The 68548-nt window shown below is 39.5% G+C and overlaps 1 long non-coding RNA gene and 3 pseudogenes across 1 annotated transcript in view; 3 read left to right on the top strand and 1 right to left on the bottom strand.

Annotated features, from left to right (window-relative positions):
* LOC131838112 (uncharacterized) overlaps positions 1-6165 on the top strand; it is a 7161-nt gene extending 996 nt beyond the window's left edge. Inside the window, exons 2-3 of the long non-coding RNA XR_009356481.1 lie at positions 5326-5478; positions 6034-6165. This is a non-coding gene — a long non-coding RNA (uncharacterized LOC131838112). The remainder of the gene's footprint in view (positions 1-5325; positions 5479-6033) is intronic.
* On the bottom strand, positions 1948-4724 carry LOC131838111 (C2 domain-containing protein 2-like; annotated as a pseudogene).
* Positions 6166-12038: 5873 nt separating the features above from the next.
* Positions 12039-17295, top strand: LOC131838331 (ATP-dependent zinc metalloprotease YME1L1-like; annotated as a pseudogene).
* A 9603-nt stretch (positions 17296-26898) lies between these two features.
* On the top strand, positions 26899-54841 carry LOC131838330 (RAD51-associated protein 1-like; annotated as a pseudogene).
* The last annotated feature ends 13707 nt before the right edge of the window (positions 54842-68548 follow it).

Raw genomic sequence — 68548 nt, 5'->3', positions numbered from 1 at the left:
CTGAAGTCTCATGTTTAACTGATTCAGCCACCCAGGCTTCCCTCCTCACTCCATTATTATGGGAGTGGGTGTGGATCTTTCATGACCTTAAAACATACTAATTTGTGAAATAGTCTCATTTGTCTTTGATGTTTTCTCTTTTAATGACTGTTGTGATTTATAATTAGAAATATATATTTAGGGGTTGCTGGGTGGCTCAGTGGGTTAAAGCCTCTGCCTTCAGCTCAGGTCATGATCCCAGGGTCCTGGGATTGAGCCTGGCATGGGGTTTTCTGCTCAGCAGGGAGCCTGCTTCCTCCTCTCTCTCTGCCTGCCTCTCTGCCTACTTGTGATTTCCGTCAAATAAATTTTTAAAAAACTTTAATAAAAAGAAATATATATGTCTTAGTCCCATTTCTTGTAGTTTTACAGTGATGACAGGAATAGATTTGTCTTTTGTTAATGAGTCAACTTTTAGGACACACCTAAGGTTAGCAGCTGGTTGCCGAGAGAATCAACCATGTGATAAGAGGGCCAGAACTTTCCACAAGTTAGTATATATTCTGCTGTCTTTTGGGATGAAGTCCTTAACTTACAGTGTTTGATGCTATCTCCAGGTGGGTAGCATCCGAATTGACTGGAATGTTAGGGTGCCCGACTGGTGTTGGAGAATTGTTTCTTTGTGTGACGGAATACCATATGCTAGAATTGGGTCCAAGATTGTAATAACTTTGTGGTGTCCCTGGACCAAATGATCATGCTATGCTGTAATCACTTACATTAAGCTTTTATGGTTTCCAGTGTTTTGTGATTAAAATTAGCAGTGTGAGGGCTGGGCAAAAGGTATGAAGAGGAAAGAGAGAAACATGCTTTCAGTTGTCAAATGAGTGAGTCAGAGGAGTAAAAGGCATAGGAAATACAGTCAGTGATACTGTGATAGTGTTGTATGGTGACAGAGGGTAGCTACACTTGTGAGCAGCATAATGTTTAAACTTGTTAAATCACTATGGTGTACACCTGAAACTAATGTAACTGTGTGTCAACTATACTCAGACATTTTTAACTAAAATAGTAAAATCAGCACTTGTGAAGGTCATCTTATTATCTCAAGGCTTTGCCTACAGCCTTATTTATCTCTTTAGAATAAATTATAGATTTACTCATTTATTGATTGATTATTCTGGATTCTAATTCTAGAAACAGAATTGGTAAGTTAAATGGGGCACTCATATTTAAGGTTTGTTTCTATACTGCCCACTATCTCTACTGACAGTGTTCAGCAGTGTATAAAAGTGTTGGTATGAATCTCTGCAAATTTGGGATTCATTTATTAGAATCAGTACTATAACATCAGAAAGTTTAAAGTTTAAAGTCATAGAATAGTTAAACACTTTTCTTTCTAATCACAAGAGATCTTTTACAAAATTATGGGAAAATTCTCAGTTACAAAAATACATTCTACCATTTAAACCAGTTAAGAATGACAATAACATGGCAATACAAGGGGTAGTCTTAGGGGTATTTTTCAACAACTTTCCTTTAAAGATAGTTTTTTATGTAAAATATAGCATTAATTAATAAAGGGTTTTTTACCTTTTTAAATGAAAAATGAAAAGTTGTGGAAACCAGAGAAATCTGTTATTCCAACTTATGAAAAAGTACTGCTGTTATGAAAATTTTCGAACATAGGAAAAGTTACAAAGCTGCAGAAGTGAACTTCTTTACCTCTCCATACTTTGTTATGTGTCACCGAAGACTAAAGACATTATCCTGAAGAGAATAATTTATCCTACCAAATAAAATTGAATACTATTTCCTTAATATCTTGTACTCCGGAATTCTTTCAAAATTTCCTCAGATATCCACATCAAATTTTCATCAGAGATTCTGAAATATGTGGGGTTTTTTGTTTGTTTGGTTTTTTGTTTTTTTTTTTTTTGTTTTGTTTTTTTGTTTTTTTTTTAAGGTGTGCAGAATTTAGTGTTTGCATATGGTTTCAGGCTCTATGGCTAATCCCAAAGGCAACTGTCCTCTTCCTTTGTCACAGTGTCCTCATCACCACCGTAATTTCCCTGCGGACCCCAAATGCTGCCTCGGTCCCACCTCTCCATACTCAGGGCCGGCCGCACCGTGATGCCGAGCCACCCTCGAGGACAGGTGACTCATCCATTCTATTCCCAGTGACAGCACAGGGGGACACCTCCTCTTTGGGATGTGGCCCAGGTGCGGACCCAAGGTGTCCGAGCGCAGCAGCGGGGGTAAGACCGAGTCCCCCGCAGCTGCCCCATCTCCGTCCTTCACAGGACGTTCTTTAGTTCCTAACGTAAATCTTCTCGCGTTTAACTTCCGCTCTTGGGTGGGAGCAGAGCTTTGGGTCTCCCTGGGCATCTGGGGGCAAATCGGACTTTGTCAGGTGTCTCTGGGGGAAGCCTCCTGGCTGGGAACTCGGGTTCCGTTCCCCTTTACCCCAGCCAGACCAGGCGGCCATCTGACAGTGTGCAGATGTCCTGGCGGGTGGTTAGGGGGGCCCGCATCTCCCCGCGTCCTGGTGAGACAGGGGGCCGGCCGCGGGGTCCGCCGGAGGCCCGTTCATGGCACTCTTGCTTCTGTGTCTGGAGAGCAGCTTCTTGTTCAGGATCCTGGAGAGTGTCACCCCCTTCCTCCGGGGCCCCCTCTGGCTGCTGCAGGAACACGAGGTCATTGTGCGACTGGCTCATGCCGGGGTCTTTCTGTTGCTGTCGCTGGCAGAAGAACAGCTTTGCGCCTTTTCTTAAAATCCCTCCTTTATGCTTCTTGGCAGTGCCCGGCTCTGAGACACTCAGGGAGCTTTCCGACAGCTCGTCCCCGTCGGGGTCCAGCGGGGCCTGGCTGCCCCACGCCGAGGTCTGGGACTCCTTGTCCAAGTCCCGGGAGTCTAGCTCGCCCTCCTGGGGCTCCGGGGCCGGCGGGGCTGGGGCGGAGGCCTCTTCCTGCAGTGGGGCGGAGGCAGCGGCTGCCCCCACGAGGGTCGGGGTGTCCTCCTGGTGGGCACTGTCCATGGAGGCCGAGTAGTCCAGCATTAGGGCGGCGGCATTGTCCTGAGAGAGTGAGGTCTTGGAGATCCCTGATATGATGATGGTGCTCTTCTTCCGCGGGGACTTGACCTTCATCTTCGAGGACTCGCTGAGCTGGCGGATGGCCACTTCAGCCATGGGGTCCGAGCCGTTCAGCACCAGCAGCTCTGTGTCCGAAGAAGAGAAGGTCTTACTGACGGGAGCCCCGTGGCAGGAGATGGCTTGAACAGAGATGTCCTTCTCAATGACCTTCACCTGGACAGGCGTCTTCAGGGGAGACTCGCAGCTCAGCGGGGACGCTCGCCCCGTGTCAAAGCGAGGCTTGGTCTTCACGGCGGTGACGGTGGTGACTACGGTCCCACAGGGCATCACCATGCGGTCTTTTTCGACCTTTGTGGCAGGAGTAGGTGGCGGGGTCTTGGGTTTCACTTCACCGGGTTCTAGGTAAGAAAACTCCGCGGTGACCGAACCCAGCACCGAGCCGCCGCAGGAGCCGCCGGTCAGCGTGAAGCTCTGGGGCCCCGATGGCTGCTTCTTGAATAAATCCAAAGGAATGGTCGTCATCGCCAATATGGCTTCTGAGGCTCGCTCAGCCGCCGACACCTGCAGGTGCAACTCCTTCGACTTGGCGTTCAGCTCAAAGATGAATTCTTCTTCCCAGGTGAGGTCGGCGGGGTTTGTCGCGAGGGCGCTGAACTTCTGAATGGGCTCATTCAGCCCAACTACACACTGTGGGTTCATGTTGCCTGAAGCCCCAGGAGCACTTAGCAGCGAAGCCCGGATGTTCTTCACCAGTAATCTGAGCTCATGAGCCCTTGGAGGCTTGGGCGGACAGGACTCCTGAGGGGAGGATGAAATGCGCTGTAGATTCTGAACGTCCCTCGTGTCCACGGGCTTCGTGCTCAGAAGCACCGACGGAGACGCAGCCCCAACCAGGTGCTTCAAGATGTCCTTGAGAGCTTCACACACGGCCTTGGTCTCTGTCTCCCGGTCCTCCGCCACTGCCCTGGGCTGCACCGTAACGGCCGCGTCCGGAGTGCTGACGTAGGACCACCGGATCGGGATGTCCTCCGTCTTCTCTCTCATGTGGAGCTCCCGCTGCACATGAAACGGAGAGAGCCGTGCACAGTACAGCGGGGGCCCTGTGTCTTCGGGGGACGGGGACCCCGCGCGGACCAGGAACTGAATGGCCTCGCCCACCACGTGACAAGACACGACCTTCTCCTGGGCGGACCTGGCCAGGCTGGAGACGCCCTGCACTGCGAGCTCCAGGGGCTGCTGGAGCGGGTCCTCCTCGAAGGACAGGAGCAGCGGGCCCCCTTTCCGTTTGGCCTCATCATTCAGGGCGGTCACCCAGGCGGCCTGCCACTGGCTCCTCCAGCTGTTCAGCGTCAGGATCCAGGCGAGCAGCGCGTCGGACTCCGGGCGCGGGCCCTCTCCAGGCTCGGCAGCCCGCCGCGGGGGCCGGGGTCGCGCCCTGGCCAGCGCCCACTGTGCCAGGTACAGGCCCACCGTGCCCAGGGCCACGACGAAGAGCGACACCAAGACCAGCCACTGGACCTCCCCGAGCCACGAGCTCAGGCGGGACATGGTGATGGCGCATACCCGGCGCGCCTCGCCCCAACTTGCCAGGGCACCCCCCGGCCGGGGGCGCAGAGCCCGCGGGCGGCGAGCTCAGGACCTGAGCGCGCGGCCGGCCGGGCTCGCGGGGGGCGTGGAGGAGGGCGCGGCGGAGCTGGGTGGGCGGCTGGCGGCGCGGGCCCGGAGGCCGGGCGGCCGCGCGGGGCGAGCTGGAGGGGAAATGCCGGCCGGCGCACGACGGCCGCGGCCCGGGACTGCGCCCCGGCCCCGCACGCCTGGAAAATGGGGACGCTGCTCTCGGCGATCCCGACTAGCGCGTCTGGGCAGGTCCCGGGCCCCGGCCGGCGCGCTTCCTCCTCCGCGCCTGAAATATGTGTTTTATGGAAGAACATTAAGTCAAGGGTTCATGTGTCACATTTGGTTGCTTAATCTTTTAATCTGTGTTTATGTGAATTTTATCTTACTTGTTTAATGGCAGATAAGTTTATTATGTTCCATTCTCTCAAGACTTAAATGGTAGAGGGAAATTAGTTTTAAAGAAGTTCCTGAAGAGAATCATTACTAGAGACATACTTTGCTTCAAAATAATAGTCATGTGCTTTCAACCTCAAAACTATGTATGCATTAATTAATAACTATTTGTTTCATAGGTTGACATCAAGTTTTATTTTTATTTTTTAAGTTGAATTAGTGTATTTGTTTTCTCTTTTAGGAATACTTTTAGTTGGACCACCAGGGACAGGAAAGATGCTTCTTGCTCGAGCTGTGGCTGGAGAAGCTGATGGTCCTTTTTATTATTCTTCTGGATCAGAATTTGATGAAATGTTTGTGAGTGTGGGAGCCAGCCGTATCAGAAATTTATTTAGTACGTTTTAATGTACCTTTCATGCAATACGTAATTTTGTTAATTTTAGGGGAAGAGGGATTCTTACCTATTTGTTATTCGATTATGATTGATAGCTGAACTCGCCATTGTGGGGTTTTGGTTTTAGGTAATTTACTGTGTGACCTAAAACAGAACTCTACTTTCCCAAATAGAGAGCTAGAAGTGTTAGGTGAGCTTGGGGCCTGTTGAAAAGCTGGATTTTCTGTTGTTGTCCTTTTTATCTTATTCATTAATTCAGTAGTATGTAATTAAGGAATAGTTAGCCTCAGATCTGACTGTGGCTTGTATAGTCAGAAGAATGAATACTTGGTTGTTTTTATTATATATCATTTTGTATGATACAGTTTTTTTCATGAGGCTATCGTTCTTAAATTAGTTTTAAAGAAAAGAAAGAGAACTCATTTTTATGGACTTTCTCCTTAATGAATATCTTTTGTTGCCTTTGACAGTTTTACAGGTTTTTAATACTTACATGATTTTGTTCAAAAAACGTTGATTTCATTAAGCTTATTTGTATATTTTCTCTTTTCCTAGGGGAAGCAAAAGCAAATGCTCCCTGTGTTATATTTATTGATGAATTAGATTCTGTCGGTGGGAAGCGAATTGAGTCTCCAATGCATCCATATTCAAGGCAGACTATAAATCAGCTTCTTGCTGAAATGAATGGGTAATTGAATCTTCATCTCTCTTTGGGATATGGTAATATATTTGGGAATATTAGAGAAATCGTGGGGCATCTTGCTAAGTCAGTGGAGCATGCAGCTCTTCCTCTCGGAGTTGTACATTTGAGCCCCATGTGGGGTATAGAGATTACTTTAAAATGAAATCTTAAAAAAATAGGAAGAAAGGGGAAAAAATGTAGGCAACAGAGTAGTCTCTGTGTATGAAGTCAAGACAAGCTGCATTCTCTGTATTGTGTTCTTTCCATTACTAGTGGGGTGACTGAGGTATCAACCTTTCTTAATTGGTGACTCTATACCTTTTTTCATTGATTGTATCATGTCAGGAAAGTGATGATTCCCATTGAGAATACTAGTCTGTTTGGAGACATAAAGAGTGTTTGCTGGTTCCTACAAAATTCGTGACTCGCTTTTAGTGTGGTAGATTAAAAGTTTGCATCAGTTTTTATAATATAAAGAGCAAGAAGTGGGGTTGCTTTGGAAGAAGGAAAGACTTCTTTTTTTTTAAGATTTTATTTATTTATTTGACAGAGAGAGATCATTAGTAGAGAGGCAGGCGGGGTTGGGGGGGAGCAGGCTCCCTGCTGAGCAGAGAGAACCTGATGCGGGGCTTGATCCCAGGACCCTGAGACCATGACCTGAGCTGAAAGCAGAGGCTTTAACCCACTGAGCCACCCGGGCATCCTAGAAGGAAAGACTTCTTAAAACCACGTATGACCTTTTGGAAACAAACAGGAAGTCTAGGAGCAAATAATTTGAATTGGTAAGCTTGAGGATAATTTTTCACAAATTAGGTTCCCTAGCCTTTTCTGTCAGGTCATGTCTTCCTAAGTAGAACAAATATTGTGAAGGCATGTAATCATAGATGACTTTATGATTTATTGTTAGCAGTTTTATTGAGTACTGGCCTAGTAATATTTGTTCTTTTAAAAAATAATAGGGATGTCTTATCACTTTGGGTATAAAAAGGATCAGTCCCTTTTATTTACTGTTACTCAATTTAATGATAGTTTCGTGTAGAGCATTTCTATATGTGTATTGTTCTAATTTTCAGTGAAATGTTACTTTCCTTCTTTGGAAGAAGGAAAGTACAAACCCAGTGAAGGAGTTATAATAGGAGTTATAATAGGAGCCACAAGCTTCCCAGAAGCATTTGATAAGTATGTATTAAAAGACCGTTTTTTACAAGTACTGATACATACTGAAACGTGGATGAAGTTTAAAAGAGAAGGAAGCCCATCACCAAACATCACATATGATCTGTTTATGTGAAATGTACAGAATCAGCAAATCGGGGGCAACAGAGAGTAGATAAGTGGCTGCCAGGAGGAGGAAAGAATGAAGAGTGACTGTTGGTGGCTATGGGATTTCTTTTGGAGTGGGGGAATAAAAATATTCTTAAGTTAGATTGTTGGTAATTGCACAAATCTGACTATATTAAAAACCACTGGATTATCTACTTTGAATTCTGTGATGTGTGAATTAAATTTCAGTAAAGTTGTTAAAAGAATCTTCTGACAACTTTATATCACAAAAGTCTGGGGGTGGTGGAGAGCATTTTTAAAATAAAATTTGTAGCAGTTTTAAATTTTTAAATTTTATCAGTGAAGTTATTCATATTTTAATTTGATCTAATAGTTTTTTGTAATCTTTGCCTAAGTCTGTGGTTTAACATTCTATACTTAAAGCAGTTGTGATAGGAAGCTATCACAGTGTAGCTTTCATAATAGACTGCTGTAGAATTATTGTTCCTAGAGCGACTAGCTTGCATGTTTTTGTTTATGTGGATTGCCTGCTATCTATCTCTATCAACCTTTGTTCTGCCTTCTGGTTATTGAACCTGATACTTGAGCCATGTTTTACAAGGAGTTCTCTGAATGCCAGTCTAGGCTGGAATAGGTGATGGGGATTAAGGAGCACACTTGTGATGAGCAGTGGGTGACGTGTGGAATTGTCGAATCACTGTACTGTACACCTGAAACTAACATAGCACTGTATGTTGGCTGTCCTGGAATTGAAAGAAGAAAAAAAACTCCATCCATGATAATAATCCTCAAATATTTAATGTTAATGGATATGAGAGGCATTAACTTGCAACATTTAATCATATTTACTCTTCCAAACATGAAAATATCTATCAAATGATACTAGAACTTTTATTATTTATTTGCTTTTTTTTTAAATTACTTTTCAGTGTACTAGAGTTAATTGTTTAGGCACCACACAGTGCTCTATGCAATACATGCCCTACATGATACCCACCACCAGGCTGGCCCAACTTCCCACCCACCACCCCTTCAAAACCGTCAGATGGTTTTTCAGAGTCCATAGTCTCTCATGGTTCATCTCCCCCTCCAATTTCCCTCAACTCCCTTCTCCTCTCCATCTTCCATGTCCCCTGTGTTATTTTTTATGCTCCACAAATAAGTGAAACCATATGATAATCGACTCTCTCTACTTGACTTATTTCACTCAGCATAATCTCTTCCAGTCACATCCATGTTGATACAAAAGTTGGGTATTCATCCTTTCTGATGGAGGCATAATACTCCATAGTGTATATGGACCACATCTTTATCCATTCGTCCATTGAAGGGTATCTTGCTTCTTTCCACAGTTTGGCAACTGTGGCCATTGCTGCTATGAGCATTGGGGTACAGATGGCCTTTCTTTTCACTACATCTGTATGTTTGTGGTAAATACCCAGTCATGCAATTGCAGGGTCATAGGGAAGCTCTATTTTTAATTTCTTAAGGAATCTCCACACTGTTCTCCAATGTGGCTGCACCAACTTGCATTCCCGCCAACAGTGTAAGAGGGTTCCCCTTTCTCCACATCCTCCCAACACATGTTGTTTCCTGTCTTGTTAATTTTGGCCCTTCTAACTGGTGTAAGGTGGTATCTCAATGTGTTTTTAATTTGAATCTCCCTGATGGCTAGTGATGATGAACATTTTTTCATGTGTCTTAAAGCAAAAGTATTTTTGTTCTAACAAACACATTTTTAAGCATTAGGCACTTACAATTTCATAGTGTCAGTAGATAAAATAATACTAATTTAAAAACCATGAGAGAATCTTAACTATAGGAAACAAACCTAGGGTTTCTGGAAGGGAGGTGGTTGGGGGATGGGGATTAAGGCGGACACTTGATGTAATGAGCACTGGGTGTTATACACAGCTGATGAATGATTGAACTCTACATCTGAAGCTAATGATATATTGGTATGTTGGCTAATTGAATTTAAATTAAAAAACAAATTTAAGTAGAAGTATTAAATATATGTAGAAGTATTAAATATATGTATATATAGTGAACTAAAGGAAGATCTATAGTCTTAGTAAAAATTTAAAAGCAAAGTTCAAATTAATGGATATAGTATGATCCAATTCTTACAAAATATCATAATCTATCTATCTATCTATCTATCATCTATATATCTATATATCATCTATATATATTACATATCCTACATTATGTATTATCTACAGCTCTGTAAAGCTATAGATGATATATGTACATATAGAAATCAAAGCCATGGCTATCCAAGTGTTTGTTCAGAATCTTAAGTTTTTTTATATGTCCCCCTATGGTTATATATATATCACAAAGATATTACATGTTTTCAGTGACAAGTATAACCATATACTTGTCACTGAAAACATGTAATATCTTTGTGATTTAAAAAGTAATAAAGAAAATATAAACAATTATAAAACAGAAAACAAGTGGAAAAAAAAACTCCATCCAGCTTCTGATTGTCCTTATCTTTTCATCTTATCTTCAGAGTGTCAGATATGGACCCACAACTCCATGGTCGATAATCTTCAACAAAGCAGGAAAAAATGTTTAGTGGAAAAAAAGACAGTCTCTTCAATAAATCGTGCTGGGAAAACTGGACATCTATGTACAGAAGAATGAAACTTGATGACTCTCTTATGCCATACACAAATATAAACTCAAACTGAATGAAAGGTCTTAGCATGAGGAAGGACTCTATCAATATCCTAAATCAGAACATGTTAAAGTAATTCCTTCAACATCGGCCACAGCAACTTCTTTCAGATATGTCTCCAAAGGGAAAGGAAACAAAAGCAAAAAAGAATTTTGAGGACTTAATCAAAATCAAAAGCTTTGTCACAGCAAAGGAAACAGTCAACAAAAGTAGGAGGCAACCCATGGAACAGGATAATATATTCAAAAACAACAGTACAGACTAAGGGCTGATATCCAAGATCTATAAACTCAAACTCAAACTCAATACACACAAAACAGACAATCAGGTCAAAAAAAGGCAGAAGACATGAACAGACACTTCTCCAAAGAAGACATACAAATGGCTAACAGACACATGAGAAAATGTTCATCATCACTAGCCATCACAGAAATTCTAATCAAAACCACATTGAGATACACCTTACACCAGTTAGAATGGCCAAAATTAACAAGACAGTAAACAACTTGTGTTGGAGGAGATGTGGAGAAAGGAGAAACCTCTTACACTATTGGTGGGAATGCAAGTTGGTGCAGCCACTTTGGAGAACAGTATGGAGATTCCTTAAGAAATTAAAAATAGAGCTTCCCGATGACTATGTAATTGTACTACTGGGTATTTACCCCAAAGATACAGATGTAGTGAAAAGAAGGGCCATCTGTACCGCAATGTTCATAGCAGCAATGGCCACAGTCACCAAACTGTGGAAAGATCCAAGATGCCCTTCAATGGACAAATGGATAAAGAAGATGTGATCCATATACACTATGGAGTATTATGCCTCCATCAGAAAGGATGAATACCCAACTTTTGTATCAACATGGATGGGACTGGTAGAGATGATGCTAAGTGAAATAAGTCAAACAGAGAGAGTCAACTATCATAAGATTTTGCTTATTTGTGGAGCATAAGGAGTAACACGGAGGACATGGGGAGATGGAGGGAAGGGAGTTGGGGGAAACTGGAGGGGGAGACGAACCATGAGAGCCTGTGGACTCTGAGAAACAAACTGAAGATTTTGGAGGGGAGGAAGTGGGAGGTTGGGTGAGCGCTGATTATGGAGGGCATGTATAGCATGGAGCATGGGGTGTGGTGCATAAACAATGAATCTTGAAACATTGAAAAGAAATTTTAAAAATAAATTAGAAAAAGAGTTTAACAGATTAAATAAATAATAAATAAAAATAAATATAAGTAAATTATTATAACTATAAATGAATTAAATGATTAAATATAAAATAAACAATTAAAAATAAAAAAATTAAGTTTAGTAATTTTAGTTAAAAAATCTATAATTTACTTATTTATTTATTTTTAAATTTTTAAATAAACATATAATGTATTTTTATCCCCAGGGGTACAGGTATGTGAATCGTCAGGTTTACACATTCCACAGCACTCACCATAGCACGTACCCTCCCTAATGTCCATAACCCCCTCACCCTCTCCCGACCCCCCACCCACAGCAATGCTCAGCCTATTTTGTGAGATTGAGTCTTTTATGGTTTGTCTCCCTCCTGATCTCATCTTGTTTCATTTATTCTGTTCCTATCCCCCAAATCCCCCACATTGTATCTTCACTTCCTCATATCAGGGAGATCTATGATAGTTGTCCTTCTCGCATTGACTTATTTCGCCAAGCATAATACCCTCTAGTTCCATCCACGTCATCACAAATGGCAAGATTTCATTTCTTTTGTTGGATGCATAATATATATATATATATATATATATATATATATATATATATGCCACATCTTCTTTATCCATTCATCTGTTGATGGACATCTAGGTTCTTTCCATAGTTTGGCTATTGTGGACATTGCTGCTATAAACATTCGGGTGCACGTGTCCCTTTGGAGCACCATGTTTATAACTTTAGGGTATATACCCAGTGGTGCCATCACTGGGTCATACGGTAGCTCTATTTTCTGCTTTTTAAGGAACCTCCATGCTGTTTTTCAGAGTGATTGCACCAGCTTGCATTCCCACCAACAGTGTAGGAGGGTTCCTTTCTCCACATCCTCACCAGCATCTGTCATTTCCTGACTTGCTAATTTTAGCCATTCTGACTGGTGTGAGGTGGTATCTCATTGTGGTTTTGATTTGTATTTCCCTGATGCCAAGTGATGTGGAGCATTTTTTCATGTGTTTGTTGGCCATCTGGATGTCTCTTTGCAGAAATGTCTGTTCATGTCCTCTGCCCATTTCTTGATTGGATTATTTGTCCTTTGGGTGTTGAGTTTGCTGAGCCCTTTGTAAATTTTGGATACTAGCCCTTTGTCTGATATGTTGTTTGCGAATATTTTCTCCCATTCTGCCAGTTGTCTTTTTGGTTTTGTTGATTGTTTCACTTTCTGTGCAAAAGCTTTTGATCTTGATGATATCCCAATAGTTCATTTTTGCCCTTGCTTCCCTTGCCTTTTGCGTTGTTCCTAGGAAGATGTTGCTGCGGCTGAGGTCAAAGAGGTTGCTGCCTGTGTTCTCCTCAAGGATTTGGTGGATTCTTTTCTCACATTGAAGTCCTTCATCCATTTTGAGTCTATTTTCATATGTGGTGTAAGGAAATAGTCCAATTTCATTTTTCTGCATGTGACTGTCCAAAATCCGAACACCGTTTGTCGAAGAGGCTGTCTTTTTTCCAGTGGACATTCTTTCCTGCTTTGTTGAAGATTAGTTGATGATAGAGTTGAGGGTCTATTTCTGGGCTCTCTATTCTGTTCCATTGATCTATGTGTCTGTTTTTGTATCAGTACCATACTGTCTTGATGATGACAGCTTTGTAAGAGAGCTTGAAGTCTGGAATCGTGATGCCACCAACTTTGGCTTTCTTTTTCAATATTCCTTTGGCTATTCGAGGTCTTTTCTGATTCCATATAAATTTTAGGATTATTTGTTCTATTTCTTAGAAAAAATGGATAGGATTTTGATAGGGATTGCATTAAATGTGTAGATTGCTTGAGGTAGCATAGACATTTTCACAATATTTGTTCTTCCAATCCATGAGCATAGAATATTTTTCCATTTCTTTGGTTTTCCTCAATTTCTTTCATGAGTACTTATTGTTTTCTGAATACAGATTCTTTGCCTCTTTGGTTGGTTTATTTATAGGTATCTTATGGGTTTGGGTGCAATTGTAAATGGGATTGACAAAATTTAGCAATTTTCAAAAAATTTCTTTTTTAAAAAAGGAATGTTTTCTTGAGAATATTTCGATAATTGTGGAAGATAAATATAAGTGGTTTTAGATGAATGTAAAATATTAAATAATAGAAAAAGCACATAAAATGTCATCACTTTGGACTGAAAAGAAGCAAACTGTAAAACAAAACATAGGAAAATATTATGGGCCCACTTGAGTAATAAATGCAGCTATTAAATTAAGCTCTAGTATTTTCAAGGACAGATGAATCAATTTATAAAACCTGATATGTTGGGGCACCTGGGTGGCTCTGTAGGTTAAGTGACTGCCTTCAGCTCAGGTCAAGATCCTGGCGTCCCAGGATTGAGTCCCACATCGGGCTCCTATCTCCATGAGGGAGCTTCTCCCTCTGACATTCTCCCCTCTCATGCTCTCTCTCTCTCAAATAAAAGTAAATAAAATCTTTTTTAAAAAGCCTGGTATGTTTCCTTTAATAGGGGTAGCTTTTATTTATTTTTTATTTATATATTTTTTTTATATAGGGGTAGCTTTTATAAAGGTACATATAATACTAAATACTTAAGCATAAAGTATTTCAAGATGAAATTCAGAAAACAAAATGTTTTCTGAATGATTTCAGTTATGCTTAGGCTAGTAACAGTTTAGGTCATAATTTAGAGATTTATAAATCATGTCTGGCAACTCTGCATTTCTTTATTTTTCACAAAGTTATCTAAATTTAAGAACTTTTGTGATGTGTCCCAATGGGATTTTAATGATCTATTTAATGGCAATTTTGGTTTTCCTTTAGAAAAAGTAAGTTTATTTTGTAGTTACAGTGATATAAATATTTTAAGTTCTAGTTCAGGATAGTTATTTTCTTTTTTCTTTTGGAATACGAGTCATTTGTGAAGAGTAGTTTTGGAATTTTAATATTGTGTTTATCTACGTAGCTGTGGATCTAGAAATTGTAGCTCGAGGTACTGTTGGCTTTTCTGGGCAGAGTTGGAGAATCTTGTGAACCAGTCTGCATTAAAGGCAGCTCTTGATGGAAAAGAAATGGTTATCATGAAGGAACTAGAGTTTTCCAAAGATAAAATTCCAATGGGTAGGTTTTTTTTTCTCTTTTTCATCTTCCCTGTCCTACACTGTTCATTATGTTAGAGAATAAATTCTTTTTGAGAAAAATGTTATAAGAAAGAAAGTTATAGGAGCATGAAAATATTTACTCTGAAGTAGCCACACAACTGGGCCTCTTACAGAACAAATACAGTTTATATGATTATACAGTTTGGGGGAAGGGGATGCCCATGTGTTTACTCTTGTCTGGTATAGCTGATAAAAGAATAATTGTACTGATAAAAGAAATTTTTTTTCTAATTTTAAGTATTTGATTTTAAATCTTGAATGAACTTCAGAACAATTTCGTTGTGACATTTCCTGTTTAAATTTATTTTCTGGAAATAGGATTAAACTTCCCTGGTTGATAGTAAGGAGTAAGAGGACAGCTCTTACAAATTTGATTGTCAGTTGGCAACTTATTTTGGTTTAAAATAATTTATTAATGATATTAAGTCATGTCACTCTAAGAATTACTTAAAGGCAAGTGGGTTTCATTCATCTAAATATACCTTCCTAATGGAATAATTTCATTCAATTAAATTTTTATCCTTAGGGCATGAACGTAGAAGCATGGAGATTGACAATAAAAACAAAACCATCACAGCATATCATGAATCCGGTCATGCTATTATTGCATATTACACTAAGGACGCAATGCCTATCAACAAAGCTACAATCATGCCAAGAGGGCCAACACCTGGACATGTATCATTTTTTCTCTTTTTTCCTTAAAATAACACTCTCTAAAAGCTGTAGGAAACTGTTGAGGAAAATAATTTAAAAGAAAATTCAACTAAGTTCTAAGTTTGCTGATAACTTTCTTCTGTAACCTTCTGAACCATTGTGAGATCAGAGATACTCATGAAACTTATCTGCTAATAAAGAATACTAATAATTCAAATATTATATATCTACATCATGAAATTTAAGTCTGGAATGACAACAAAGTATCATTCTTAAATATGTCACTGCTTTTTTCCCTCCGCAAAGAAACTAGGTTAGTGGTTCCATAGTCTTTCTAGGATTTTTCTCACTGAGTACAAGTTTGATTTTCTTATCTTTCTAACGATAGACATTTTAAGCCTTTTTCGGCACCTGGGTACAAGTCCATCCTATTGCAGCATTATCCTGTTGCAGGGTTATAGAGTTATGACATGTAAAATAAACTTTTGCTATATAAGGAATTTTTCTTCCTTTGTATAATGCCAGTTTTGTCGTTAGTCTCCTGAGACCAACTCTACTAAATGTCTTTGAACTGTCAGCATCATGACATTAAGTGCTATAGCAAGAGCCAGATGATAATTCTAATCATTAATGTAAATATTTCCAACTGTGTCTGAAGTTTTTCTTTGTTTCCAATTGTCCAGGTGTCCCTCTTGCCTGAGAATGACAGACAGAATGAAACTAGAGCTCAGCTGCTTGTGCAGATGGATGTTAGTATGGGAAGAAGGGGGGCTGAGGAGCTTATATTTGGAACTGACTATCACAACAGGTTGGCTGTAAAGAATGGCTTTAGTTCAGATTGTGCTTGCTGATATAAAAATATTTGAAAATATTGAGTCTATGTATATTTTTAAATTTTAGGTGCTTCCAGTGATTTTGATAATGCAGCCAAAATTGCAAAGCGGATGGTTACCAAAATTTGGAATGAGCAAAAAGGGAATAGCTAATTCTACCCCACCCTCATGTATCAAATGATTTGCCATGTGTCTCCTTATGAGACAGGGTTCTTTTTTTATTCTTGAGACTTTATTTATTTATTTTTTTTTATTGGAGAGAGCGAGCATGAGAGGGGGTATGGTCAGAGGGAGAAGCAGACTCCCAGCTGAGCAGGGAGCCCAGTGCAGGACTTGATCCTAGGACTCTGGCACCATGACTGGAGCTGAAGTGAGTCTCTTAACCCACTGAGCTACCCCAGGCACCTTAGGAGAGAGGGGTCTTGTTATAAACTGGTAACATTTACTTTCCCCCTCTCATTCCGAGTAGACTTGTCACAGCTCATTCTAAACTAAACTTTTTTTTTTTTTTTTGAGTGCTAAAGTATAGTATTCACTTTCCATTCTGGCTGCTTGGACAATAGTAGTATGTCATGAGTTAAGCAAATGATAAGATATCCTGTTTCTGTTCATATGACCTAAAACTTCTGTTTGCTGAGCTTGCTTACTTTGCCCTTCCCACGTATTTCACTCTCCTACGTTATCACTGTGGCTTCACACAGCACTTCTAGCAACTACATTGTGGATTTCTGGATTTAGAATAGTGGCAAAGGTTTTCTAAGAAGGTACTCAGAACCATACTTGGGATTTTAAAGTTTCTCTCTTGTTCATACTTTTTAGTCTTACGCTTTCAGAAGAATGATGAAATTTCTATACTGAATTTCTTCCTTGCCCTTGATGAGGTTTCCTTAAGTATAGGATAGTACTTCCTCTGTTTACATGTATTAGTGGTTTCGGGTGTTTCTGTTCAATTTCATTCTTTTCATTTGTTTTAGCTTGGAGTTATGACCTACAGTGATACTGGGAAACTGAGTCCAGAAACTCAATCTGCTATTGAACAAGAAATTAGAATCCTTCTAAGGGTAATAATTCCTTTTTTCTGTGCTTATTCATCTGTCTAGTCATTAATGTACCTAAATAGTTAGGTGCTACCAGAAGATAATGGTTATCCCCTGTGTAGAGCTGTCACTATATATAATCAAGAGAATGAGTGCACCATTGAAGCCATGATTTCTGTATGTAGTTGGGAGCCTCTGGTCATAGACTGAATCTTTATTTTCTTCTGGCCATAGGCTAGCAACTGTCAATATCAGTAATTTTAAATATTCTACTTCATCTGTAAAACCATAGTGTTGTTAGAATAGGGAGGATATTTGATTATTTGAATCTTTATTAGTTTTTCACTCTGACATATATTTTATTCCACAAATATTAGTTGCTTTGTGCCTTACTGTGTACATACACTGAGAATGAAGCATAAAGGTCTTTGAAAACAAAAGCCTTTTTCATTGCAGGGTCCAGTACAGAGTACATGAGCGTCGATTCAGGGAGATGAGTGAGTAGGTTCTGTGGAATCTCCTTAAGGCAGAGCATATGCTTGGATTAGGGCAGTGAGAGGGGAAATTGAGAAAAATGAAAGCATTCAAGAGATGCTGATCTAGTGGAATCGAATGCCTTTCTGATATTTAGCTGCCTAAATTAAGTAACAAAGCTGTGTTCTCGATTTCTGCCTGGTGCAGCCATCTAGTTGTGTGCCGTTGACTGAGAAACCACTGATGATGACCTAAGGTGGGGAAGTGTGTAGATTATAAACTGAGTTTTATACATATTGAATTTGAAGTGTTTACTTTTTTTAAGGTTTTACTTGTTTATTTGAGAGAGAGCGAGAGAGCGTGAGCATAAAGTGGGGTGGGTGAGGGGCAGAGGGAGAAGCAGATATCCCTGTTGAGCAGGGAGCCTGATGTGGGGCACGATCTCTGGACTCTGGGATCATGACCTGAGCTGAAGGCAGACACTTAACCAGCTCAGCTCCTGAATTTGAGGTGTCTTAGTGAAGATTTCACGTGGGGAGGGATACGTGGGTCTGGTGCTTAGTGCAGAGGTTGGATATGTGCATTCCATTTGGATGTACATGAAGGCAGGTCTTGGAATGGAAAAGACTGAGCTAAATGGCAGAAAGTCTAGTGAACGAGAACTGGAATTAGGGTTGTAGATGGCCAAATGAAGGATGTTGAAGTCAGATGGTGAAAACTTCAAAGGAATCATGCTTTATAGAAGAGGATGGTAAAGTAATCGTCTGTCAGTGGTGAGGGGAGCAATGGTCTCATCTCTTTACTCTGAAAGATCTGGGATAGGAGGGAATCAGTAGCTGTCAGTCAAGGGATTCAGAGTGTCCCCAGGAGGGTCAGGTTTTGATTAACTCAAGGAGGTAAAAGTTTTAAAGTCTTTAAGTTTATGAAAAGTTTATATGTTGGAAAGGTTTAGAAGGTGTTTCAGAAGAGGAATTCTCTCTCCCTTGCCTGAATCTTCATTCCTTTTTTTACTGTTTATGTTATCTTGAGTAAATTATCTCTTCTAGTATTAGAGCATTGGAAATACTCTTTCTTTGCTCTTAATCCTTTTCTGAAATGTTAAGCTTGCGAGGGCGGTAGGTACTCTTTCCACTAGATGGCACACTTACATTGTTATTAAGGAAAATGATGCTTAGCTAGTATACGTTTTAGGTTCAAATGTATATGAAACTTAAAGATATAAAAACCTTAGCATAGTCTTACATGGTACAGGCGATGTTCCTAGGAAGATGTTGCTGCGGCTGAGGTCGAAGAGGTTGCTGCCTGTGTTCTCCACAAGGATTTTGATGGATTCCTTTCGCACATTGAGGTCCTTCATCCATTTTGAGTCTATTTTCGTGTGTGGTGTAAGGAAATGATCCAATTCATTTTTCTGCATGTGGCTGTCCAATTTTCCCAGCACCATTTATTGAAGAGGCTGTCTTTTTTCCATTGGACATTCTTTCCTGCTTTGTCAAAGATGAGTTGACGATAGAGTTGAGGGTCTATTTCTGGGCTCTCTATTCTGTTCCATTGATCTATGTGTCTATTTTTGTGCCAGTACCATGCTGTCTTGATGATGACAGCTTTGTAATAGAGCTTGAAGTCCGGAATCGTGATGCCACCAACCTTGGCTTTCTTTTTCAATATCCCTTTGGCTATTCGAGATCTTTTCTGGTTCCATATAAATTTTAGAATTATTTGTTCCATTTCTTTGAAAAAGATGGATGGTACTTTGATAGGAATTGCATTAAATGTGTAGATTGCTTTAGGTAGCATAGACATTTTCACAATATTTATTCTTCCAATCCAGGAGCATGGAACATTTTTCCATTTCTTTGTCTCCCTCAATTTCTTTCATGAGTACTTTATAGTTTTCTGAGTATAGATTCTGTGTCTCTTTGTATAGGTTTATTCCTAGGTATCTTATGGTTTTGGGTGCAATTGTAAATGGGATTGACTCCTTAATTTCTCTTTCTTCTGTCTTGTTGTTTCTGTAGAGAAATGCAACTGATTTCTGTGCATTGATTTTATATCCTGACACTTTACTGAATTCCTGTATAAGTTCTAGCAGTTTTGGAGTGGAGTCTTTTGGGTTTTCCACATATAGTATCATATCATCTGCAAAGAGTGATAATTTGACTTCTTCTTTGCCCATTTGGATGCCTTTAATTTCCTTTTGTTATATGATTGCTGAGGCTAGGACCTCTAGTACTATGTTGAATAGCAGTGGTGATAATGGACATCCCTGCTGTTTTCCTGACCTTAGCGGAAAAGCTTTCAGTTTTTCTCCATTGAGAATGATATTTGTGGTGGGTTTTTCATAGATGGCTTTGATGATATTGAGGTATGTGCCCTCTATCCCTACACTTTGAAGAGTTTTGATCAGGAAGGGATGCTGTACTTTGTCAAATGCTTTTTCAGCATCTATTGAGAGTATCATATGGTTCTTGTTTCTTTTATTGATGTGTTGTATCACATTGACTGATTTGCGGATTTTGAACCAACCTTGCAGCCCTGGAATAAATCCCACTTGGTCGTGGTGAATAATCCTTTTAATGTACTGTTGAATCCTATTGGCTAGTATTTTGGTGAGAATTTTTGCATCTGTGTTCATCAAGGATATTGGTCTATAGCTCTCTTTTTTGATGGAATCCTTGTCTGGTTTTGGGATCAAGGTGATGCTGCCCTCATAAAATGAGTTTGGAAGTTTTCCTTCCATTTCTATTTTTTGGAACAGTTTCAGGAGAATAGGAATTAGTTCTTCTTTAAATGTTTGGTAGAATTCCCCCGGTTAGCCGTCTGGCCCTGGGCTTTTGTTTGTTTGGAGATTTTTAATGACTGTTTCAATCTCCTTACTGGTTATGGGTCTGTTCAGGCTTTCTATTTCTTCTTGGTTCAGTTGTGGTAGTTTATATGTTTCTAGGAATGCATCCATTTCTTCCAGATTGTCAAATTTGTTGGCGTAGAGTTGTTCATAGTATGTTCTTATAATAGTTTGTATTTCTTTGGTGTTAGTTGTGATCTCTCCTCTTTCATTCATGATTTTACTTATTTGGGTCCTTTCTCTTTTCTTTTTGATAAGTCGGGCCAGGGGTTTATCAATTTTATTAATTCTTTCAAAGAACCAGCTCCTAGTTTCGTTGATTTGTTCTATTGTTTTGTTGTTGTTGTTGTTGTTGTTGTTGTGGTTGTTGTTTGTTTGTTTTTTGGTTTCTATTTCATTGATTTCTGCTCTGAGCTTTATGATTTCTCTTCTCCTGCTGGGCTTAGGGTTTCTTTCTTGTTCTTTCTCCAGCTCCTTTAGGTGTAGGGTTAGGTTGTGTACCTGAGACCTTTCTTGTTTCTTGAGAAAGGCTTGTACCGCTATATATTTTCCTCTCAGGACTGCCTTTGTTGTGTCCCCAGATTTTGAACCATTGTATTTTCATTATCATTTGTTTGCATGATTTTTTTCAATTCTTCCTTAATTTCCTGGTTGACCCATTAATTCTTTAGAAGGATGCTGTTTAGTCTCCATGTATTTGGGTTATTTCCAAACGTCCTCTTGTGGTTGAGTCCTAGCTTTAGAGCATTGTGGTCTGAAAATATGCAGGGAATGATCCCAATCTTTTGATACCGGTTGAGTCCTGATTTAGGACCGAGGATGTGATCTATTCTGGAGAATGTTCCATGTGCACTAGAGAAGAATGTGTATTCTGTTGCTTTGGGATGAAATGTTCTGAATCTATCTGTGATGTCCATCTGGTCCAGTGTGTCGTTTAAGGCCTTTATTTCCTTTCTGATCTTTTGCTTGCATGATCTGTCCATTTGAGTGAGGGGAGTGTTAAATCCCCTACTATTATTGTATTATTGTTGATGTGTTTCTTTGATTTTGTTATTAATTGGTTTATATAGTTGGATGCTCCCACGTTGGGGGCATAGATATTTAAAATTGTTAGATCTTCTTGTTGGACAGACCCTTTGAGTATGATATAGTGTCCTTCCTCATCTCTTATTATAGTCTTTGGCTTAAAATCTAATTGATCTGATATAAGGATTGCCACTCCTGCTTTCTTCTGATGTCCATTAGCATGGTAAATTCTTTTCCACCCCCTCACTTTAAATCCGGAGGTGTCTTCAGGCTTAAAATGAGTTTCTTGGAGGCAACATATAGATCGGTTTTGTTTTTTTATCCATTCTGATATCCTGTGTCTTTTAATTGGTGCATTTAGCCCATTAACATTCAGGGTAACTATTGAGAGATATGAATTTAGTGCCATTGTATTGCCTATAAGGTGACTGTTACTGTATATGGTCTCTTTTCCTTTCTGATCTACCACTTGTAGGCTCTCTCTTTGCTTAGAGGACCCCTTTCAAGATTTCCTGTAGAGCTGGTTTGGTGTTTGCAAATTCTTTCCGTTTTTGTTTGTCCTGGAAGCTTTTAATCTCTCCTTCTATTTTCAATGATAGCCTAGCTCGATATAGTATTCTTGGCTGCATGTTTTTCTCGTTTAGTACTCTGAAAATATCATGCCAGCTCTTTCTGGCCTGTCAGGTCTCTGTGGATAAGTCAGCTGCCAATCTAATATTTTTACCATTGTATGTTACAGACTTCTTTTCCCGGGCTGCTTTCAGGATTTTCTCTTTGTCACTGAGACTTGTAAATTTTACTATTAGGTGACGGGGTGTGGGCCTATTCTTATTGATTTTGAATGGCATTCTCTGAACCTCCTGAATTTTGATGCTCGTTCCCTTTGCCATATTGGGGAAATTCTCCCCAATAATTCTCTCCAGTATACCTTCTGCTCCCCTCTCTCTTTCTTCTTCTTCTGGAATCCCAATTATTCTAATGTTGTTTCATCTTATGGTGTCACTTATCTCTCGAATTCTCCCCTCGTGGTCCAGTACCTGTTTGTCCCTCTTTTGCTCAGCTTCTTTATTCTCTGTCATTTGGTCTTCTAGATCACTAATTCTTTCTTCTGCCTCATTTATCCTAGCAGTGAGAGCCTCCATTTTTGATTGCACCTCATTAATAGCTTTTTTGATTTCAACTTGGTTAGATTTTAGTTCTTTTATTTCTCCAGAAAGGGCTTTTATATCTCTTGATAAGGTTTCTCTAATATCTTCCATGCCTTTTTTGAGCCCGGCTAGAACCTTGAGAATTGTCATTCTGAACTCTAGATCTGACATATTACCAATGTCTGTATTGATTAGGTCCTTAGCCTTCAGTACTGCCTCTTGTTCTTTTTTTGTGTGGTCAATTTTTCCGTTTTGTCATTTTTCCAGATAAGAGTATATGAAGGAGCAAGTAAAATACTAAAAGGGTGGCAACTACCCCAGGAAAATATGCTTTAACCAAATCAGAAGAAATCCCAAATTGTGAGTGGGGAGAAAGGGGATAAAAAGAGGTTCAAAAAGGAAGAAAGAAAAAAAAAGAAAGAAAAGAAAAGAATTAAAAAAAAGAAAACGAATAAAGAAAAATATAAAAAAGAAAAATATATATATTAGATAAACTAGTTAATAAATCGTTTAAAAAGAAAAGGGTAAAAGTTAAAAAAAATTACCAGAAGGTGAGGGAAAAAAAAATGTAAAAGAAAAAAATTAAATTCACTGCAAGACTAAAAAAAATCACAGGGAGAAAGCCATGAGATTTGTGCTTTGCTTTCTCCTCCTCTGGAATTCTGCTGCTCTCCTTGGTATTGAAACCACACTCCTATAGGTGAACTTGGTCTTGGCTGGATTTCTTGTTGATCTTCTGGGGGAGGGGCCTGGTGTAGTGATTCTCAAGTGTCTTTGCCCCAGGCGGAATTGCACCGCCCTTAACAGGGGCCGGGCTGAGTAATCCACTCGGGTTTGCTTTCAGGAGCTTTTGTTCCCTGAGCGCTTTCCGTAGAGTTCTGGAGGACGTGAATACAAATGGAGGCCTCCTGTTCTCCAGCCCGGAGGAGCCGAGAGCCTGGGGCCCCACTCCTCAGTGCACCCTCAGAGAACAGCGCCCAGGTACTCCCGTCTGCCTGACCTCCGGCCACGCTCTGAGCTCACCAAGCCTGTGGCTGGTTCAAGGTAACACGGAGATGTGAGCTTACTGTTGGCTCTGTCTCTGTAGCCGGTTTTCCTATTCCAATAACCACAAGCTCTGCGACACTCAGACACCCCCGATCCTTCTGTGACCATGCGGGACCTGAGGCCATGCTGAACCCGCGTGGGCTTTGCCCTGGTTTAGCCTCTGGAGCGATGTCCCTCAGTGGAACAGACTTTTAAAAGTCCTGATTTTGTGCTCTGTTGCTCCGCCACTTGCCAGGAGCCAGCCCCTCCCCCCAGGTCTATCTTCCTGTTGCTTTGAATTCACGTCTCCGCCAGTCCTGCCTTTCAGAAAGTGCTTGTTTTTCTGTTTCCAGAATTTCTGTTCTTCTTCTCTTCCATCTGCCAATGGATTTGCAGGTGTTTGCAATCTTTAGATAAGCTACCTAGCTGATCTCCTGCTACCTGAAGTAGTCTCAGCCTGCTACTTCACCGCCATCTTGACTCCTCCACCCCCATTATCCCATTTTTTAATTGGCCACTTCCCCTTCCCCTTTCTCTCCTCTTTCATCCTTGCCTGTCCCTCTCTCCTTCCTTCCTTCCCCCTGTGGGTATACATGTCTTTGTGTGGATGCAGGTTTTTATTTTTCTTAGACAGACTTCTGGGGTAGAATTTGCTGGGTCATGTAGTAAGTTTCTGTTTACCTTTATACGGACCTCATGAAATGCATCATTCTCCATATCTTCTACAGCATATTCTTAGAGTCTTTTTGATAAAAATGTCATTCTTAGAGAGTCATTCTGGTGTGAATGAAATAATATCTCATGGATTAACATACGGTTAGCTACACTAGTGATATCCTCTCCTGTTTTATTGGCCGTGTGTATATTTTCTTTGGAGAAACATCCATTCAGAGCATCCTCACTGTCCATTTTGGGTTTTCTTATTATGTGTTGTAAGAGATCATATATTCTGAACACACGTTCTTTAACAATCCTGCTTTTTAAAAATCCAATTGACAATCTCTGTTGAGTGGAGTGTTTAGTTAATTCAGATTTAGTTTTGATATACTTGTTTCTACACTTCCCATTTTGCTTTTTCTTTCCTGGTTTTCTCATATCTCAAGAGATCCTTCTGTTCCTCCTTTTTTGAGTTACATCTTAGTGATTGATCTAGGTATGACTGTGTGCATCTTTTCAGTCTACTCTAATTCTGGTCAAATGTGGGAACTTTGTTTCAGTAGATCTCATTTTCTTCTCTGTGTTCCTAGTGTCATATGTTATATCTGTGCATGTTACAGCAGCTCAACAATACAGTGACATAACTAGTGCTTTATAGACTCTTCTTTCCACAGTCTTTCTCTGGGAATGTCATTTATTTTTGCCTCTGTTTTTTTAAGAATGGTTTTGCTGGACATAGAATACATTGTTGCCTTTTTTAAAATCTGTAATCATTTAGATTATGTTATCCCATAGGCTCCTAGCTTCCATTCATTTTTTGTAAGAAGTCAGCTGTTAATCATAATTTTGGTCTCCTTTTGTGATAGGTTGTTTTTTTTTTCTCTTGCAGATTTCAAGGTTTTGTGTTCATTTGTTTATCCTTGATTTTAGCAGTTTGACCCCATGATGACACGTTTAGGTGTGGATGTCCTTGTCTATTTCCTGGTTAGGATTTACTGGGCTTCATGGATCTGCAGATTAGGTTTTCATCAAATTTAAGCAAATTTTGGCAATTGCTTCTTCAAATATATTTATTAATCCTTTTCTGTCTTCCTTCTGGGGATCTCCTTATCATTGATCTGGTCTCAGGCTTTGTTCATTTTCTTCATTTTCTTTTCTACCTCTCTGCTTGAGATTGAGTAATTTCTGTTGATTCTTCAAGTTCACTGATTCTCCTGTCATCTCAAATCAGTTGAATTTTCCATTGCAGGTACTGTATTTTTCAGCTGTAAGTTCCCATTCAATTCTTTAATTTTCTTTGTATTTTTTTTATTTTAATTTTTATTTTTTAAAGTTTTTTTTTTTTTTTATTTGACAGAGAGATCATAAGTAGGCATATAGACAGGCAGAGAGAGAGGGGGAAGCAGGCTCCCTGCTGAGCAGAGGGCCCAATGTGGGCCTCGTTCCCAGGATCCTGAGATCATGACCTGAGCTGAAGGTAGAGGCTTAACCCACTGAGCCACCCAGGCACCCCAGTATCTTTTTATTGAGACTCTTCATGTGTCATTTTCATCATGGTTTTCAGCACTATTTCCATTAGTCTTTGACCATGTCCATGTAGCTGCTTTTAAATCTTTGCTGAATCTACCATCTGGAAATACTTAGATGGTTTCTCCTTAATGCATTTTGTAGTAAGGGTCACCTTTCTTGTCTCTTTGTTTTATAATCTTGTTGAATTTCAGGTAATGTAGCAATTAGGGGTTCTGATTTCCACCCCAGGGGGTTGTGTTGTTCTGCTTAATAACTTTCCTCCAGTAAATTTATGAAGTCTGTCTCTCCTGCAGTGTGCAGCCATTGATGTCTCTGTTCATTTCTTAATTTTTTAAGTCTTGCTTCCTACATGTTGCTGCTGTGCCTGCATCCTTTCACATTTAGCCAACGATTGGGCAGATGTTGTGTGCAGACCCCATTGTTCATGCTTTCTCCTCTGCTGATGGATCTGTGTGGGCTTCTAGGTCCATTCAACATTTGGGTCATTTTCAAGGCTTCCTAGTTTTTGCTAACAAGCTTTTTGCTTCTTTGCGTATGTGTGCATGGCTTGGCAACCATGGGTATGTGGGTGGCTTGAACCAGCTTCAGTTTCAACTGCATGCCCTGGGTAAACCTGGAATTTATGTGGAGTGCTTATCACATTTAGAAGGCTCTCTGAACTCTCAGAGCTTACAGTTAAGTACCTTGCTACTCTTACCTTGTTTCCCCCAAACAGCATTGCAGCTTCAGGCTAGAGAACCCTGTCTGCTTAGCATGGAGGCCACCTCTTTGACTCATTCTGCCTCAGGTCAGGCAAGTCCCTTCTCTAAGCGACAGGTTTCTGGCATGGGAGGTGAGAGCACAGAACAGACTCACACAACTCCAATCAAACTTCAGTAATTTTCATGAATAAACACTTCTTCGTTTGTTGTAGGTCTTTAGAGTCTTTAAAATATTATTATCCAGATTTATAGCCCCGGAGCGGCGAGCAGAGTGGAGGCCCCGCCGCCCCGCCGCCCCGCCACCCCCGAGCAGCGAGCTCAGCATAGGCACCGTGGCCCCGCCCTCGCGCCACCCCGGAGCGGCGAGCCCAGCGGAGGCCCCGCCGCCCCGCGGACCCGGCGCCCTGCCACCCCGCTGCCCGGGAGCGGGGAGCCGAGCGGAGGCCCTGCCACACTGAGATCTGAGAGGCTTGGGCCTCGCACATGCGCGTTGGGCACCTTTAGTCACTGCCCTTTATGCGCAGGCGCAGCCACGCCGGATTCAGAGGTGCGCATGCGCATTTGTGCTTGGCGTCCTAGTTACCGTTGTTAGGTGCTCCAAGATTCCTAACTGTTGCCTGGTGGGTTCGGCTTATCTCTAGCACTGGTGTTGGTGTCTAGAAGCAGCGAAGAGCCAAGCGGAAGGTGAAGTGGTGGTAAAGCCTCTAGGCTTTGCAATGAAGAAGTTTTTTTGTTTTCAGAGTGCGAAGGTGTGCTCATCCCCAGCCTCTGACATCGAGGGGATGAATGACTTGATGGCTTGGGTTCACAAGGAGGAAGTCACGGAGACCCAGCCCCGGTATAACATCCGCCGGAAAGAGCTCAAAAAGATCCACAAAGTTGCTCTCCTGGGTGATATAAGGAATATGGAGCAGTTGCTACTGCGTGGGAAGAACGTGAATAAAAGAGACAAGAGGAAAAGGTAATAGGCATTAAAGGCCTGCTTAGCCAGAGGGGGTCATTTTGTGTTTATGTAGTGAACTTAGATTGACCCCGCCCCTCCCAGAGGAAATTACTTGCAAAGCCTAGATAGATACAAGGGCAGGTCAGGCCAGGTGAAGACATCCAATAAGTGGGATGCGCATATATCTACTAGGGTAAATTGAAATTCAGTTGGCCATCCGTATATTTACTAGGGTAAATTGAAATTCAATTGGCCACACAGAGAAAGCCCAGGCAGTTTTCTCTGTGTGTTGCAGACCTAGCATGATTGTGCAGTTTTCTATGTGTATCACAATCTCATTGCCCACCTGTGTATAGCCCGGCTAAACGACCTCTAGAAAAGTCTGTGAGGCTGGGAGGGTTCATCTCTTTGCAAGAGACAGCCCTGAGCGGTCAGTTTGATTCTCGATGCTTGGCGCGAAATAAAGCATTGCTTGACCTTCGCTTTGTATCAGTCTCATTCCTTTGATTATGGGATTGTCCGGGAACAAACAATGAGCACTGAGCCAGCATCAGGATTTCTGGGAATAGCCTCTAGAGGTAAGATCACGGGATCCTGTCTGTCTGATTGTGGAGCTCCAGCGTATGGCCCACCGGGAAGGAGCTGGAGCAGCCATGCTCCCCAGGGCTAGAGTGGATGCGGGGACGCCCCTTCCCTCCACTGGTAGGTCGCCAGGGAGTTCAAGTCCCTATAAGCAGTCAGGGGGTTTGAGTCCCCCTAAGCTGTCACCAGGTGTTCGAGTCCCCCTAGGAAGCCAGGGGGTTCGAGTCCCCCTAGGCTGTCAGGGGTTTCGAGTCCCCCTAGAAAATCCCCACCTGTGGCAGGACCACTGGGCCTGCAGTTGTCTTTGTCTTGTTTTGTTGTTGTTGTTGTTGTTGTTGTCTGTTGTGTTGTTTGCTGTGTTTGAAAAAATGGGGCAAGCAGAGAATGAGGGGACTCTGACTTTTAATGGGTATAACTGGAGCCGACTGTGGTTAGTCTAACTCGAGACAGAGACTTTAAGGAATATTCCCAAGCAGCTGCTGAAACTCTCTTTGTTTTGGGGCAGTTCCTGTCTTCTATGGCCCGATGTGGACTGCCTAGCCCCTCCCCCTTGCTGGCAGGAGAGCATGGCATCTGAAGTGGAGTGGGCCCAGGTGGAACATGAAATATGTTAAGAAAGAGGTTACTAAACTGATGGTTAATTGTCTGTCTCAGGGTCTTAATGGGTAACTGTTAAAGTAGCTCTCAAAGTCAAAGTCTTTGGTATCCTGAAACTGTGAAAACTTGAAGGTTTGCTTGAATGACAAATGGAATTAAATTTGTTGTACATCTAGGTCTTAACCAAATGGGATAAAATGCTAGAGCGTTGGTTGTTGGAACTGTTTTGTGCTTTTGAAATCTGCTGGTGAACATGTTTTGTACTTAAATGATTCTTAAATTTGCCTTCTAAGAATTCTCTTGTAAAATGACTTCCGCCTTAAAGGAAATTCATATGGGTAGACTTTCAGGACAAATACAGGTCTTTGATATGTTAAAATCCTGGAACTAAAATGGGTAAGAATTGCCAGAAGTAAAAGCTGCATTCAGACTAAACCAGAATTAGTAACATGGGACTAGATGAACTGAAAGATTGTAATGTTGTATCTCTTGATGTTTTGTCTTATTTTAAACATTACTGGTTCTGTAGTGTTTGCTCTCCCAGGCTTGTTAAACTTTTTCTTAAGTTATCTGTAACTTACAGAGATGTAAAAGTAGTCATTTGTAAACAAATCAAGGTATTCAACTCTTTCTCTCTATCTGAACCCTCTGAAACCGAAAGGTCTCAGCAAGTATTCTTTCTTGCATGGCAATCAGTCATTTGCATAAGTTCAGTAAGAATCGGTTCTCCTTGTAACAAGACACCATTGGAAACACTGGTTATTTTACCAAGGCTTTGACTGGAATGTCATATTTGAAAAGATTCAGCTATGACTAGACAGCTTAAAGGAACTAAGGTGGACATTATAAAACCTGGAGCCTGAAAGCCCTTTGGTACTGTTGGCCTGAGACCTTGCTTATAGAGTTCCCAGCAGCCTCCCCAGGCGAGTAAAGGATATAACTTCCTGGCAGATGCAGGAACCTCAGGATACTTTGGGTACCTCAGGAAGAGGAATTCGCCCAAATCGAGAGGTATTGCAGGCATGTCTGATGGCAAGTATGTGGCTTGGCTTCTGGCCTGGAGAGGCTACTATAAGCTCAACCTAGAGATTCCTTATGAGAAGTTCCAGCAAAGCAGATTGTAAAAGATTTATATGATCACTCACTGTTCTTGCAGAGCTTATGTAAGTAATTAGGCCATGTTTGTTAAAGCTGGACTTGTTTTTCAAATAAATTAGTCCTGATTTGGTTATCTCTGGAAATGAGGGTTATTTTAGAGAGAAAAATTATGTTTTAATAATACACCTTTATGGATGTTAAATTCTACATTTGATTGTCTTTAAATGCTTGCTTACCTAAGCTAGACAACCTGAGGTAAACGTCAGGGAAGTTGCATGATAGCTTGTTTAGATGATCTTGCTTTTGCCAGTCAGTCAGCTGCAGATATAGGGAGGAAACTTCAGAAAATTGAAGGATTTGAAGGGAAGAATGTGACTGAGTGAGTGGGACTAGTAGAAAAGGTGTTTAACAACAGGGATGTACAGGAGGAAGATCTTGGCTTTACAATCAGGCAGGTAGGGGATGGTAAATGGAAGGAAAAGCCTAAGCACAGAGAAGGCAGGCAGGAAGACATAGATTCAGATCAGTGTGCTTACTGTAAGGAAAAAGGGCATTGGGCCAGGGAGTGCCCCGAATGGTAGATGGCCATGCTGGCCTCCAGAGACTGAAAGGGCTATGGTTCAGAGCCCCTCCCCGAACCTCAGGAAAAACTGAAGTGGAGGGGAAATCAATTGAAACCTATGGGAAAACTATCTGAAGAGGAAGTCTCGGTACAAGGGGTGAATGGCATAGAAAGACATAAATGTACAACTGTGCAGATGTCTGTGGCAGCTGTAGATGAATACCTTCTTTACGAGCCAGTCTCAGAACCAGAGGAGACAAGAGAAGGGAGCCTCCTCCAAACCCTACAGGAAACAATGGGGCCTAATCCCTATGCCCTCCTCTACCTTCTGGGCCCCCAAAGAACTGTTTATACCATCTTAGATCTCAAAGATGCATATTTCTGCATATCTTTATCAAGGGAGTCTCAGCCCCTTCTTTGCTTTTGAGTGGCCCAATCCACAGGAAGGATTTCAAGGCCAACTCACATGGACAGGACTTCCCCAAGGGTTCAAGAATTCAACCACTATCTTCAGCGAGGCCCTACATGAGGATTTGCATGAGTATAGAACCTCTAACCTGGGAGTCACTCTGTTACAGTATGTTGATAACTTGCTAATAGCCACTGAGGACTATGAGTCATGTTCGTGGGGATGAGAGCTCTCTTACAGATTCTGCAGGAAAAGGGTATTGGGTGTCAGCAAAGAAAGCACAGCTCTGTCAGAGCCATGCTACTTATCTAGGCTTTGATCTCCACAAGGGAGTGCTTTCACTGTCTGAGTCCAGGAAACAGGTGATCACCCAATACCCCCACACCACCACGTCCCAACAAGTGAGGGAGTTTCTTGGGATGGTGGGCTACTGTAGGCTGTGGATACTGCAGTCTACGGAGATTGCCTGACCTCTCTATGAACTGGCAAAAGGGGGGCTCACTATGATAGAGTGGATGGCTGAGGCAGAAGGAGCATCTTGGGAATTACAAACAGACTTCCTGAGTGCCCCAGCATTGGCCATCCCAGAAGCCCTTCCAGTTGTATGTGGATGAAAAAGCAGAGGTGGCCAAAGGAGTTGACTCAGACTCTGGAGGCTTGGCAAAGGCCAGTAGCCTATCTTAGCAAGAAACTAGATCCAGTAGCAGCTGGGTTCCCCCTTGCATCTGCAGAATTGCTGCCATGGCCCTCCTGGTCAAGGATGCAAGTAAATTGACTTTGGGTCAAAATCTCATCTTGACCACCACCCACACTACCAAAGGCCCTCTCCAGAATCCACCAGACCAATGAGTGATGAACGCCCAAGTGACAGGGTATCAGGGCCTCCTCCTCAATGAAACAAGAGTGAGCTTCTGGCCCCCAGTGGTGCTAAATCCAGCCACGCTGCTGCCAGTAGAACAGGCTCACCACCTACATGACTGCGGGGAGGTCCTAACCCGAGTCACAGAAGTAAGGCCGGCCCTCAGAGACATTCACCTTCTGGATGCAGAGGTGACTCTGTTCACGGATGGGAGTAGTTACATGGTCAATGGAGAAAGGGATGCAGGGGCTGCGGTGGTTTCCCCTGAGCAGGAACTCTGGACAGCAGCCCTGCCACATGGAACATCGGTGCAAAAAGCGGAGCTGATTGCACTGCTGATGGCCAAAGGTAAAACTGCCAACATCTATATGGACAGCAGGTAAGCCCTTGCTACTCTCCATATACATGGGGCTATTCATAAAGAAAGGAGCCTATTAACAGCAGAAGGGAAAAGAATTAAAAACAGAGAAGTAGTACTGGCTCTCCTCCAAGCTATTTGGGACTCAAAAGAGGTGGCCGTTATGCACTGCCCAGGACACTAAAAGGGGACTGGTCTGATTTCAAAAGGAAACCAATTAGCAGATCAACCTGCAAAGCAAGCACCCCCAAAAAACAGTGCAGGAGCTGGTTACACTTCTGGCTCCAGCCCTACCAGAAAAACTGAACTATTCAGAAGATTTAAAGTATTTACAAAAATGGCCTAAATTAGACTATGAGGAGAATTGGGCTAAGACTAAAACAGGAAACTTAATTCTTACTCGGAGACTAGGTAAGAACTTAGTAGGCCAGATAAATCAGGGTACTCATTTGAGGACATGAAAATTTAAGGAGCTTATAGGCAAGCAGTTCCAGGTTTCTAAATTAGGACGTATATTTCAGGATGTAGTTGATGGATGTGCTAAATGCCAGGGAGTAAATGCAGGAGGAACTAGAATGGGAAGAGGGAAAAGAGAAAGAGGTAAGGAACCAAGAATTTTTTTTAATGTTATTTTTTAAATTTATTTTTTATTTATTTTCAGCATAATAGTATTTATTGTTTTTGCACCACACCCAGTGCTCCATGCAATCTGTGCCCTCTATAACACCCACTACCTGGTACCCCAGCCTCTAACCCCCCTGCCACTCCAAACCCCTCAGATTGTTTTTTAGAGTCCATAGTGTCTCATGGTTCACCTCCCCTTCCAATTTCCCCCAACTCCCTTCTCCTCTCCATCTCCCCATGTCCTCCATGATATTTGTTATGCTCCACAAATAAGTGAAACCATATGATAATTGACTCTCTGAGCTTGACTTATTTCACTTAGCATAATCTCTTCCAGTCCCAGCCATGTTGCTACAAAAGTTAGGTATTCATCCTTTCTGATGGAGGCATCATACTCCATAGTGTATATGGACCACATCTTCCTTATCCATTCATCCGTTGAATGGCATCTTGGTTCTTTCCACAGTTTGACAGCCGTGGCCATTGCTGCTCTGAACATTGGGGTACAGATGGCTCTTCTTTTCATTACATCTGTATCTTTGGGGTAAATGCCCTCTTGTCACTGAGGGCACTTGGCGGTCTTCCCTCCTGAGGCTGGGCAGCAAGGGGTCTGGTGCCCAGGCTGGCTGAGCAACAAAACAAAATACTCAGCTGCCTTTGGACCCACTCATAAGTCCCCGTATAGGCCACTTAAGAGACAGCTTTGATATGACTGAACCACATTTCAATAGTGACAGAAAAGAAATGAAGTATATACAGTATTTCACTTTATTTTTTAAGATTTTATTATTGACAGAGATACAGAGGGAGGGAATACATCAGAGGGAGTGGGAGAGGTGGAAGCAGCCCCCCACCCCCAGCAGAAAGCCCGATGTGGGGCTTGATCTTAGGACCCTGAGATCAGGACCTGAACCCAAGGCAGATTCTGAATCACTGAGCCACCCAGGCGCCTCTAGTATTTTATTTTTAATGGACATCTTTTTATATGATAATGTTATAAAAAAAGGTCTAATCCCATAATAGATCAACTTCTGGGCTACCAATTCTTTCGATAAAATCCAATATATAATTTTTATCTGTGTCCTCTTTGTATGTATGTTATTTACTGAATGGCTGTCAAAAGAAATTTTGAATTGGGAAGATGGTTCTGTTTGTGATTAGGAAGACGTATTTCTCAAAATGTGTACTCTTCCACATTCCATAAAGCAAATAAAATCATCATGATTTTAAGAATTTTGTGTTAAACCTGCTCTCATTTATCATTGTGATGACATTAAGAAATTTTTTGGAATCACTAGAGTGTACACCTGAAAGTAATATAACACTGCATGTTAACTGGAATTAAAATAAAAACTTAAATTTTTATAAGTAGACAGATATACCCTTCCAGATATCAAAATGTATCTTAAGTTTCCACAAATTACACGGTTACTAATGGCTGAAAGGATAGATGAATGAATGGGGCAGAGAAGAAAATGCCAAACACCCCAATATGGTGACATTTCATATTAGTAGGAAAAGGTGAATCATTCATAAGTGGTGAAGAAAGACCTGCTATTTATTTATTTATAATGGTATTAAATACTAATATTGATAATTGGTAATTTTTGATTTTCATATGATCTATAAATCTAATAAAATGAAAAAAAATTTTCATTTTTTATTTAATATAATGTATATGAAAATATATCATATATAAACATATGATATATTTATGTATAAGATATAGAAAATATATATTATTTCATATATAAAATATATATAAAATACATAATGTACAAAAATAAAACTGTTCCTGTTTATTTGAATCCTGAGCTTCCTTTGGCTTTAAGTTTCTTGAAAATCAGAGTGAAGAATTACTTAAAAAGAATTCTTCATTATTTTAGTCCTCTTTTCACATAATGCTTTCAAGAACTAAAATTTATTTAAATGCCAACCATGTGACTAGAACTGCAGTAGAGCTGTTGTATGTATATAACATTATTACATTTAACGTAAGGCACATTGATTGTGTGATGCCCCACCATTTTGTATACCAATAAGGAATCTTAAAAAGTTCTGCCAGTTATAATTGTAAGACATTTTGAATTCTAAATCACATTCCAATGTCAGAGATACTAAAAGGTGACAAAATGAGCCTCCTAGAATTATTGATATGTAGTATTCTTGTGAATATTTAAAACATATCTGAGAAGTAGGCATAATTGTATCACTTTACCTAATGGGATTTGTACAGTAGTAGCAATAGTAATAGTCATAATAATAATATGTAACAAACTTTGCATAGATCCTCATTTAAGCATGGTGACGAGGTCTCGTGAGATACCTATTCTTTACTTTATTTTTATTAGTTTTTAGTAATCTCTGTAGCCAACATGAGGCTTGAATTCATGACCCTTGAGATCAAGAGTCACATGACCTTCAAACTGAGCAAGGCAGGGAACATGAGCTAACTGTTTTTATCTCCATTATTTGATGAGGAAATTGAGGATAAGGCTGAACCATAACTATTAAGTTTAAATCCTATCCCAGGTTGAGCTGAATCCTGAGGTCACGCTCTACCTAATCAGATAGCCTGCTCTTTTATTAGTATGGTGAATGATCACTAATAATTATTGTACTTTCTTCAAAAGAACATGAAATCTTTGTTTTTGAGTCAAAGGAATAAGATGCTATTTAATGTTTACAATTTCATGAATTAATTGCATGTTTTGAAATCGTGCACTATAATTTCCTAAAACATTCTTTCACTTTCATAGGACGCCTCTCCATCTGGCCTGTACCATCGGCCATGCTGACATGGTAGATTTTCTTGTAGAGAGGAAATGCAAGCTTGACCTCTATGATGGAGACTATAGGACTCCTCTAATGAAGGTGTGTGGTAGCAGCTGTGTCTGCCTGAGATGGATTTGATTTAATTACTTAGAATGAAAATTTATTACAATTAAATGTAACTAATTGGTTGTAGCATATTTGCTTTAAATTCCCAGAATTTACACTCTGTTTCTTGGGATACTACTGACAGGCTGTACAATACCAGGAAGAGGCATGTGTAACTACTCTTTTAGAACATGGTGCTAATCCAGATCTTATGGATAAGTTTGGCAATACTGCGCTCCACTATGCTGTTGCTGGTGAGAACACATCAATAGTAGAGAAGCTGATTTTATACCATGCAAATATTGAAGCAAGAAACAAGGTACGTCAACATTATTTATAAAGTATTTGAAATTTTAAAACATATATATATATATATATATATGTATATATATATATATATATAAATTTTTTAGCTACAAAACATTTATTTACATATTTATTCATATATGTAATAAATAATAAATACTGAATTCTATCATCAAGTCCTATACCATGGAAACAACTCCAAAGCCAGGGCAGGGAGGACTAGAGAACGATGAAGCCCATGGAAAGGGCAGAGTTCTGTTTCCCAGCCACTCTTCGACCCCAGAAGGAGAATTTTCCCATTAGTGTTTGGGAGTGGATGGTGGGCTCAGAGCCCACAAAGGCTTGAAGGCCTGAGGGGAGTGAGGTGATGATGGAGGCTGGGTGCTGTGCAGGGACTTAGGAAACAGGTGCTGCTGGGAAGGGGTGGGAGACCATGACCCAGTGGGGTAACTTGGGTGAGTGCGAGTGGGAGGAGAAAGCAGCAGGTTGCAGGCCCCAGGCACTGCAGGCCCCAAGGTTCTGAAGATGAGAGCAAGGGGATTGGGTCCTGACATCCTCCAGGGGCATCTACTTGTGCTCATAGCCACTCTGCCTGCCATGTCCCGCACTGGGGTCTCCCATTTCACAGAGTAGTTCCTGCTCAGCATTGTGTAGGTCCTCAGGGGGTAGTAGCTGTGCATGGGGAGTCGAGGGGGACCACACTCACTCTACCATTTGTTATTTCTTTGACATGTCTTACCTCCTACCACTGCCCTTAAGGAAGCACTGTTGGTTGACATAGATAGGGTCAATTTTTCATACATAGAATCTCGAGCATTCCCTGAATGAAAATATTTTGAAATAACTTCATTGTCTAAGATTTCACTTTATTTTTATTTTTTAATTTTTTTTCTTGAGCTTACTTTTTGGAAATACATTTTTTTAGGAACTCTAAAGAAAGAAAGCAGGAAGAAAGCACATATGCAGACTTATAAGAAGAGAAGCTTGTTCTTCACATAGCAGGAATTTTTCTGTCTTGACTTCTAACCCAAGTAGTAATTCTGAGTAATTTTACATGGAATATGCCTTATTCTGCTCTAAGACCATGATCTAGTTATAGGGATAGGGAAGTTTATCTAAGTTTCTAAGATTCAGTTGATATTAATACTAGTCTTTGATACATTTTCATTCTTAAATGCAGCAATTATCTACAATTGATTATAGTTATTAAGTTTTTGTTGACCCAAGTGTTGGTTTTCTTCAAGTTTTGAAAGAGGCCGGCTTTGGCTAACAGTGCTGTAACCTGTCAAGTTAGTTATTCGAAGTTTTAAGATTTCACTTTAATGAACATTTTTTAAAGAAATATCTTATGTATTTGAGAGAGAACGTGAGCGTGAATACACTTGAGTAGGGAGGAAGGGCATAGGGAGAGGGAAAAATAGGGGAGCCTGATGCAAGGCCAGATCCCAGGACCCCAAGAACAGGACCTGAGCCAAAGGCAGACACTTAACTGACTGATCCACCCAGATGCCCCACAGCTGCTCATTTAATTCAGAGTCCATCTCCTTAGTGACCCATTTGGAGCAAGAGCGCTTTATGTTGACATCTGGGATCCTGATACCATTGATAGAAGAGAATCAAGCATGTTGGTATAACCTGGAGAAAAGCTTAACCTTTACTGGAAAGCTCTCAACACTGTATCCCTGAAACTCTAATTCTGAAATGTTAATGTTTGCCATGAAAGTATTGTCAAATGGGGATAAGCAAATTTAAACCGATTTCTTTTGTGCTAGAGATAATGTGCAGTTCTGTAATATTTCTCAAACATCGAGGATCATTGAATCTTTCTATTGAGGCACAATCCTCACCTTCCAGCAAATATATGTTCTTTGGAATATAATTTAAGAAACACTGCTCCGGAGATAATCATTTAGGTTGTTAACTCAGTAAAAATACTTTAAGCTTTTACGGCTATGTTTTAGAGTTTGGAGATACAGAGATAAAATATAGTCCCTTCCCTCAAGAAGCTCTTGGTTTCGATGGGTGCAATAAAATAAGTGGAGTATACAGTGGTAAATGCTGTGATAGAAGCCGAGATTCTTGGAACCGGTCAATGTTTGAAGTAAGATTTGGAGAATGACTACAGTTAATCTGTTGAAGAGGTGGAGGAGGGCTATTTAACTTAATTTAATTTATTTTATTTTCTTCAAAAATATTTATTTATTTGAGAGAGTGAGAGTGGGAGAGAGACGTGAGCAGAGGGGTGGGGAAGAGGGAAAAGGAGAAGCTGACTCCCCACTGAGCAGGGAGCCTGACGTGAGGCTGGATCCCAGAAACCTGGGCTCGGGACCTGAGCTGAAGGCAGACCCTCAGATTGAGCTGCCCAGGTCCCCTGAGGAGGGCTATTGCCAAGAGAAGGAGCAGCTGGTGAAAGAGGGGGTGGGGATGGGGGTGGGGGGAAAGGTAGGGGCGGTGTGAGGGGGTGGGGAAGACTGAGGGCTGGGGAAGGTGGGGGGTTGAGAGTACTTATGTATGTGTTTAAGGTTAGAGGATCCTTTATAGGTTTTAAAATTCAGTATGGAAATATGTAATTTTGTAAATTATAAATTGGTTTTACACTTTTACAGGTCGAATTCACACCGTTTTTACTTGCTGTAAATGAAAACAACCACAAAATGGTGGACTTGTTAATTAGAGAAAAAGCAGATGTACATGTGGTTGATAAGTTTAAAAGGTACAGTAGTTGTTTTTTTTTTTAACCTTATATTGTTCTAGGGTGGTAATAATTAAGTCAGAAAGATTAACTTAATAAGAAGAGGATTAATTTATAATTACATAGTGAAAAATGTCGACATGTCATCAGTTAGGCAGAAATCAATTATTCTGATGGGGCAACATGAAGAACAGTATACACGAAATTTATATTCTTTCATATTATTGACTGATGTGATCTGCAGTCTTTTTTTTCTGCCATATGACTTTATGTTAGCTAAAAGGGTTTCATATTAGTTTTATTATAAAGTGTGGACTCCTTTTATTCTATGACACAATATTAAAATTCTTAACCCTTTTATAGTATTTTTTAGAAACTTCTACTTCATATACATTTTCCTTAAAAGATGCATATTAAACATAAATAGGAGTTGTTTTATCTTTTGGATGACTCCTTGCTTTAAATTTTTTTGTAAAGAATACTGATGTTAGATGACCCCTAAGTGATTATTAATTACTATTACCAGATAGGGTGGGCTTATCATCCTTTTTCATTATATATATATATATATATATATATATAGTTTCCATTGGTAAGGGTAGAAGGATGAAATATAACTTTAATCGAAGAGATTTTTCTTTTTGTGAGGACAAATCATAGGTTGATGATAAAGAGAAAAGAGATGGACTTTAGATAGACACAAGACTAGGTTTAATTCCTTTCCTACTTGCTGGGTATGTGACTCTGGAAACATTACTTATCATGATCAGATACGTTCTCTGATATGAAAAGGAGGATAATATATCCTTCAAGGGTTGTTGTGTGTAAATAATATCATATATATATATATATATATATATATATATATATATATATATAGTATTTAATTTAGTGCCTAACCATGCTTATTTTAGTACCATTAACTGCAACTATGACTCTTTTATTACTGTTAGTATGAATGCTGTTATTTTAAGCCTGAATGTAGATTTTTTGTTTTTTTATTTTTTTATTTTTAAAGATTTTTTTTTTTTTTTTGAGAGAGAGAGAGAGAGAGAGGGAGCGAGCATGAGCAGGGGAAGGGGTTAGAGCAGGAAACCAGATGTGGGGCTCACTTCTAGGACCCCAATTTCATGACTGAGCTGAAGGCAGATGTTTAAATGACTGAGCCACCCAAGCACCCCTGCAAATAACTTTTTTTTTTTAAAGATTTTATTTATTTATTTGACAGAGATCACAAGTAGCCAGAGAGGCAGGCAGAGAGGGAGGGAAGGCAGGCTCCACACTGAGCAGAGAGACCAATGTGGGGCTCGATCCCAGGACCCTAAGATCATGACCTGAGCTGAAGGCAGAGGCTTAACCCACTGAACCACCCAGGCACCCCTGCAAATAACTTTTTATACAGACCTGTCCTCTAGAAGGCTTGGAAGTACACTGAATCAGCTTATGGGGAATTCTTTTTTAAAATATTCACTCATTCAGTTAAGTGACCTCAGCATAGTTTCTTGTTCATCAAATGACTTTAGCAACTTCTACTATCATACCCAGGTGGGACAAGAGGCTTCTTTTTTGTCTTTTAATTTTGGCCATGGAGGTAATTTACAAAAACAAACACTTGAAGTTGTTAATGGTCAATTCTGTACTGACAGGAAAGATATTAACCTGGTAAAGTATATGAAATTTGCTTTTTAGATAACCCTAAGTTCCTAAGGGTGAAGTTATGTCTCTGTTATTTTAGAACAGCCCTCATGCATGCTGCACCTTCTAAATCTCCAGATATAGTCAGGCTTCTTCTTCAGCAAGGTGTTAATACCTCTTCTCGTGATAAACGTGGATGGACGGCAGGAGACTATGCTCTTTTTAGTGGATCTGATGGGTAAGTGTTTACATTAAAATGTTAGTTATTACTAAAGTGAAGTTTAAAATAATTGAACTCTTAGTTCTTATGTAACAGATGAGCGTTCGTAGTTTGATTCCGGCAATTTTGGGGCTGCAGTGAGTTAGCCCATGTCACTTGCCAGAAACCAAGACAAAGGCTAGACTAGTCAGCATTAGAAATGAGTGCGGGTTTTTTTTTTTTTTTTTTTTATCTCAGAACTATCGAGACCTTTATCTTTAGGGATCCTAACTGTATCTGTTTCATTCCAAGGATAACTGTATGCATGGGGTACAAAGAATGTTACATTTGTGTGTTTACTCCTTCCTGCCTCCCTCCCTTCCTCCCTCTCCTCCCTCCCTCTCCTCCTTTCCTTTCTTTGTAGATTTCAGTCATAATTATTTCAGAGAGGGGCAGAGTAGGGACAGAGGAAGAAGCAGATTCCCTGCTGAGCAGGGAGCCTGACGTGGGGCTCAATCCCAGGACCCCAAGACTGTGACCCGAGCTGAATGCAGATGCTTAACCAAGTGCCAAGTGAGCCACCTAGGTGTCCCAACATCACCTCCCCCCCCCCCCCCCCGCCCAACTAGTTACTTGGGTCCTGAGATGCTCAGTTTAGTAGAAAATCCTATCCTTTCCCTTGACGGTTATCTCCTTTCCCCTTTGAATTTTCCAAGAACCTAAGGAGTTCCCTAAGACCAAAGAGACCATCCTCTTTCTCAAGTCATTTGGAAGGAAAAGGACATTCTTATCATTCCTTTGTTTCCTTTGATTCTATTGCTGCAATATTGCTGTGTGGTGCCTTGGTGACTCAGTTGGTTAAGCGACTGTCTTTGGCTCATGTCATGATCCTGAGGTCCCAGGATTGAGTCCCACAGGTGGGCTCCCTGCTCAGAGGGGAGTCTGCTTCTCCTTCTGACCCTCCCCTCTCTCATGTTCTCTCTCTCCCTCTCTCATTCTCTCTCTCAAATAAATAAATAAATAAATATCTTTAAAAGAGAAAGAAAGAAAAAAAAAGAATTAATTTTTTGAAAGAGAGAGAGAGAACAAGAGCATGAGCATGAGCAGAGGGAGGGTTTGAGTAGGGAGCCAGACGTGGGGCTCAATTCCAGGACCCCAAGATCATGACGGAGCTGAAGGCAGACGCTTAAATGACTGAGCCACCCAGACACACCTGCAAATAACTTTTTATACAGACCTATCCTCTAGAAGGCAATTTTTTTCCCCTGTAGTCTGGTTATGATTGACCTTTGCTCCCAGGAAGACCTTGCTGATCTGCATTCTCTGGTCTTCATGGTGACCCACAATGAGACTTCAAAGTTACAACATTTTTTAGTTTATGACATATGCTTATATGCTCAGCTGCTATTCCAAGGCACCAGCACCCTGTTCTGGCCACCAGGCCCCCTGGCTTTAGCCACACACACCCTTCCCTTCACACTCAAAAGCCTTACATGAAGCCCATATGTTAGTGCAGACCTTCATAATCCGCTTGAGGATTTTGCTTGTCTATCCTGCTAGCAGATGATAGTTGGGACCCTTCTAAGCTGTTAAAGAGGTTCAAATAATGCTACAGGAAGAGCCTGGACTTTCCTTTCTCCTTTGTTACTAGGCCTGTATCTCAAGCCTGATTTAAATCCCGCAGAGCGCCTTTTCTTATGAGGTGATGAAAGGTGTCATACTGACCTTCCCAGAGTGGTGGGCATCACCTTTCCCTAGAGGCCATGTTTGGGTATAATATTTCATTAAATCCTCTTAACAACATTGTGAAATAAGGCAGTAAGATGCCTGTTTTATAGAGGAAGACTTGGAGACAGAGAGAAGTGGCTCCTCCAAGAGCAAATAGCTGTGATTATAGTTAGGACCACTGAGTTCACAACATGTTCCATTATGGCAAGCTAACACTACGAATTGCTAAATTACTACTTTATGACTAGTTCACCTTACTTTAAGTATATAGGGTAATTTAAGTTTTGATATTAGCTCTGATATTATTTCAAATACACTTATGAATTTGATATATTTGGTAAATGTTTTTCATATCAGTATTAAAATAGTAACATTGTTTATCACCCTTCTTATATGTAGCAATCACCAAATAATTGCCAAACATACAGAAGAAAGACTTAAAAATTTTTCGCAAAATAACAATCCAGGTAAGACTTTTCTGAGTGAAGTACTTTTCGTGGTCACATAGATGAAGTCATATTAAAAAATTTTGAAAATGAAAGAATAGTGGGGAAAAAAATAAAACCGTAAATGTAAATTGTTAAGTTCACTTTCTTGCATTCTTTCTCTTTCTCTCTCCCACCTCTTGATTTTACTTATGTGACACAGATAGAGAAAAAGTGAGAGAACACAGGCAGAGGGACAGGGAGAAGCTTATTTCTCACTGAGCAGGGAGCCCAATGTAGGACTCAATCCCAGGGTCCAGGGATCTTGACCTGAGCTGAAGGCAGATGCTTACCCAACTGAGCCACCCAGGGGCCCTTATTTTTTTTTTTCCTTTCTTAATATCTTTCTATTATTTTTTAAATTTCTTTTCAGTGTAACATAATTCATTGTGTAAGCACCCCACCCAGTGGTCCATGCAATACGTGTCTTCCATAATACCCACCACCTGGATCCCCCAACCTCCCACCCCCTGCACCTTCAAAACCCTCAGATTGTTTTTCAGATTCCATAGTCTCTCGTGGTACATCTCCTCCTCCAATTTCCCTCAACTCCCTTCTCCTCTCCATCTCCCCATGCCTTCCATGTTATTTGTTATGCTCCACAAATAAGTGAAACCATATGATAACTGACTCTCTCTGCTTGACCAATTTCACTTGGCGTAATCTCTTCTAGTCCCATCCATGTTGCTACAAAAGGTGGGTATTCATCCTTTCTGATGGAGGCATAATACTCCGTAGTGAATATGGACCACTTCTTCTTTATCCATTCATCCATTGAAGGGCATCTTGGTTCTTTCCACAGTTTGATGACCGTGGCCATTTCTGCTATGAACGTTGGGGTACAGATGGCCCTTATTTTCACTACATGTGTATCTTTGGGGTAAATACCCAGTAGTGCAATTGCAGGGTCATAGGGAAGCTATATTTTTAATTTCTTAAGGAAACTGCACACTGTTCTGCAAAGTAGCTGCACCAACTTGCATTCCCACCAACAGTGGAAGAAGGTTCCCCTTCCTCCACATGCTCTCCAACACACGTTGTTTCTTATCTTGCTAATTTTGGCCATTCTAACTGGTGTAAGGTGGTATCTCAATGTGGTTTTAATTTAAATCTCCCTGATGGCTAGTGATGATGAACACTTTTTCATGTGTCTGATAGCCATCTGTATGTCTTCATTGGAGAAGTGTCTGTTCAGTCTTCTGCCCAGTTTTTGATATGGTTATCTGTTTTGTGTGTGTTGAGTTTGAGAAGTTCTTTATAGATCCTGGGTACTGTCATTTGCAAATATCTTCTCCCATTCCGTGGGCTGCCTCTCTGTTTTGTTGACTGTTTTCTTTGCTGTGCAGAAGCTTTTGATTTTAATGAGGTCCCAAAATTTCATTTGCACTTTTGTTTCCTTTGCCTTTGGAGACATATCTTTAAAGAAGTTGCTGTGGCCAGTGTTTAAGTGGTTACTGCCTATGTTCTCCTCTAGGATTCTGATGGATTCCTGTCTCATGTTGAGGTCTTCTATCCACTTCGAGGTTATCTTTGTGTATGATGTAAGAGAATGGTTGAGTTTCATTCCTCTACATATAGCTGTCCAATTTTCGCAGCACCATTTATTTTATTTTTTATTTTTTTAATTTTTTAAAAGATTTTAATTTATTTATCAGAGAGAGAGAGAGAGGGAGAGAGAGCAAGCACAGGCAGAGAGAATGGCAGGCAGAGGCAGAGGTAGAAGCAGGTTCCCTGTTGAGCAAGGAGCCCAATGTGGGACTCAATCCCAGGATGCTGGGATCATGACCTGAGCCGAAGGCAGCTGCTTAACCAACTGAGCCACCCAGGCATCCCTCCCAGCACCATTTATTGAAGAGACTGTCTTTAAGCCAGCATTAACCTGACTCCCAAAGCTGGCAAAGACCCCACCAAAAAGGAGAATTTCAGACCGATATCACTGATGATTACGGGTGCTAAGATTCTCAACAAGATCCTAGCAAATAGGATCCAACAGCACATTAAAAAGATTATCCACCAGATTGTTTTTCAGATTCTATATTCTCTCATGGCTCACCTCCCCTTCCAATTTCCCCCAACTCCCTTCTCCTCTCTATCTCCCCATGTCCTCCATGCTATTTGTTATGCTCCACAAATAAGCTCTGCTTGACTTATTTCACTCAGCATAATCTCTTCCAGTCCCGTCCATGTTGCTACAAAAGTTGGGTATTCTTCCTTTCTGATGGAGGCATAATACTCCATAGTGTATATGGACCACATCTTCCTTATCCATTCATCCCTTGAAGGGCATTAGTATCTTTCTTTATAGTCCAGTATTCAGAATTATTTAAGAATTTAAATACTGTCATGAACAATAGGAACAAAGCCATGAGAGAGACCGGACTCCAGGAAATAAACTGAGGGTTATGAAAGGGAGGGGCTTGGGGTATGGGGGAACTGGGTGATGAGTATTAAGGAGGGCACGTGTTGTGATGACACTCGGTGTTATACACAGCTAATTAATCATTGAACACTACAACCGAAACTTACGATGTAGTGTATGCTGGCTACTGAACATAATTAAAAAAAAAAAAAAAGTACCTCAGTGTGAACAATAACAATAAAGAATTTAATTGTAGGCAATTTAAAATATAAGGCATTATTGTCTGAAAAGAAATTCATTATTATAGTCATGACCCCTAAAATCCCTTGTATCTTTGTGTAAATAAGAGAAAGATTTTAAGTTAGTATGTTTCATACTTCCTCTTTAAGCATATTAAAACAAATTGAACTTGTTATGAAAATGGATCTTTTAATTTTTACAAGTGGATTACATTTAGTAAATATTATTACATACTGATTTGTCTCATTAAAAAAGGAGCTATCCTTAAAACTGGGAACTCTACAATATATTCCTGGTACCGTAAAGAAATGGCAAAAAATACGAACTGGAAAACTTAGCTAGTATGCAGCAATACCAGTGAGACTGTGGTTTTTTTTTTTTTCTTTAAAGATAACTGTCTATGGTACAGAAATCAGAAAAGAAACGCCTTGAGGAGCATAGGTTGTTTTACATATTGTTGTACCAACAAGATCTCACCTTTAACAACTATTTAGTAATTTCTCATTAGTAAAAGAGAATGAGATATGTTGACTTTATTAGAACAATGTTTTCTTCTGTTTGTTGCATAATTGTCATGATAGTGTAATTTTTAAAAAAGATTTTATTTATTTATTTGACAGAGAGAAATCACAGGTAGGCAGAGAGGCAGGCAGAGAGAGGAAGGGAAGCAGGCTCCTTGCTGAGCAGAGAGCCCAATGCAGGGCTCAATCCCAGGACCCTGGGATCATGACCCGAGCCAAAGGCAGAGGCTTTAACCCACTGAGCCACCCAGGCGCCCCAGGATAGTGTAATTTTGTTAGAACAAGATACTCTGTAGCCATTAGTAAAGAGATTATCATAATAAAAATTCAAGTGGGGCAACTGAGGCTCAACAGATTATAATAAAAGCACAAAAATGGTTCACAATAACAAAAAGGCTACCATTGCTTCCTAGATGTGGCACCTAGTGCATTGTACAATCTGAAATGTATGAAGAAACATTTAATTTAGTAGACTTTTATCAAAGAAAACTGTAGGTTGGTTTGGTTTTGCAATTTACGCATTTTCATTTGTTCACTTAGCAAATAACTATCAAGTGTCTTTTAGCTACTGTTACTCTGATGTAGAATAAACACATTCAAAAAACACAATCCTTGCCCTCCAGAAGTTTGTTATTATCATTGTCATTTTTATTATTTACTCTATTTTCACTATTTTATTTTTATTATTTAGTTTATTCCATGCTTAGTATGTGCCAGAGTCCCCTAATGTTTATAATTCTCATTGTTATGTTTTTATTGGTATTTAATATGTAAGTCGATAGTATGCAGACTGAGTAGTAAGTTTGCCAGGTAAATAAGCAGAAGAACCATGTTTGGCAGGAAGAACGTCCATCAAGATTACATGTTTTGCAGAGGGAACAGCAGTGCGGACGCTCAGATGTATGAATGAACTTCGGAGCACTTAGGAGAAGTTCAGTTTTGCTGGTGCAGAAAATGTGCTATGGGAATGGTTGGAATGAGTGAATACTTAGCTAAGGCAAGCTAATGAAAGTTTTTCAGTACCATGGAAAGGTGTAGATCTTACCCTTTAGACCTTGGGAAATTTATCAGATCAAATGCTTTTAGCTGCAAATAACAGGTGACTTATAATAGTGACTAAAACGGGCCCACCTGGGTGGCTTATTCATTATGCATTGACTCTTAGTTTCAGCTCAGGTCTCACAGTCTCATGGGTCATGAGATCAAGCCCAACATCCCACAGGGCTCCGTGCTCAGCATGGAGTCTGCTTGATAATTCTCTTCCTCTGCCATTCTCCGATTCGTGCACTCTCTCTAGTAAGCGTTCACTCTCTCTCAAATAAATAAATCTAAAAAAAAGCAAACCAAACAAAACAGTGACTAAAACAGTAGGAACCAGAATCGTTTTGATGGATCAGTGATGTCTCCAGGATCCCAGTTGTCTCTTTTTAGCTGTGAGGTTGGCAATATTTTCTATGCCCTTTCCTGATTGGCTAATTAGCAACAGTTAGAGGCATATTCTCACATGACAATATCCATTGACTGGAAGGACTGTTTTTCTTTATATGTTTCTTTTCTTTTTTTAAAATATATTGTTTATTTATTTGACAAAGAGAGACAGACAGAGAGGGAATACAAGCAGGGGGAAGTGGCAGAGGGAGAAGCAGGCCTCTTGCTGAGCAGAGAGCCTGATGTGGGGCTGGATCCCAGGACCCTCGAATCATGACCCGAGCCGAAGGCTGACGCTTAACAACTGAGCCACCCAGGCACCCCTATATGTTTCTTTTAAATAGGAAAAAAACTCAGCGGCTTGCAGCAACTTTCCTCTAACATCTCATAAGCTTGGTTATATCACATGCTTATTCCTAAACCAGCCACTGGTAAACCAGGTACTGTGATTAGCTTAGAATAATCCTTTTTCCTTTTGAAGCTGGGCTAAAGCCACCTTCTTTGTGTTTGGGACAATAAATATCCAAATAAAGTTGTGGTTTTCCAGCAAGAATGAAGACTATGGCATGGTTATTGGGGAGGGAGCCAGCAGTACTTGATGCAGAGACTCACTGGAGAATGTGAAGCAGAAGGGTAATAAGATTAGATTTGAATTAGGGCCTTCTGGTTGTGGCACAAAATAGTGATCACCAAGCTTTTTCTCTAAAGGTCCAGACAGTGAATATTTTAGGCCCTGTGGTTTTTCAACTACAAATACCACTATAGTGTGAAATCAGCTGTAGCAATATGTAGGTGAATAGCAAGAGCCAACCATCTGGTTCTGTAAATAAAGTTTTATGGGGGCACAGGCACGTGACTGGTCTGACTTGGCCTGTGGCCATAGTTTGGTCACCCCTCATGTGGAGAATAGATTGGAAAAAAAAATGTAAAGATACTGGAAGATAAAGGACGCTTATATTTCCTTAGTCTAGTATCAGTCCATTATGAAATGTTCACTCCTCTATACTGAAAAAGTCATGAGGCTCAATTTATTCAATTTACAATGTTGTTCTTTTTCTAGGCCTTATCTTTCTGATTTTTTAAAAATTTAAAACTTTTCAAAAGATTTTATTTATTTGAGAGAGAGCACAAGTGGGGCAGAGGGGCAGAAGGAGAGGGAGAAGCAGAATCCCCATTGAGCAGGGAGCCTGGTATGGGGCTTGATCCCAGGACCCTGAGACCATGACTTGAGGTGAAGGCAGATGCTTAGCTGAGTCACGTAGGTGCCCCCTTTCTCATTTGTTTTGCTTAGAAACTTTTTATTCATTTAAGAAATAACAATATTAGTTGGTGGCTTTTTTTTTTTTTCTTCTGGAAGTCATCAGTTAGGAGCTCATGTTTGTGTAGGGCAGTGGCAGGGGAAATATAAAGCAATGAGAGAAAAGAAGTATAGTTAATACAGTTTCATGATTATTGAATGTAGAAAGAGGAGAGAGGGGAATGCCTGGGTGGCTCAGTTATTTAGTAGCCGCCTTCAGCTCAGGTCATGATCCCAAGGTCCTGGGATAAAACCCCACATTGGGGTCCCTGCTCCATGGGAAGCCTGCTTCTCACTCTCCCACTCCCCCTGCTTGTGTTCCCTCTCTCTCTGTGTCTCTCTGTCAAATAAATAAATAAAATCTTAAAAAAGGGGAGGGGGAGGAAGAAATCTTAGAAGAGTCATACATTTCCAGGTTGTGCACTAACATTTAAACTGGCCATGAAGAATGAGTAGGACTTTTTATCGGAGTGCAGTGGGAATAGGGATGACCAGGTATTTTCTGTATATGTTGAATTTGATGGAATATCCATGTAGTATATTTTTAGTAATTGGATAATTGAATACTAGGAGTTTCTAGCTGGAGATAGAGCATCAAGTTTGGAGGTGCTTATTTAGAATTAGAATTATTAGGCAAAGTCATAGCTTGGACAAAAATTGAGCTTGTCCATGATGGAAAACATATAGAAATAGACGAAGGCCAGTGAACAAAGCCTGGGAATACCAATATATAAAGTGTGGATGGAGGTGTAAGACTTGGTAGAGAAGACTGAGAAGTGGCTGGGGAATCTTAGGATGAGGAATTAGAGGAAATGTTATTGAAAATTTTGAAAAAAAAATTCATGGAGTATTAATTGTATCAAATAAAATCACTAAAAAAAGTTGGATTTAACTTTTAAAAGTTCTTACCAAAAATGGTAAAAGAACCATTTTTGAGTTGTAAGGTCTGTTATTTATGTGACTGGTACATTCTGTGTCCAAATATGGAAAAATAACACATCAAGTAAGGTCTTCCCTAACTTTTCTAACTGCAGTATCTACCTGGACAGGGTCAAGGGGAAATGGGTCTAGCCTGGTGAGTAGACTGGCCAACATTTTCCCATAATTGTCAAAACCTAGGGTTCAAGTGTGAGGAAAAGTGTTTTCTTTCTTACCTTTTTTGTTTAGAGGTACTTGATCTTTTCTTCAAGTCCCTGGGACATTCTCCTGGATGAATACTAGGGCCACAATCTGGAAGCAATAGGCAGGAGTCACTGTCAGGCCCTATCTCTGAAATGGAATCACGATGCAGCTGTATTTTGACAGTTTTAAATTTTGATCAGAAATATTTTACACAGACCAGCAGTTTGGGAGAAACTGACCCCTTCTAAGTATTTTATTGCAGAAAATTAGTATAATATCAAGTTGGAAATATAAGGTGATATGCTGACTTATACTCGTTCTCACTTGCCAGGGATTCTGTGTCAGTAAAAAATGTCAGTACTGGACTATTTTTGTTAGTGCTGTCTCTATCCATCCTCTTTCATTTGCCTTCTTCTGATATCTCTACTTTTACTGCTCATTTTTTTAAATTTATTTTTTATTTATTTTCAGAAAAACAGTATTCATTATTTTTGCACCACACCCAGTGCTCCATGCAATCTGTGCCCTCTATAATACCCACTACCTGGTACCCCAACCTCTACACCTCCCCGCCACTTCAAACCCCTCAGATTGTTTTTTAGAGTCCATAGTCTCTCATTGTTCATCCCCCCTTCCAATTTCCCCCAACTCCCTTCTCCTCTCTAACTCCCCATGTCCTCCATGCTATTTGTTATGCTCCACAAATAAGTGAAACCATATGATAATTGACTCTCTGAGCTTGACTTATTTCACTCAGCATAATCTCTTCCAGTCCCGTCCATGTTGCTACAAAACTTGGGTATTCATCCTTTCTGATGGAGGCATAATACTCCATAGTGTATGTGAACGACATCTTCCTTATCTATTCGTCTGTTGAAGGGCATCTTGGTTCTTTCCACAGTTTGGCGACCGTGGTGGCCATTGCTGCTGTAAACATTGGGGTATAGATGTCTCTTCTTTTCACGACATCTGTATCTTTGGGATAAATACCCAGTAGTGCAATTGCAGGGTCATAGGGAAGTTCTATTTTTAATTTCTTGAGGAATCTCCACACTGTTCTCCAAAGAGGCTGCACCACCTTGCATTCCCACCAACAGTGGAAGAGGGTTCCCCTTTCTCCACATCCCCTCCAACACATGTTGTTTCCTGTCTTGTTAATTTTGGCCATTCTAACTGGTGTAAGGTGATATCTTAATGTGGTTTTAATTTGAATCTCCCTGATGACTAGTGATGATGAGCATTTTTTCATGTATCTGATAGCCATTTGTATGTCTTCATTGGAGAAGTCTCTGTTCATATCTTCTGCCCATTTTTTGATATGATTGTCTGTTTTTTGTGTGTTGAGTTTGAGGAGTTCATTATAGATCCTGGATATCAACCTTTTGTCTTTACTGTCATTTGCAAATATCTTCTCCCATTCCATGGGTTGCCTCTTTGTTTTTTTGACTGTTTCCTTTGCTGTGCAGAAGCTTTTGATTTTGATGAAGTCCCAAAGAATTTCATCTGTAAAGAAAGCACTAAGGAAAACTGTCTTGGAATCTATCACTATTGGAACATATTTCTACCATATGTATATTTCCTTCAAAGGTAACAGGCTACCCATCTAAAATGTATTTCATATTTTGTTGTTTCTTATGGTAAACTTCTTTGTACCTGTACCACAGTGACAGAGGTAGTGATGATATTTAGCCAAGATTGAAAGCATTTTCTGGATTATCGGAAATTTTAATGTGACATGCTTTTGTATTTTTTCAGAATTTGGTAAACTGTGCCTTAACAAGAATATGTGGCCAATTAGATTTACAAGTTTTTAATCACCTATGTATATAAGATAACTCACTTTGTTTTCCCCCAAATGAGTTCTGTTGATCTCTAATGATCAAAACCACTATTTTCAGGCTGGAGTGGATAACTCATCCCACATTTTGACTGTAGTATTTCTGAGTTTTTGAGCAGTTTGTCAACAACTGCCTTTAATAGGTGAACTGTTTCTAATTCTATAAGAAATTAAGAAAATGAGTGGAAACAAAAAAACTCTATAACCAATAGTGTGTTATTATACTGTGTATGATAGTTATATATTTTTCTATAATTATCCCAGTTACCTTATCGATTCATAACTACAATAGAAGTGAATTAAGCCCTATTTAGTTGCAGAAAATTTATGTGACCTTTTAGTTTTTTTATAGGAACTTTTATACTGTAGGACATATTGGTAATCATCAGAATTCTCTTTTTTTTTCCCAATTAAAATACAATTGTTGCTTGTTTCACATTATTTTCTGACATTATTTCATCTATTCCTTTTATGCCTTTATTCAAATGGATATAGAAATACAGCAGTCTCCCAGGCAAATACTAAGAAAAACAGATTCAAGGAAAGGTGTTCTATGAATTAACATTCTAACTGTAATCGTGTCTTAAAACATCAACCTTAATCATAAAAATTGCATATAATGCATTGGTATTAGAGGCTCCCAAAATGACAACCAGGTTTGGTTATTCACTGGAGGAACTCACACATCTCAGCATATTTGTACGCATGCCTGTGGTTTATTACGGTGAAATGATACAAAGCAAAATCAGCAGAGAAAAGGTGCCTGGAGTGAAGTCTAGAGGAAGCCAAGTGCAGGCTTCTAAGAATCCTCTGCCTATGGGTGTGCTTAATTCCTCCAGCATCAAATCATGACAACTCGTGTGAGATGTTGCTGCCAATACAAGAATCTTATAGATACTCAGTGCCTGAAATTTTCTTTAAGTGATAATCATGTAGGCATCTTCTCCCTAGCATATATCAAAATTCTGGTTCCCAGAAGGAAATCAAGTAATAAGTACTTGATAAATCACCTGGTTTGTACCAACACTTAGCAGTCTCAATGGATACCTTTTGTTTTTTTCCTTCACAATAAATATTATTTTTTACAGCATTTTCAAGTTTATTGCACAATATAGCAGAAAGTACAGAGAGTTTCCATTTACCGCATGTTCCTCTACACACGTAGCCTTCCTTGTTGTCAACATCTTGAACCACAGTGGTACATTGTTATATTTATATTAGCTTATCTTTATTGTCCACAGTCTATAATTTACATCAGGGTTCATTCTTGGTGTTTTACATTCTATGGGTTTTAACAAATGTGTGATGACATGTATCTATCATGTGGTATCACATAGAATAGTTTCACTGCCTTAAAATTTCTCTGTGCTGTGCCTGTTCCCCTTGCTGCAACCCTTAACTCCTAACTTAAAAAGTTTTACTTTTACCAGAATGTCATATAGTTGCAATCATACAGTGGATATCTTCTTGAATTTTTTAAAAATTAAACTTCCGAGGTAATTGAATATAGTGATTCAAGATAATCTTTGTCCTTTGTTATGTTCATCAGTGTAGGATTGATGACATATGCCTTACAGACTGAAAAAGTGTGATTTCTACAGATGTTTGTCACATAGTGGGGAATCATATCCTGCTACCTAGCCAAATCACTGGTACCATTCTGGTCTAAGAGGTGGATCCAGATAGACTCTCCAGCAATGAAAATAGGTCATCTTAAGAGAACCAGAATCATTAAAATCACTAAAAGCTTTCATACTTACCTTGCAATTGGAAATAAGGCCAGAGAGAGTCTGTTTGCTATGTTTTGCCATGCTGCAAAGTAGAGTGGCTGTAGACCAAACTTTGTGATGAGGTGTTTCACCCCAAACTTAACAGCCCCTGCTGGAGATCTGGAGAAGTTCTGTTGTGTTACAGCGAAATAAGTATAGTGTATTTTAACTGTGCCTCATAGTGAAAGTCCTGAAGAATCCAGAAGAATCCTGACATTGTCAGTCTATGATGATGATTCTGCTAATGACACCATTTTCTGTCAGTCTCAAGGGTTTGGTTAAAATTATGGTCATTATAAACATCCACTTGTAGGTATCAAATTCTGATAAATACCATTCTTTTCTTCCATTTGGTAAATGTAGAGGAGAAAGTAAGATTTCTTAGCGAGTTAACTGCCTACCAATAGTATAATTAATATTCACTCCAGTGTGGTTACCAGGTATGGTCCCAAAGAATACTTTTTAACACAACATCAGTCTTAGACTTTGAATAGTCTGTATTTCTCTGTTGTTGATTTTAAATGTATTTTGCTTTTTTCTTTACAGTGAATAAGACTTCTGAAGAAGACTTTGTAATCAGGTAGGATTTTTGTGGATTTTTTTTTCTTTTTACAAATTCTGTGTTAAGGGAATGCAGAGAAAAGCATTTGTTGAGAGTTCTACTGTGTGCTAGGCCCTATATTATGTGCTTGACATTTATTACTTATATAGTCATTACAATAGCATCACGAAGTAGATGTGCTGTTACAGCCTATTATTTTATTAATTAGTCATCTGTGGTTCAGGAACACTGATTAATTGACCTATGATTCTATAGTTAAAGAGTAGCAGACCCAGAAACCACCACTGCTTCTAACAAGAGCTTGAACACTGTGAATTTTCAGTCTTGGAGGGGGCCATGGTGCCCCCCTGAGGCATAAGAAACTAGTCAGTTACTCACAGTTGAAAATTCTGGCAGCGATGATGACTTTGTTTCCGCAACCACACCTTTGAATAAGAAGCCCAGAACAACACCAAAAGAGTTAATACTAGAAACAAGGAAACCTAAATTGAAGAATCTCCAGAAAGAACATATCCCACTACAAGAGAAAACCCCTAAAAAAGGATGGCTTTAGGGAACGAACTCTACCAGCCAGACTTAGAAGTGGCACTAGCTTTATCAGTGAAGGAACTTCCAGCGGTCACCATTGATATGGGAGAGGCTCAAGATACAAGCACCAAAAAAAATGTGGCAGCAGCGAAATTGGGACAATGACTAAGGCTCCCCATCTCTCCGATTGCAGTGTAGCCAGTGATGATTTAGATTTGGATAAGCTTACCGAGGAAGATGATGTGTGCAGTGCTCAAGGGAAAAGAAAAGCAGCATCAAAAGCTGTGGTACAACAGAGGAAGATTCTTTTGGAAGGCAGTGATGGTGGTAGTGCTGATGACTCTGAACCTCTGGTGGAGAGTCTGAGGATGAGTCTGATTTTAGGGAGAGTGAAGATGATGATGCAAACTTCACTCTGGGAGAAAAAAAGTGGAAGAAATTAAAAAGAAAGAAGTGAAGGTAAAATCCCCAGTTGAAAAAAAAAGGAGAAGAAACCTAAATCCAAACGTGATACTTTGGAAGTGATTTCAAGAGACTCTGCTCCAGCTGCCCTGAAATCAGAATCTCAGCTTTCACCAAAAAAGGCTTTATCAGTGAAGAGGCCATTTGGAAACCACTACAAATATGCAAACCTTCCAGCTGAAGCTGGAAGCAGAAAACACAAGTAGATGCCACCAGCGCTGTCTGGAAGCAGCAGCAGCAGCAACAGCAGCAGGAGCCCACTGGCAGGGGTGTCTGTTAAGTCTCCAAATCAGAGTCTCTGCCTTGGCTTGTCCAGATTAGCACAAGTGAAACCTTTGCATCCAAATGCTGCTAGTGGCTGAGTGTGGTAGTCAGCGAAGGTTTGATTAAGAGAAAAAGAGTTTTACAAGTGTGTTTATGTTTGAATTGTGTTTCTATTTAAGGAAGTTATCATACTATAAAGGAATCCTTTAATGTAAAAAAAACAAAAACAAAAACAAAAACGAGTAGTAGACCCATGATTTGACTGTCAGCCTGCGTGACTCCCACATCGATTCTTTTGTCCCTCAGCAGCACTGGGGTTAAGGTACAGATCCTAGTCAGATCAATTCAGAGAGTCAAATTTAGTTATGTGTTTGCTTATTTAGCGTTTTCCTAAGAGACCAGGTTAGTCCAAGCATTTGTCCTAATATATTTGACAACTAGTGATAACTAGGGGTAATTAGTGCAGCGGCAACTAGTCTCTTGTTTTTACTGTCAAAGATTTTAGGATGGCTCTCATTACCTATGGCCATAGTACATAGCTTTTATATAAGCAAGACCTAATCAGGCAAATTCTTAGATATAGAGATGTCTGCTCTCCTTGAGATGAATGATTTTCCAGAAGTGATGTATATGTAATTTAGGTGTAGGCCTTGATACGTTAATTAATTTTATCATCTCTTTAGAGGATATTTCTAAATGAGTCTCTGTTTACTGACTTCCCACTCTAGTTTTTCCTTTAGGCTAGTTCCCTTGATCTTGAAGCTTTTTCTTTTTTTGTAGTTTTTTTTCCTTTTCTCTGTTGACTTTTCTATAATCTTTTCTTGTTGTTTTTCTTTTTTCTTTCTTCTCTGCTTTTCTTGGCATTTCTTTTATTCCATTTTTTCCCTTTCTGCCAGCTAAGTATTCTCTGTTTTTCTGTAGACAAAATCAAAAGCACATAGAATTTCAGGATTTTAGGACATCTTAGAGATGAACTAATCAAAATACTCTCTGGTACTACAACCTGTGTTTAAATCCTCACCAAGTGATTATTTAAATGGAGAATTTGAAATGCAAAAGAGATTAAAGTAACTTATTTGGATATAAGTGACAGAAATGAGATTTACATTCAGGTTTCCCCTTTTTTTTTCTCATCTTAATAGGTGAATGTTTTAATAATAGAAAGATGGGGAGTTGGTCTAGTGAACACAGTGAAGGTGCGTAAGGAAGGAATTGGCAGGAGAGGCCAACTTTCAAGAATAACAACACTGGGTTGGATAGGAATAAGAGTTTTAGAAAAGATGTCAGACTATTTGGGCATATGATAAGTTAGATAAAGATGGATTACAGAAATGAAGGACACACACACATGGGAAGGAATGAAGGACACAGGATATTGGGAGTTGTTTAGAAAAGCATATTAAAATAGAGGGTTCAAGAAAATCATGAGCAATTTTTTTGATGATTTGTTTAATTGAATGAACTAGCATACTTCAGGTTTTCTTTCTTTCTTTTTTTTTTTTTTTTTGGTTCTCTTATTTATTTATTTATTTTTAATTTATTTATTATTTCTTTTCAGCACAACAGTATTCATTATTTTTGTACCACACCCAGTGCTCCATGCAATCCGTGCCCTCTATAATACCCACCACCTTGTACCCCGACTTCTCACTCCCCGCTGTTGAGAGGTTTTAAAATCATTTGAGCCATGAGGAAGGCTTTTTACAGCATATAGGAATGTGATATCATCTACTTGCAGCCCAATCTTGGCTAAGATCCTCTTGAGTATCTAAGGGGGAATGGAGATTCTGAACCACACAGATATATGGCCCAAGGTAGGGGTCTCCTCACTCCACCTCTTTTTCAAATTCTTTGATGTCTTTCCCATGTACATGTAGGGTTTGGTGGGCTAGGACTGGCTGTCAGATCAGTAACAGAGCTTCATTTTGGTAGTTGGTAACATGTCTACATTGAGATGATTACATGGATGACTTTCAGTTTAGCTTGTCCTCCAGGAGCAGGACATGGCTCCTACTCTTGGCCATTTGAAGGTATGCTTGTTTTGGGAATCTGCTTTCATAGGCTAAAGATTTAAAAGGTTGGAGGGTACGACTGAGCCCTGCAAAAGAGTGATCTAAGAGCTCACAGAAAGAAAATATTAGGTGGTGTATAGGGAAATAGAGGAACAGCTACCAGGACTCTATTTTTATAGCAGTCTCTCTTCTTGGGTATCTCAGTGCTTTGAAGGTTCAGGTAGACCTAAATAAGGCAGGACCTGTGTAGGGAAAAAGTTGGACCTTATACTTTATAACCTCTCTGGGAACAGTATTCCCACTAATAACATAAATTTGTTCTTTAACATGTGTATATTTGTTTGGTTGTTTATTTAAATTGAAGCATAGTTGACACATAATGTGATGTTGTGTTTCAGACAATTTAAGAACTCTGAATGTTACACCATGCCTACCACAAGCATAGCTATCTCTTACTGCATGATGCTATTACAATACCATTGACTGTATTTCCTATGCTGTACCTGTATCCCTGTGACTTACTATAACTGGAATCCTGAACCTCACATTCCCCTTTACCCATTTTGTCCATCCTCCCACCCCCTTCCCTTCTGGTGATACAGAATTCTCTGTATCTCTGGGTCTGTTTCTGTTTACTTTTGCTTTTACTGCTCTTGCTTCAGGAGCAAGTTGGGACTACATCAAAATCAAAAGCTTTTGCACAGTGAAGGAATCAATCCACACAACAAGAAGGCAACCTATGGAATAGGAGCAGATATTTGCAAATGATATAGCCAGTAAAGGGTTAGTATACAAATATAAAAAATTCATAGAACTCAGCACCAAAACACCCAATTTTTAAATTTTTTAACCCAATTTAAAAATTATCAGAATTGAGCACTGGGTGTGCTATAAAAATAATGAATACTGTTATGCTGAAAATAAATAAAAAACTGGGTATTTACCCCAAAGATACAGATGTAGTGAAAAGAAGGGCCATCTGTACCCCAATGTTTATAGCAACAATGGCCACGGTCACCAAACTGTGGAAAGAACCAAATGCCTTCAATGGACGAATGGATAAGGAAGATGTGGTCTATATACACTATGGAGTATTATGCCTCCATCAGAAAAGATGAATACCCAACTTTTGTAACAACATGGATGGGACTGGGAGAGATTATGCTGAGCGAAATCAGTCAAGCAGAGAGAATCAATTATCATATGGTTTTACTTATTTGTGGAGCATAACAAATAGCATGGAGGACATGGGGAGTTAGAGAGGAGAAGGGAGTTGGGGTAAATTGAAGGGGAGGTGAACCATGAGAGACTATGGACTCTGAAAAACAATCTGAATGGTTTGAAGTGGCGGGAGTGGGTTGGAGGTTGGGGTACCAGATGGTGGGTATTAGAGAGGGCATGGATTGCATGAGCACTGGGCATGGTGCAAAGATAATGAATACTGTTATGCTGAAAACAAATTAAAAATAAATTTAAAAAATATATTAAAAATTATAAGAAAGTAGATGTAAAAAAAATTATCATAAGACACGAACAGATATTTTTCCAAAGAAAACATACAGATGACCTACAGACACCTAAGAAGATACTCAGCATCACTCATCATCAGGCAAATGGAAATCAACACTACAATGGTATCTCTGCATACCTGTCAGAACGGTTAAAAGAAAAAAAAGACAAGTAACAATGTCAGCAAGTATATGGAGAAAAAGGAATCCACTTTGATTATTGGTGGGAATGCAAACTAATGCAGCCACTGTGGAAACAGTATGGAGTTTTCCAAAAGTTAAAAATTGAACTACCCTACAATGCAGTAATCACACTATTGGATATTTACTCCCCAAAAGACGAAAACACTAACTCGAAGGGATACATGTACCCCTGTGGTTACAACAGCATTAGTTAATAATAGCCAACCCAAGTGTCCATTGATAGATGAATGGATAAAGAAGAAGTGACATATATATATACAATGGAATATTCAGCCATAGAAAAGAATCAAAATTTGCCATTTGCAGTGAAATGGAGGGAACTAGAGAATATTGTGCTAAGCAGAGTTGTCAGAGAAAAACAAATACTATAAGATTTCACTCGTGTAGAATTTAAGAAACAATAGAAATGAGCAAAGAAAAAAATAAAAAATGAGAGACAGACAACCAAGAAACTGACTCTTAAATATAGAGAACAAGTTGATGGTTACCAGACGGGAGATGGGTGGGGGGACGAGTGAAATAGGAGCTAAGGGTTAAGGAATGCACTTGTTGTGATGAGCACTGGGTGATGGAATTACCAAATCATTATATTGTCTACATGAAACTAATACAGCACTGTGTGTTAATGATACTGGAATTAAAATAAAAAATAACAAAAACAGAGGTCAAAGTTCAATTACATCAAGAAACTTCATTTAATAAGTAGATAGCTGACTTTTAACTCAGTTTTTCTTTTTCATGAACTTGTTTTTGTTGTGTATTTTTGCTCTAAAGTATTTCCATTAAACCTGGTGATGATGATGCTTCATGGCCTGCATCAGGTGTTGAAGACTTAAGTTTGAATACAAAGGTAATGTACTCTCTTGTGAAATTAATTTTCCTGCTCTGAATTTAGTTTTGTGTATTATTTGCTCTTAAAATTTAACAGTGGCCTGCCTATCATCATTTTATGTTTGAAGTGGAAAGTTGGTCAGAACAAACCATTTTATAGAAATATGACAAGTTGAATTTTTTTTTAACTCCGTTAAATAACGAAGGTGGAAAAAATAGGCTGGAAATGTATCATGACAGAAAAATTATATTGGAAAAAGCTTTCCCATGATGGAGGAAATAGGACATTTGGTCATGGATAAGGATTCTTACTGTGAGTTTTAAATTATAGTATCATGACTTTTCTGTCTTTTATTTTCCTTTTTCTTCCTCTCTTTCTTTTCTTCTAACATGACTTTTATAATACTCATGCCTAAATGAAACTTTAGTGGACCAGTTATTTATTGCAAATTGTTTTTTCTTGGATATGTGTCTGTTTTTGTGCCAGTTGCATGTGTTCATCGTCATTAGCCATCAGAGAGATTCAAATCAAAAACACATTGAGATACCACCTTACACAAGTTAGAATGGCCAAAATCAACAAGACAGTAAACAACGGGTGTTGGAAAGGATGTGGAGAAAGGGGAACCCTCTTACACTGTTGGTGGGAATGCAAGTTGGTGCAGCCACTTTGGAAAACAGTGCTACCCTATGACCCTGCAATTGCACTACTGGGTATTTACCCAAAAGATACAAGTATAGTGAAAAGAAGAGCCATCTGTACCCCAACGTTCATAGTAGCAATGGCCACAGTTGACAAACTGTGGAAAGAACCAAGATGCCCTTCAACAGATAAATGGATAAAGAAGATATGGCCCATATATACAATGGGGTATTATGCCTCCATCAGGAAGGATGAATACCCAACTTTTGTATCAACATGGACTGGACTGGCAAAGATTATGCTGAGTGAAATAAGTCAAGCAGAGAGAGTCAATTATCATATGGTTTCACTTACTTGTGGAGCACAAGGAATAACATGAAGGACATTGGGAGATGGAGAGGAGAAGTGGGTTGGGGGAAATAGTAGGGGGAGACAAACCATGAGTGCTGTGGACTCTGAGAAACAAACTGAGGGTTTTGGAGGGGAGGTGGGTGGGGGGTATTGGTTGAGCCTGGTGGTGGGTATTAAGGAGGATATCTTTTCCATGGAGCACTGGGTGTGGTGCATAAACAATGAATTTTGGAACACACACACACAAAATTAAATTTAAAAATTTTTTTGATAAAAATTCCTCAACTTTTTTTCTTTAACCCCATTTGTGTCCCATTAGATATATCCTTCCAATGTATATATTTCTCCTTAGAATTCTTATTACCAATTCTTTCTTCATGTGAAAGCTGATGTATTAGAAACATTTCTTTTACTATTTTTTCTCTTGAGAGATAATTATGGCTTTCAGGTAGCAATAGATGGCCACTAATTGAGCAATTTACTTTATAGCCAAAAAATTAAATTCTTTACTATAGTATTTATAAATAAATAATTGTAGAGTGAGAAAAGTCAGTAGTATTAGGGATATACTCTGAAAAAAAACCTCTGTTTTATATGTATTTATAATATATATATATATATATATAGATATAGATATATATGTAATTGGAAAAAATTTTAAGAGACTTCTGTTTATGGTATATCCATAATCACACTTACATATACTGAAAAGTATGTTTTTTCTACATATCCTTTTTTAACTTACATTTTTCCTCTTTTTCTTGTCTTACACTCATGCTTTATTGATTGGTCATGTCTTATATTTTTCCTTTTTTCTTCCTTTCCCTCCAAAGCTTTTTTTTTTTTTAATGACTTATTCCTACCCTAATTTTTCCTTGCAGAAAACTTTAGTGTCTATTGTTTCAGTCCATCTCTTTCTATCTCCACTGTCAACATATTTGGTTATGACTTTCTGTTTTGTGTGTGTGGTTTTTGTTCATGAATCATGCCCCACAAGGTATATGATGATTTTTTTTTTCTCTTTTCTGGAAGGAACTAAATTTAAACAATCACTTGTCAAAAAATATTTATTTGATAGAGACTGCACATGCGGGGAGCAGCAGGCAGAGGGAGAAGCAGGCTCCATGCTGAGCAATGAACCCAATGTGGGACTCTATCCTAGAATCCTGAGCCAAAGGCAGATACTTAACCGAATGAGGCACCCAGGTGTCCCTGTCTTTAGCATTTTGGCAAACAGAAGCAACTTAAATTGTTTGCGATTCCAACTAACCTAACTAAGATACTACTAAAAACTAAATTTTAATATTTCCTCCTGTAAGAGATATTCATGCAAATGTAAATCATGCAAATACATTTTAAAAACAATTAAATAGTTAACATTTCTTAATGTTAGTTTTTTTTTCAATAATACTTTTTTTTTTTTTTTTTTTTTTTTTTTAAGATTTTATTTATTTATTTGACAGACAGAGATCACAAGTAGGCAGACAGAGAGAGAGAGAGGAGGAAGCAGGCTCCCTGCTGAGCAGAGAGCCCGATGCGGGACTCGATCCCGGGACCCCGAGATCATGACCTGAGCTGAAGGCAGCGGCTTAACCCACTGAGCCACCCAGGCGCCCTCAATAATACTTTTAATTACCTAGGAATAAATTTTATTTTAGGTTACTTTGGTAAAGAAAGTATTTAAACATTTTTGAAATTTCAATTCCATTTATTTTACATATACTGTATTATTGGTTTCAGAAGAATTCAGTGACTCATCAGTTGTGTACAACACCCACTGCTCATTAATTCAAGTGCCCTCCTTAATGTCCATCACTCAGTTATTCCACTCCCTCGTAATCCTCCCATTCCCAACCCACCTCCCTCCAGCAACCCTCAGGTTCTTTTCTATAGTTAAGAGTCTTCAAGGGGTATGGGGTTATGGACATTGGGGAGGGTATGCGCTTTGGTGAGTGCTGTGAAGTGTGTAAACCTGGTGATTCACAGATCTGTACCCCTGGGGATAAAAATATATGTTCATAAAAAATTAAATTAAAAATTAAAAAAAAAAAAGCCCTTTACGGGGATTAACTTAAAAAAAAAAAAAAAAAGGAACGGCGATATAAATGTAAACTTGCAGAGTTGAGAGAGATTATTATAAAAACACAATAGCAGTTGTGGAGCTATGGGAGAGCAAATACTCTACATCATAAAATATGGTAGAAATTATTTTAAGTGCAAATTAAGAAAATGAAGGCAGGTAATTAAAAAATGCTCAGACTCCTCTGAATGACTTACAGCTTATTTTTATGAAGAAGTGGAAGAAAATTTTATCCTTACCTTTAAGTTGATAAAGTGTGATATTGTATATTTAATTTAGCAAAACCTGTGTTTATAGATAATGCAAAGTGAAATCTATTTTAGGCCTTACTCAGATTAATTATGAACTTTGAGTTTTGGTCATTATATTTCTTGTTTTTTTTTAAGATTTTATTTTTATTTTTTCTGTATGTGTAATAGAGAGAGAGAGTATAAGAGGTGGGAGAGGGGCAGAGGAGAAGCAGGCTCCCTACTGAGCAGGGAGCCCAAAGCAGGATTCATCCCTGGGATCATGACCTGAGTTGAAGGCAGATGCTTAACCAACTGAGCCAACCAGGTGCTCTTTCTTGTGATTTAGAATTTATTTGCCATGTGGTATAATCTTGGTAAGTTTTTAGATCTTTTTGAGAATAAAGAGAGGAGATAAGTAAACACTTTATGTAGTCTTTTCATTACTTAAAACTGAAATTTCTGACTATGTAAGTGAGGTTCTTAATCTTTATCCATTAAATAAAATAAATTTTAAGCTGAAACAATCTTAAAGAAAAAATATAAAATTTTGTTTCTTTTTTTAAAGAGTCTATTTATTTATTTGAGAGACAGAGATCACAAGTAGTATATAATTGAAATATTGGATCCCATGGGTTTTTTCCTCCCTGCTTTTATTTATTATTTTTTTTAATATTTTTTATTTTTTATAAACATATATTTTTATCCCCAGGGGTACAGGTCTGTGAATCACCAGGTTTACACACTTCACAGCAGTCACCAAAGCACATACCCTCCCCAATGTCCATAATCCCACCCCCTTCTCCCAAACCCCCTCCCCCCAGCAACCCTCAGTTTGTTTTGTGAGATTAAGAGTCACTTATGTTTTGTCTCCCTCCCAATCCCATCTTGTTTCATCGATTCTTCTTGTACCCACTTAAGCCCCCATGTTGCATCACCAATTCCTCATATCAGGGAGATCATATGATAGTTGCCTGCTTTTATTTTTATTCTGAAAATTTCAAGAGTTCTGTGTAGGTTTATATTATTTAATTATATCAGATTAGTATATTTTAGTATATCTATATTTAGTATATATATTTATCTTTTCTTCTTTAGATTTTTATGCTTTTATTTGACAGAGAGGCAGGAGGCAGAGAGGCAGGCAGAGGGAGAGGGGGAAAGCAGGCTGCCTGCTGAGCAGACAGCCCCATGTGGAGCTCGATTCCAGGACCCTGAGATTATGACCTGAGCTGAAGGCAGAGGCTCAACCCACAGAGCCACCCAGGCACCCAATATTTATCTTTTAACATTATGAGTAATGTCATTTTTCCTACTCCAAATGTATTTGTCTAGAACTTTCTTCGTATGTCTTCTGGGTGCTTCAGGATGTCTGGTGGCTCAGTCAGTTAAGCTTCTATCTTTGGTTCAGGTCATGATCCCAGGGTGCTGGGATTGAGTCCTGCATTGGGCTTCTTGTTCAGTGGGGAGCCTGCTTCTCCTTCTGCCTGCCCCTCCCTCTACTTGTACTCTCTGTCTCTGACAAATAAATAAATAAAATCTTTAAAAAAAAAGTCTCCTGGGTGCTTCAAATTTGGTATGTCCCAGGTTGAAGACATTGTTTCTGACCCTTTCTTCTTCCCTGACTTTTTGTAATCTGCTCTGTCATTTCTTTTCCCCATCCTAGTAGATAGCACCACTGAAACACTGAAGTAGAAAAATCCTGGACTCCAAACTTCCCTGAAATTACTACATCCAGGGGCACTTCGGTGGCTTGCTCAGTTAAGCATCTGACTGTTGGTGTTGCTCAGGTCATGATCTCAGGGTCCTGGTATGAAGGCCCTGATCAGGCCCCATACTAAGTAGGGAGTCTACTTGAGGATTCTCTCTCTTCCTCTCCCTCTGCCCCTCCACCTGCATACACACCCTCCCCTTCTAAATAGAAATAAATTAAATCTTTTAGAAAAAAATCATCATATCTCTACCTCTGAAATAATACATTATATGTTAATTAATTGAATTTAATTAGAAAAAGGGGCACCTGAGTGGCTCAGTCGGTTAAGCATCTGCCTTCAGCTCAGAACATGATCCCAGGGTTCTGGGCTTGAGTCCCTCGTTGGGCTCCTTGCTCAGCGAGGAGTCTGCTGATTTCTCTGCCTGCCGCTCTTCTTGCTTGTGCTCTCTCTCTCTCTGACAAATACATATCAAACCTTTAAAAAATATTTAAATAAAATCACCACATTTAGTCACTCTCTGCATTCATTATTTTGTACCTGCTTCCCATTTTCATATCTTACTATAATTCCCTCTCTCACCTATAATTTTGAAATCCTCTTCTGGCTTGGGCTCCTTTTTCTTTCTTTCTTTTATTTATTTATTTGACAGGCAGATCACAAGTAGGCAGAGATGCAGACAGAGAGAGAGGAGGGAGCAGGCTCCCCGATGAGCAGAGAGCCTGATTGGGGCTTGATCTCAGGACCCCAGGATCATGACCTGAGCCGAAGGCAGAGGCTTTAACACATTGAGCCACCCAGGTGTCCTTTGGGTTCCTTTATGTTCATCTCTACATTGCTGTCAGAGTGACCTTTCTAGAATATATTTCTGGTGATGTAACTCCTCTGCTTCTTTAGTGGCTATCCATTACCTGAAGGAGAAAGTTCATATTCCTGCATGACACTTGCCTTTTTGGTTTCAGTCCTGATTTTCCAATTCCATCTCTCTATCCCACACCCCAAAATCGTGTTCCAGTTTTGCCACCTTCTGTAGCTCTCGTCACTTACTGTGTTATTCCATACGTCGTCCTTTTGCTCATTCTACCTTTTCTAGAATGCCCTTTGCACCGTCTTTGTGTAGTCTCTCTCTCAAAATACAGCCCAACTTCGCAGCATTTCCTGAGCTTCCCATATACAACTGTTTTCCCCTTTGTGCCTTCACTGTGCTTTATTCACTTCACCTGTCAAACTAGTAAATGATACTCTTCTGTTCTTGTTTTTGTCCATCTCTACCCCTACTAGTATATATGGCAGTCTCTTTTCTCCAAAGATAGTGCCTATGACTTGACAGAAGCCTTTGTCTTTCTGAGTGAGTGGGTGAGCACGTGAATTGATGTGATGTTTTCTGAAGTTGGGTTTTTGGTTTTTGTTGTTTTTATAGGAAGGAGAGGAGAGGCCAGCAACTGGAACAAAGGACGATCGTATCACTGAAAGTGTTCCACAAGCGCAAACAATTAATGACTGTTTGACTTCTGCTGACAGGGCAGATAAAAATGATAGAGGTGGTAAGTTAGTGAACATCCATACATTTTTTTCTAGGCTTAAATGCTAGTATAGAAAATATCACAGTATGTAGATCCAGTTATGTTACCCATTTCTTTAAGTTATTTTTCTTATTCTTTTTGCTGTCTTTCTTTTTCTTTTTAATTTTTTATTTTTTATAAACATATATTTTTATCCCCAGGGGTACAGGTCTGTGAATCACCAGGTTTACACACTTCACAGCACTCACCAAAGCTCATACCCTCCCCAATGTCCATAATTCCACCCCCTTCTCCCAAACCCCCTCCCCCCAGCAACCCTCAGTTTGTTTTGTGAGATTAAGAGTCACTTATGGTTTGTCTCCCTCCCAATGCTGTCTTTCTTTTTAAGTATCCCGACTGCTACCAGCTTTTTCTTCCTGAAAATACTTCAACCCTCTGAAAATCTGTACTGCTTTTACTTTTATTTTATTGAAGTAATCATGAAGGGGGATAGGCTTGTATACACATTTAAAATACATAATGCATGTTCTCATTAATGTATCTGTGACTGTATTTTATAGTTACACTGTCAGCATTAGCATTCACAGAACAAACTGAGGAATCACCTTGGGATTCTGAGGTACCGTTTTATTATTATTTTAAAATCAAAGCATGGAATGATGTTAAAATGTAAAAGGGATGCTTAGACGTTACTCTCTCATCTCTGCATTTGCCCATAAAAACTATTTCCTTATACTTTTTACCTGTAATTGATAAAATATTTATGTGCTAAATATAATAATCCAGCATAATACAGTTCTATTATTTTACAAACTTAACCTAATGAAAGCTGTGTAGTAGTATTGCAGAAAACGGAGGCTTAGACGTGATAAGGAATTAGCTTGTATTTTGAAATTAAGTTATCTGAATAACCAAAGAATTACTCCAGGCCAGCTTATGGCCAGATATATGATTCTGTGGTGTATATGGATGTGCAAAACCCCTAATGAGATCTAGAAAGAGTTTGGATTTTTAGTTTTTTACAACTTGGAACTTGAAAAGATAATGCCTGGGACTTGAAAGTCTATCTATCTATCTATCTATCTATCTATCTATCTATATGCATGTATGATATGCATATGTATATGTATATTTTTTTAAATATGTAGTTTATTTAAGTATTTGAGAGAGAGAGTGAGTGAGTGGGAGGGAGAGGGAGAATCTGAAGCAGACTCCAGTCTGAGCACAGAGCTCAACTGAGCCATCGGGGGGCGCTGAAACTATTTTATTTGGATTGTTAAGTAAATTTACAAGGAGCATTGGGATTATAATAAATATTACAATAATATAATGGTATTAGTGGTATTATTGGTTTAGTGGTGTTTTGTTTATTTATTTTTTAGAAGATTTTATTTATTTATTCGAGAGAGAGAGAAAGGGATCATGAGTGGGGGGAGGAGCAGAGGGCAAGGGAGAAGCAGGCTCCCTGCTGTCATGTGGGGCTAAATCCCAGAAATGCCCAGGCATTGCTGGTCTAGTGGTGTTTTCAATAAGTAACAACTATTTTGGATAGTTAAAATAGTATGCCTTGAGTATCTTTGTGGCAACCATACTTGTAGAAGCATGAGTGTAAAGAAATGATGACCTTTTCTAAGGTGATGGGCTATGGAAGGAGGTAAAAAGGGCCTGATCTCTTAGCACAGGTAGGTGCTACACAGTGCTTCAAGCACCGTGTTTGAAGTCAAAAGATACAGTGGCACCCAGGTTCTGTCACTTGGTAGCTGTGGGATCCCAGAAAAACTTGTTTAACCTGTTTGAAGGTCACAGACCTCATTCATAAAAATGGTTCTAATACCTACCTCTCAGGTATGTGTAAAGAACAAATGTGAAAACACTTTGTAAACTGTTAAGGGCACTATAGAAATACCAGACAAAAATGATCACAGCAGTATTTAGTGATTTACTAAATATCGAGGACACTTTTTTGAAATGTGAAGATTTCTGAAGGACAATAAAATAAATGGCAGTAGTGTCAAGAAAAGAAGGGCAAAGTTAGAATGGGCAGGTGGATTTCTAATTTGGGCTATGTTAAATTTCAATGACATTGCATAAGTATACAGTTGACCCTTGAACAAGATGGGTTTGAATTGCTTGTCCACTTACACTCAGACTTTTTTTTGATACAGTACAGTACTGTTAATGTATCTTCTCTTCCTTATGATTTTCTTAATAACCTTTTCTTTAGTTTATATTGTAGGAATACTGTATATAATATATAGGACATACAAAATGTGTTAATTGACTTTACGTTATTGGTAAGTTCATCATTAGGTTATAATTTACTTTGACCTTCTGTGCTCAGTTTACAGAGTCAATGGTCAAATGAGGATTAAGAAGTAGATTAGATCTAGAGATCTAATGATCTCTATTCTAGAGATAAAAGGTCTTCTTTCAATATTTTGGTTTTTAATATACACTTTTGCTGTTTTTAAGTCTAACTGCTTTTGAAGTAGGAAGTTCAATAGGATTTTAGTAAAGTTTTGGGGTAATCCAAAGTTATATGTGGAGTTTGGACTGCACGGCTATCAATGCCCTTAACCCTTGCATTGTGCAAGGATCGATACCTAGTATAGTGACTTGGTACTTGAGACCTTCTCAGTGAGATTGTTATTGTTTTTTAGAGAGAGAGAGAGAGAGAGAGAGCATGTGAGGGGGATGTGGAGGGGCAGAAGAAG

The sequence above is a fragment of the Mustela lutreola genome, chromosome 8, assembly GCF_030435805.1.
Source record: "Mustela lutreola isolate mMusLut2 chromosome 8, mMusLut2.pri, whole genome shotgun sequence".
Taxonomy (NCBI): Eukaryota; Metazoa; Chordata; class Mammalia; order Carnivora; family Mustelidae; genus Mustela; species Mustela lutreola.
The sequence above is the reverse complement of the archived record's forward strand: the minus strand, read 5'-3'. Positions and strand labels throughout refer to the sequence as shown.